This window comes from Nomascus leucogenys, chromosome 3 (genome assembly GCF_006542625.1).
Source record: "Nomascus leucogenys isolate Asia chromosome 3, Asia_NLE_v1, whole genome shotgun sequence".
NCBI lineage: Eukaryota > Metazoa > Chordata > Mammalia > Primates > Hylobatidae > Nomascus > Nomascus leucogenys.
In genome coordinates, this window is record NC_044383.1 from 145,714,456 (window position 1) to 145,776,871 (window position 62,416).

The 62,416-nt window shown below is 42.6% G+C and overlaps 1 protein-coding gene across 3 annotated transcripts; it reads right to left on the bottom strand.

Annotated features, from left to right (window-relative positions):
• Positions 1 to 26,472: 26,472 nt before the first annotated feature.
• Positions 26,473 to 57,460, bottom strand: SOD2 (superoxide dismutase 2). Of its 3 annotated transcripts, none has more exons than XM_030809921.1 (6): positions 57,262 to 57,460; positions 56,778 to 56,980; positions 52,222 to 52,338; positions 48,938 to 49,117; positions 46,559 to 46,720; positions 26,473 to 26,498 (listed from the first exon to the last, which is right to left on the bottom strand). In XM_030809921.1, the coding sequence occupies exons 1-5, from the start codon at positions 57,282 to 57,284 to the stop codon at positions 46,575 to 46,577; spliced, it is 669 nt and encodes a 222-aa protein (XP_030665781.1). In that variant the 5' UTR covers positions 57,285 to 57,460; the 3' UTR covers positions 26,473 to 26,498; positions 46,559 to 46,574. The 3 variants fall into 3 exon arrangements, with proteins under 3 accessions (XP_030665781.1, XP_003271807.1, XP_030665780.1); XM_003271759.4 differs by lacking the exon at positions 26,473 to 26,498 and adding an exon at positions 43,194 to 43,376; XM_030809920.1 differs by lacking the exon at positions 26,473 to 26,498 and having other exon boundaries at positions 43,194 to 46,720.
• Between the last annotated feature and the right edge of the window lie 4,956 nt (positions 57,461 to 62,416).

A 62,416-nucleotide genomic window follows, 5' to 3' on the forward strand; every position in this document is an offset into this window, starting at 1 on the left:
TTCTTTTTATGACTGCATAATATTCCATGGTGTATATGTACCACATTTTCTTTATCCAATCCACTGTTGATGGGCACCTAAGTTGATTCCTTGTCTTTGGTGAATACAGCACTATTTGGTGAATAGTGCTGTAATCCCAGCACTTTGAGAGGCCGAGACAGGCAGATCACCTGAGGTCAGGAGTTCAAGACCAGCCTGGCCAACATGGTGAAACCCCATCTTTACAAAAAATACAAAAATTAGCCAAGCATGGTGGTGCACACCTGTAATCCCAGCTACTTGGGAGGCTGACGTAGGTGAATCACTGAAATCCAGGAGGTGGAGATTGCAGTGAGCCGAGATCACTCCACTGCACTCCAGCCTAAGTGACAGAGCGAGACTCGGTCAAAGGAAGGAAGGAAGGAAGGAAGGAAGGAAGGAAGGAAGGAAGAGAGAAAGACAGGCCAGGTGAGGTGGCTCACGCCTGTAATCCCGGCACTTCAGGAGGCCGAGCCAGGCAGATTGCTTGAGGTCAGGAGTTTAAGACCAGCCTGGCTAACATGGTGAAACCCCATCTCTACTAAAAAATTACAAAAATTAGCCAGGCGTGGTGGTGGGAACCTGTAATCCCAGCTACTCAGGAGGCTGAGACTTGAGAACTGCTTGAACGCAGGAGGCAGAGGTCACAGTGAGCCTCAGCTCACTGTGTTTGCACCAGTGCACACTCCAGCCTGGGCAACAGAGCAAAACTCGTCAAAAAACAAAGAAAAAGAAAAAGAAAAACAGCAGTCCCCTGCCCCACTTTCCCACCCCCAAGTCTTAACTACTTTCAACTCTTAATTGTGTCTTCTCCATATTTCTAAACAATATGTTTGTTAAATGAATTAGGATTATGTTCATTTGCAAGTAACAGAAACCCTTCTACAGTGACTTAAACAAGTAAAGAGTGTATTTGTCACGCACAAAAAGAAACCCAGGCATGAATCCCAACAGGGCCTTCAGAAGCCAAGCTCCTTTCACCTTTCTATGATGCCATTCTTGGCTTGTGACATTCATTTGCATGGTCACAAGGTGGCTGCTGTATCTCCAGGCATTGTGTCCACAACCCAGGAAAAACAGAATGGGGAAGGACAAAGGCATCTTTCCTAGAAAAGCTCTGTTTTTAGTTTGAAAGGGAATACCCACTGCAAAAACTCCTGCCTGTGCCATCTTTAGTCTTTTCAAGATTGCGAGTTGTTGGGGCTTGTGGGTGGGGTGGGGGCGGGAGGAAGAGTTTTCTGCTCTTTTGTATAGCATCTCTATTTCCTCCAAATTCTTTTTTTCTGTTTGTTCATGTCTTTGCCATTTGTTTCTTACTGATCTGTCCCCAGTGTTCAGAACTTTCCCCGAAGTCTTGTGATCTTTGCCTCCTCATTCACGTTTAAGAGTAAATCTCAGACAAAGTGGGTGGAATTACTACGTGCTTGGACAGGACGTGTGGACAGAGGTTTTTGCTGCAGGGACAATGGTGTTCCTTTTTACTGGACATACACTGTTGTCAGTATCTGTAGGCCTTTCACTTGGGCTGCTCAGTTTCCCCAGAGAGAACTCCTCCAGTATTCTGCTGATGACCTAGCAGCCTGGTTGACATCGTCCTAAACAATGAGTGGAGAAGGCTTTAGGGGATCTCACCATCAGCAGATCTCTCACCTTAACTGTGCCTGGCGTCCCTGAGTCCAGAGTTCTTCTGGTCCAGTCTCTTCACAGAGAACCACACAGTCCTCTGCCAGGAGAAGGAAGGGTAACTACCTGACCATGCTGAACGAAGGGACTCACTTACTTCTGCAGACTTTCAACCAGTCCCCCAGCTTCAGCCCCACCTGCATCTTCAGAGGATCCTGAGTCTCTGGGTCCTGAGCCTCTCCAGGCCCTGCTGCATGGGCAGCTTTCGCCTGGGCTTCCTTCCCCGCTGCTGTACCTGTTCTGCTAGGTCCCTTCGCACTCATCCAGAGGTTTTCTGGCTTCCAGAATATATCAGCTTCCTCTCTACTCCTGCTTTATCATTTGCAATTTAAAGCTTTTCAAGATCACTATATGGTTGTTTGAATGGGAATTCCAGAGAAAGGAGAGGTGCAGCCACTACGTTTATCCAGAAGTCACTTTTTCCGTATCATGAATGCAGTCATCCCTCAAGGACCAGTGCAAATGTCTGCTCCTCTGTGAAGCTGTCACCAACTTTCTTTCCATCCTTCTCCACCCTAAAATTAATCCCTTCCTCTCTTACATTTCCACAGCACTCAGCACAATACTCCCATCCTCCCTCTGATCACATCACATCACATCAGGATTGGGGATGCTAGCCCCCAGCTTGAGAACAACCTCGTAAAGGCAAACACATTTTAGCAGTCATCTTTGTATCCCTACCTCCTGCCTGTGTGTTTGACCTAAGTAACTTCTTAACTTTCTGCTTTTTATAAATTAATAAAGGCTGATATAAAAAATAATGGACTAGGGCTGGGCGCGGTGGCTCACACCTGTAATCCCAGCACTTTGGGAGGCCGAGGCAGGCAGATCACGAGGTCAGGAGTTCAAGACCAGCCTTGCCAACATGGTGAAACCCCATCTCTACTAAAAACACAAAAATTAGCTAGGCGTGGTGGCACGTGCCTGTAATCCCAGCTACTTGGGAGGCTGAGGAAAAAGAATCGCTTGAACCCACGAGGTGGAGGTTGCAGTGAGCCAAAACCACACCACTGCACTCCAGCCTGGTGACACAGCAAGACTCTGTCTCAAAAAAAAAAAAAAAAAAAAAAAAAAAAAAGGACTAGGAGGCAAGACCTTCAGGATTTCAATCCCAGCTGCTGTGCTGAGAGTTATCACCTTGTGTGCATTCTCCTGGTTCAAAGCCAGTGCTCAGTAAATGATATTATTCTTATTGCCAGTCTAAGTGGCGCAAATGTCCAAATCTCATAGTAAATATAATAAGACAGACAACACACTTACCAGGAAGAGGAACTCCAAGATTAGGAAGACATACCAGATAGCTTTGAGCCAATGTCTCAAGAATAGAATAGGAAAAATTCTGGCGTCAGGGCTGGCTTGAGCACTAAGATGGCCAGTTATTTTTATTTTTCAATAGCTTTCTGTGTTGTAAATTAAAAGTAATGTTCACTTTTAGTCGTAGGCTTTTCTTTAGCGTAAATTACAGTCTTTTAATTAAAAGTATTAGCATGCTTTCCTTGAAATTATTGCTAGTTATTGTTGTCAGTTATAAGAAATTTTATGTAATTATTTCTATGACACACTAGTCTTGTGGATGGCCTCATTTTACAAAAGAAATACAAAAGGCAAAAGCGGTACCTCAGTGGCCAGGATGTACAGAAACAGACATGCCCAGCCGCTTGATGCAAATTCTTTCCTCTAGGTGGCACTGGGGTACGACTGTATTCTAGGAGCTACATCTCATATTTTTAGTAATGGGGTTCATAAGCACTTGTTATTAAACTGAACAATCACACTTCATTTACAAGTGATAAGGACCAGACCTGATATCATCTGATTAAATATTGTGCTTACTCCTAAAAACCATTCCAGGAAAACGATATGAAGTGACTTCAGGTTCATTGGTTCCAGTTTTATATGCCGTAATACTCTCAATTCACTTCCACTATAATTGAGCTCACATATTCAAACAAAGAAGAAAGAACAGCTGGGCGTGGTGGCTCACACCTGTAATCCCAGCACTTTGGGAGGCCGAGGTGGGCGGATCACCTGAGGTCAGGAGTTCGAGACCAGCCTGGCCAACATGGTGAAACCTCATCTCTGCTAAAAATATGAAAATTAGCTGGGCGTGGTAGTGCGTGCCTGTAATCCCAGCTACTCAGGAGCTGGGGCAGAAGAATCTCTTGGACCCACGAGGCGGAGGTTGCAGTAAGCCGAGATGACACCACTGCACTCCAGCCGACTCTGTCTCAAAAAAAAAAAGTCACAGAAAATTGAGCTCTTTCACTGAAGTTTCACCAGCTATTACAATGCCACAAAATGCCTGATAGCTTAGCCCAAACTCTCTGAGGATAATGTTTGGACTTCCAGTGGAGATCCCTCATCCGCATTCTTTCTTCATTTCAAATGCATAGAAATCTGGGTAAAGTTAGTTATTCACTAGTATCTACCCGAGCTCAAAAGCAAGAAAGAGAAAGTGCTAGGAGAGAGACAGAAGAAGGAACCTTGCAGAGTGGGCAGGTTGGAGGAAATCTCCAGCTGGCCTGTAAGGGAGGGAGCAGAGGCACAAGGAGAAACACCCTGCGGCAGGCCACCCGGAGGCAGAGACTGAGGATGAAAGAGCCAAGGAGTGCAAGCTCCTGCAGTGGGCCTGGCCCAGGGTGGGGAATTACTGTTACTACTTCAGCAAGAAGAAAATTTAGCCCAGAAAGGAGAAGAGTGCATGAAGCAATGAGCTTAAAACAAACAACAGAAAACTTGGAAACTCTAAATAAACACCTATCTCAAAAACAAAAACAACAACTCCTTTTGAGATTACAAACAAATGTGGAACTAAAATAATAGATAACAACATGGAAGATGATAAGTGGATTCGAAGGGAAGTTACAGCATTCTAAGGTCGTTGTTCATGAGTAGGATCAAGATATTTATTAACCTTAGACTTTGTTAGAAAAATAAAAATTATATATATGTGAATAGAAATAGAACTTATATTAATAATTTCCAAATCCACAGAAGAACAAGGGAAACTTTTTATAAAAAGAAAGGAAAGAGAAAGAGAGAAAAAAAAGAAAAAGCTCTTTTAGTTCAATAGAATGCAGTAAAGAAGAAATAAGAACTTGGCCAGCATGGTGGCTCATGAATCTCAGTATTTTGAGAGGCTAAGGCAGGAGGATTGTTTGAGCCCAGGAGTTCAAGACCAGCCTGGGCAACATGGCGAAACTCTGTCTCTACAAAAGATAAAAAAAAAAAAATAGCTGGGCGTGGTGGTGCTTGCCTGTGGTCCCAGCTACTCAGGAGGCTGAGGTGGGAGGATCACTTGAGCCCAGAAGGTTGAGGCTGCAGTGAGCTGTGTTCACACCACTACCTTTCAGCATGAGTGACAGAGCAAAATGCAATCTCAAAAAAAAAAAAAAAAAGAAAGAAAGAAAGAATAAGAACCAAAGAAAAACATAGATGACATAAAATAAAATGATAGAAAGAAGTCCAAATGCATAGTAATTATAGTAAATGTAAATATATTTTGACTCACTAGTTAAAAGACAGAAACTCCCAGAGGTTTTTTATAGAATATCTAGGCTTTTTATTCAAAAACTGGGCATAAAAATTTGAAAATAAGGCCAATTTAATAGTATTAATTTAGTCAAATAGAATTAAGGCCAACAATACTAATAAAAATAAAAAGGGAGCTAATAATAAAAGGAAAACATAACTAATAAGATGTAGAAATCATAAATTTGCTTCACCTAACAAAATACCCTTGAAATACATATGCCAAAAATTACCAGAATGTAAAAGTACAAATTGACAAATACACAATCGTAGTGGTTTTTTTCAACACATCTCCATCAGAAACTGTTCCATTAAGCATGATAAGAGCACAAATGATTCAAGCAATACAATCAATAGCTTGATATACATCCCAATAAATGCAATATACAGTCTTTTATGAAAGCAATTCTCAATGCAGTTCAAAAAAAAATTATATCACATAAACCAGGTTCTGTAATTGCAATAACATTATAAACAATAGTAGTTTTTTAATTGAAAAAATAAAAATACCTTTAGAAATTAGAAGGCAGATTTCTAAAATAATTTATGGTTTAAGGAAAAGCTCACATGAAAGTTACAAATATTTAGCACTAACAACAAAAACGTAAGATATCAACATTTATTTGATGCCACTAAACCAGGAAGCATATTTTAGGAAACAAAAAAGCCAAAACAATGAGATAAAAATCTTCAATCAAAAAGCTAGAGAAATCACAAACTGCAAAAATATTTGAAAAACACATATATGGCCGGGCACATATAATATATATAATTACATGCCTGTAATCCCAGCACTTTGGGAGGCCAAAGCAGGCGGATCACGAGGTCAGGAGTTCAAGACCAGCCTGGCCAAGATGGTGAAACCTCATCTCTACTAAAACTACAAAAATTAGCCAGGTGCGGTGGCAGGTGCCTGTAATCCCAGCTACTCAGGAGGCTGAGGCAGGAGAATCTCTTGAACCTGGGAGGTGGAGGTTGTGCCACTGCACTCCAGCCTAGGCAACAGAGTGAGACTCCATCTCAAAAAAAAAAAAAAAAAAGAAAAAAGACAGAAAATCACATATATGATCAAGTATTTACATCTAGAAAATATAAAGGACTCTCAACACTCAATAATAAGAAAACAAACAACCCAGTGAAAACACTTGGGCAAAGCTGAACAGACACCTTACCAAAGAAGATACACACACAGCAAATTAGCATGTGAAAAGATGCTCAACATCTTTGATGCTAGTTTTAATTAGCATACCTAACTAAAACTATAATGAGAGGCTGGGCAAATGGCAAAACCCCATCTCTACAAAAAAAATACAAAAATTATCTGGGCATGGTGGTACACGCTGTAGTCCCAGCTACTGAGGAGGCTGAGGTAGGAGGATTGTTTGAGCCTAGGAGGTCAATGCTGCAGTGAGCAGAGATTGTGGCACTGCACTCTGGCCTAGGGGACAGAATGAGACCCCTGTCTCCAAAAAAAAAAAAAAAAAAAAGCCTATAATGAGATGTCACTATATACTAAATTAAAAGAATTGATCATTCATAGTGTTGGTGATATGTGAACAAATGTTGGCAGAAATTTTCTTTAGGAGTCATTCCATGACTAGATATTTATTTATCCAAGAGAAATTAAAACATATATCCAAACAAAACTTGTACACAAATGTTCATATCACCTTTCTTTATAATAACTAAAAATCTAGTGAATGAGAAAAAAATATTTTCAGCCCACAAAAGTTTGTAGTTAGGCCAGGTGCAGTGGCTCACGCCTATGATCCCCACACTTTGAGAGGCCAAGGCGGGCAGAACACTTGAGACCAGGAGTTCGAGACCAGCCTGGCCAATGTAGTGAAACCCCATCTCTACTAAAAATACAAAAATTAGCCAGGTGTGCTGTCGGGTACCTGTAATCCCAGCTACTCAGGAAGCTGAGGCCAAAGAATCGCTTGAACCCGGGAGCAAGACCGTGCCACTGCACTCCAGCCTGGGCCTCAGAGCAAGACTCTGTTTCAAAAAAAAATAAGTTTGTAGTTGGGACAGACTTTTGTAACAAAAGACAGATTAACAAGAGAAAAAAAAAATTACTAATGTGCTCAATGCCTCAGTGGAAAGTGACTCAGGCAGTAGTTTAGGTGTGTGGCTTATATAGTATATCTACCAAAAAAAATACATTTTAGAAAAGTGACAAGACAAAATAAAACAGTCCCAGGCTTCCAAAGGCAGGAAACTGTGGGAAGGTAAATATAGGAGAAGACAATAATGGAGTAAAGTCTGTTCACAGGTTTCACTAGTGCCATATCTGAGCTAATAAGGGTTTATCTAATAAAGGAGAATGTACATCCTGTCTGTAGGCAGAAAAGTTGGGGAAGGGGAATAGAAAGACCTTTTGTCTGTAAATTTCTGTCCTGTCTTTTTTTTTGAGATGGAGTCTCACTCTGCCACCCAGGCTGGAGTGCAATGGCGCAATCTCAGCTCACCACAACCTCCGCCTCCCAGGTTCAAGAGATTCTCCTGCCTCAGTCTCCCAAGTAGCTGGGATTACAGGTGCCCACCACCACACCCAGCTAACTTTTTTATTTTTACTACAGACAAGGTTTCACCACGCTGATCAGGCTGGTCTCAAACTCCTGACCTCAGGTGATCCATCCCCCTCGGCCTCCCGAAGTGCTGGGATTACAGATGTGAGCCACCACGCCCAGCCTCTGTCCTGCCTTTAAGCAAACATAGAGAAAGCAGAGAACTCTCCTGCATCTTAATTGTCTTTAGCTCAACCATCTTTTATATTTTGGAGAGTTATATCCTGGTCTCTCACACCATAAACAACCCTAACGTCCATCAGTAAATGGATCAACAAACTGTGGTACATCCATACAGTGGAATACTGCTATGCAGTGAAGAGGAATGAATTCCTGATACACACAACAGCATGGAGGAATTTCAAAATAATTATGCCAAGCAAAATAATCTATACAAAAAGAAATGCCTACTGTATGATTCCACTGATACAAGTTCTAGAAAATACAACCTGCACAGTGATGGAAAATGCTGGAACTCAGAGAATGATATCCAAAGTATGAAACTTTGACATGCTGTGTGCTTTGAACTAAAGAAGCAGCCTCAGAACCAAGGTCTCTCTGACCTTTATCCACCCTGCTGTCTATCCTCTTTCTCTCTCAAAGCATGAGAAGGGGCTGTCTCTGAAGTTTTCTTTCTCTGACTAAGGGAAGTTCCTCCAGAAGGAGTGCCATTGTCATGAACCCCTTCCCTGAAATCTACATTAACCAGAGAAGTTGAACTTGTATTGCAGGAGAGGAGGCAAAAGGTCTCCATCCAGGTCACATGCCCAGACTCTTCACCTACTCTTCTGAAGGCGGCTACCTGAGAGATTGCCTGCATAATAAGACAGCCTCTGTTCGCAATGCAGTTCCTCCCCCTATTCTCCCATAGCTTGTCACCATCGCTCTCCAGGAGCCTCCAAGCCCCATTTCTTTCTGTATCTCAAAACGCTTTTTAAGCTTCAACCATCTGGCCCATTTTTTAGTCTAATATTTTGTGTGGTTCCTGTGTGCATGTGCGTATAATAAACTTGTATGCCTTTTCTCCTGTTTGTCTAATGTCAGTTGATTCCAGAGACTTAAATTATTGAACCTTTAGAGGATGGAAGGAAAGGTCCCTCCGCCCCTGTGAAAGCAAATCATCAGTTGCCGGGATCTGGAGTTGGGAGAGGCAGAAGGAAGGGATTGCCAGGGGCATGAGGAAACTTTCAGGGGTGATGACGCGGTTGTGATTGTGGGGATGGTTTCACTGGTATATAAGTCAAAACTTATGAAACTGTAAACTAAATATGTGCAATGTATTGTATAATTAACAATTATACAATATGTGCAAGGTGTAATTGACAAATTATACCTCAATGAAACTTGTTTGAAAAAACAGTTTGGTGTCTGTGCAAGTGTTGATTAAAAAAAGATCAGTGAATCAGAACAGTGAGCCCATAAATTGATCTGTATATGTATAAATATAAATATATAATGTATATGTTATATATAAATATACATATATGTATATTTAGAAACTTGGTATAGGATAAAGATGGCATTACCAACAGTGGAGAACTGATGAATCATTCAATTAGTGGTACTGAGGCAGCTGGCTTTTCTTATTGAAAAGTTAAAGTAGATGCATACTTCCAAAATAAATACCAGGTTGATCAAAGACTCAAATGTGGAAAGAAGAAAAGAGGTTAAAATTATCAGTAAAGATGAGGAGCAATAACTCATGCCTGTAATCCCAGCATTTTGGGAAGCCAAGGCAGGAGTATCACTTGAGGCCATGAGTCCAAGACCAGCCTGGGAAACATAGCAAGACTCTGTCTCTACAAAAACCAAACAAAGAAAAGTAACTGGGTGTGGTGGTGCATGCCTGTAGTCCCACGTTACTCAGGATGCTGAAGAGGGAGGATCCCTTGATCCTATGAGTTCAAGGTTGCAGTGAACTATGATCACACCACTGCCCTCCAGTCTGGGCAATAGAGCAAGACCCTGTCTTTAAAAATAAAAAATAAACATGTTCATGACTAATCCTCTTCCCCAGGCCAATGCAGAGTGAATGTTTGGGGGAAAAAAACTAAGTTGGCAAGTTTCTCACTTTTCTGCAGTTTTTGTTCTCTCTTTAGTTTTCCTTTGGGACTTTCAGGATTAGTTGATCCAGAAGGCAAACAAAAGAATTTCAACTGAAGGTAATATAACTGATTCCCAGGAAATAGGACAGAGGCATGCATCAGAGTTTCAGCTGGCCTTGACTTTCAGCTGAGAGCCTCTTGAGCACAAGCAGGTGACAAAAGCACAGGGACGAGTTGGTGTCTTCTTACTCCCACACCACCTCCTTCTTTCCTGCAGGAGCACTTTTCTGCACCTGGCGGGGCAGAACCACTAAGTCTCCAGTAATAGAAGGACTCACATGCCCTGAGGTCACATTTCTGATTTATTGTAGTGCCCTCTATGAATCAGATCCCTGCTGGGCTGGCCTGCCCATAATTCAACTCTTATTTTAAAAACTTACAAATCAGTAATACAAAGAAAAACTGCCCAATAAAAATATGCCAGGCAATATATGGGCAAACTTCTTTATTTTCTTTTAGCCAGAACCTCCCAACACAGCCAAGTGCAAGCAGCAGGGCAGCCAGAACAAGGCATCCAGAAGCACCTCAGTTGTCATGTGCAAACTAAAGGAGAGGCCTCTTCTGGGTGGATAAGGTTCAGGGCTGGACTCCACAGCAGCTGAGCTCAGCACCACTCACCCTCTCTGCCAGGTGCCAGATGCCTTTTAGCCATGCAGAAAAGTCATCATTTTCCATTGTATCCGCGGTCAGAATCCCTTTCCTCAGCTTATAGTCCATTCATTAGCCCAGTTTTTCTCAATCGCCACCCTTCTCTCTGGAAGCCTTTTGGACATTTTTTTCCTAATCACTCCCTCCCATAAAGTGGTAATGATACAAGAGATGGAAAGAAATTATTTAGGCAGACAGTGAGGGCAAAATAGTCCTCAGCAAAACTTCCCTTCTTAGGAAAAGCAGCCCAAGAAATCATTTTCTTCTTAGAAAGAGCAGCCAGAAAGATCAAGCTCCAAACATAGATAAGGAAGCTGGTAGCTTGCATGGGGGAATGCCAGCAGCTGCGCCAATAGAAAAAAAAAGCTACCTGGGGCCAGGCATGTCCACTGTGGAAGCTCCACCTTCCCTTTTTTGTTAGCATGCGTACAGAAAGGAAGAAATGGGCAACACAGAGAAACTCAGGTAGAGAACCCAACGGCATAATAAAAGATTGGGGTGGGGGCTGCCAGAGATTCACACCCTGTGTAGTTGGCACATCTGGTTCTAGTCACCTCCCCACTAGCTCATCTATAAAAACCCCTGTATTTCCCTGAGGATCAGCAACCAATTTTTTCCCAGACCCCTCTCTGTAGCAGAGAGCTAGTCACTTTCTTTCACCTATTAAATTTCCACTTTTAACCTCACCCTTTGTGTGTCCACATCCTTGATCTCTATGGCCATGAGAAAATAAACCTTGGGTGTTGCCCAGACAATGAGGCTGCTTCAGTAATACACAGATATACTGCATATTGGTCATGGACTGAAGGACTTTAGAAGGCCATAAACCATTGGCATTTCCAAGATTCTTTTACCCAACTTTTGAATAAACTTTTGCCCCCATGGGGTGACATCACTCTGTTGAGAGTTCATGCATTAGCTATTAGCTGTGCAGCCTGTCCTCCATCACCAGAGGAATCCACCCACCTGCAGTGAGGCTGAATGCAGCCTTCACATTGATGGCACTAAGACAACCAGCTGGTCCACTCCAGGAACAGGCACCCAGTGATGGCCCTCCGGTACCACCTGCAGGCAGCAGGAACCTGGCATAGACCCCACCGCCTGCTGTGCCCACTCCTCATGCCCCCTCCACCTCACTAACCTCCACTCTTACCCAGGTTTCTTCTATTCCCACACGCTGCTTCCTAGTTTGAAGGGAGAGAGAGAGAGAGAGATTCAGCTCACAAGGGAATCTCATGATTTTTGAATGCTTGATGAACAAAACCTCATAGTCTCTAAACTGGCCAGCTGATAAAGTAACAAATTCATTCACGTGCTAATTTGCTTATTCAATCAATGACAGCAGAAGGAGAGGATCCTGTGCTAGGCTCGAGGCTCTGTGTGGAGGAACAGGAAGTTGTCCCGAAACACAGGACAGTGGGGTGTGAGAATAATTGGGGATCTTTGTGCACAGACCAGGAAAGCAGATGGGCTTGGGAAACTGTATCATAATGCAACGGCTGTGGTGTGGAGTAAAGGCACAGAAACCGAGGGACTGAGGATGGTGGACAAGGGGCTGGGAGATGCAGGCTGTGCCCAGTTGGTTTGTGTTACTAAATGGATAAGAAAAGATGTGGTGGCTCTTGACAAGTGATGCCTCAGGCTGTTCCCACAGAGAAGGGCAGGACTCCTCGGCCTGCAAGAGTTAAGCAGGGCTCTGCTGGAGGCTGCAGAGACAGAGAGAGCCTGTCGGGCTCAGATGGGACAGGACAGGCTTACAGGGAGAGAACTAGACCAGAATCCACCCAGACCCATAGGGTAGATGAAGCCTGAGAGTCTAAGCCTAATGCACTGTCTGATTTTAATAATTTCAAGAAGTCAAATAGGCATATGCACTTGAAAGTAGATTTGAGCCCATCAAGATTTAGGAAGAAAAGACACAGAAACCACTGGCCAAAGGCCTAAGCTGATTCTAATATGTCTGGTATTTAAGCAGCGACTGTGCAGGAAATCATCGAAGTTCAAATGGACAATCCATCTTCAGACCAGAATGGAGGAGCAGTGGGAATAACCAGCAGCCAGAATGAGCACATGAGCTTCCAAACAACAGCTTTCTGCATCCTCCTCAATAGGGAAAGAAAAGGAATGAAAAGAAATGAAGTGAAAAATAAAGTCTGGGTCTTCAGTTGGATTTGTGCCTTTTGCTAAAGAGTAGTATTCTATCTTTCCTTCTTTCCCTCCCCATGCTGCAGCAAATACATGGAGAGAGGGTTGACTCCCCCACTGTGTTGCAATAGCATGATTTGAGGGGTTGATACCAGCTCCATGGATGGACTCTCTGGTCTACACTAAACAATTGTAATTTGGTCCTCTAAGTAGAGATTGGTTCAGGAACCTAGGCCTAAGCCCATTAGGGAATGGATTGATTCAGAAACGGGCATGTGGCTCAATTCAAACCAACGTAATGCAAGAAGTTTGGGTTTCTGGGTTTCTGCTCTTCAGAGAACCATAAGACATAAAACTCTCTCCCACTGGATGTGAACAGAGAAGCACAAAGCCCTGGCTGAGCTGCAGCCAAACCATGACTCCTCAGAAAGCTAGTTTGCGGATGAAACTGATACTGCAGATGTCAGAAGATACCTGGATGCTTGAAGACCAACCACACTGAGCTGCCGGATCAAACAGACCTGGAGTGCACCATAGCCTTGGATTTCTGTATGTGAGTCATTTCATTTTCTCTTAAAGCTGGCTTGAGTGGAGTTTCTTTTTCTTTGCAATTAAAACACCCTAATGGTCCCCCCTCAATTTGGATGAACCCTTGGTCTCATGGTTCAGCATGCTTCTCACTCAATGTTCACCTAAGTGTGGGTGCTTGTCTATTAGCACCTTAAAAATGCAAAATGTGAATTGAAATTTCTAACATGATATTTTTAAGTTTTTTCTTTTATACTCTACAATGCTTCAACAAATTAGTGTTGCACACAATAAAAATTGTGCAATTGCAAGTACACATACAAATACATTATTCCCTCCAAAACGTTGATTTTTTTCCCCTTGTTAAGATTACACTAAGTAGACAGTAGGGCTCTAGTAAGAACAGTGAGCAAAAACCATAGTAACAGGCATGACACCAAGGATATCACAATAGCCCACATTCTACATGAGTAAATACGTCTGTTTGCTGCGCTACTCTGTGGCCAGGTCCGCGCAATGCTAAACATCTGGTTGAAAACTAAAAATAATCAAGTAATAATGAGGGTCTCCAAATAGTCATGGCTTTCAAATATGAAATAGAATTTTACATGTTAAAGTTTTCATCCCACAATCTACCTATAATACAGTTTGTTGGAATTAAATTAAAATCTAAATTTTAACATTTGTGTACTTTGCAAATTGAGTTAACATATTGTATTCCTCAACTACTCCATACACCAGAACTAGAAAATAAAACATAAAACTGAAGTCCCTGTATTTTTCCTTAATAAGGTCATCTAAATGTTGAGACTCCTATACATTTTCCAGATGCTGATTCCACATTAATTTCACAATTTAATTTTGAAACATAAATTTATTTCAAATGTTCACAGATGTTAGAATTCAAATACTCATATTTAAGACACATACGTTCTCTGGCAGTAGTAAATATATACTGTATTTTTGAAGAATTCACAGAACACTTCAAAAAATGTTTGTGTAAAGTCGAGGAAAAAAGTAACGACATTTTAACTGAAATCTGCCTCATGACAATCATGAAAGAACAAAAGCAGATAATTAACCTGTTTGTTGTAATATAAACACCAGTAAGTTTTAGATAAACTGTCTAATGAATGGTCTAGAATATAACAATATGGTAAACATCATCTCCAAACAAATTTTTAAATATTTGACTTAAGTGGAAAATAAAAAGCAACAGTATTGGCATTTGCCCAAGACGCTTACTTGCAAGTTCTTGTATTTATTTTCTAGATCTACAGAGTATCTTTCATCTCAAGAATTCCAATGTAATGTCAAAAATCTTGAAAATAACCAGGGGCTGACACACTGCCTGGGTCTCCTCAAAAAACTCCCGAAGAGATTATATATCCATCAACATGTAAGAGTCAGCTTAGACAATTATATTTAAAGAATAACTCTTGGAGGCCAGGCACGGTGGCTCACGCCTGTAATCCCAGCACTTTGGAAGGCTGAGACAGGTGGATTGCTTGAGCCCAGGAGATTAAGACCAGCCTGGGCAACATGGCGAAACTCTGTCTCTACAAAAAATACAAGAAATTAGCCGGGTGTAGTGGTGGGCGCCTGTAGTCCCAGCTACTCAGGAGGCTGACGTGGGAGGATCACCTGAGCCAGGGAGGTCAAGGCTACAATGGGCCGTGATCGTGCCACTGCACTGCAGCCTGGGTAACACAGTGAGACCCTGTCTCAAAAAAAAAAAAAAAAAAACAGACTCCTCTCTCTCCCTCCTTCTCTTTCTTTCTCTTTCTTTCTGTCTCTCTCTCTCACACACACACATAAACCCCACACACATGACCACGTACATAAAGAAAAAAATACCAAATTGATTATTTGGATCTGAATAAATAGGCAGTAACTATTTAGCCTAATGTTTTTAAGCTACTATCATCTGATATATTTTTGGAGACTCTCAAATTTTCTGCCTAGATTATTAAATTTTCACTTCTTCATTTCAGTAATAATCTAACATAGTGAATGCAAGCATGCTCTGGGTTATTTAGGTGTCTGATTTCATTTGTGGTTGTGCTTCTTGATTACATGGTCATCAGGTAATATCACTTTAAGTTTGGTGGGCTATGCATAGATAGACTTAATAGATCAAGGTTTTTTTTGTTTTTTTTTTTTTTTTTTTTTAGACAGAGTCTAGCTGTCACTCAGGCTGGAGTGCAGTGGCGCCATCTCTGCTCACTGCAACCTTCCCCTCCCAGGTCAAGCGATTCTCCCACCTCAGCCTCCCAAGTAGCTGAGACTACAGACATGTACCACCACACCCGGCTAATTTTTTTGTATTTTTAGTAAAGATAGGGTTTCACTATGTTGACCAGGCTGGTCTTGAACCCCTGACCTCAAGTGATCCACCCACCTCGGCCTCCCAAAGTGCTAGGATTATAGACGTGAGCCACTGTGCCCAGCCTAAGGATTATTTTTAACTCAGTGAAGGTAAATTTCCTTGCAGACCACAGAAGAAATACATATTTTGCAATATTCTGAATAAAGAAAAGTGTTAGCAGAATTGCATTGCCTCAAGAGCGGAGCCTGCTAAAGACCACAGAGGAGGGGAGGGACAGACAGGAAGACTGTCAAGGTTAGGTGCAAATTTGTTTCACTGATGCTGTTAATTTGAATTAGATTGGTTCCATAACTTTGTTTGGATTAAATGACACATTAATCTTATTTTACAATTGAATAAGATCTGTGTAAATAGAGATGTATAGGTTTGTAGTTTTACACACTCATATTAAATATAATAAAAAATAATTTAAGGTTAAAAAAATAGCTAATTGAGTCTCCTGAATTCTTTCATTTATACACACACACACACACACACACACACACACACACACACACACACACAATGGGTTTCTTATTAAAATTTACCATTCCTCTGAAATTTCACAACAAATTAGCAGAGTGGGAAATTCCAGACAACTGCTAAATCATGGCCTAACCCAGGCTCCATGGCCTGCATCTTGATAGCATAAAATGTAGTCTTACGACATATTCTTAAATACACAGATTTTCATCCAACAATATGTCTGCTTATAGCTCTCCAAACACAGGTTTCATAACATAGGTTCTGGCATTAAGGGAATAAAAAAATAAAAATAGTCATTCTGATTCAGTTCATTCATTCAACCAATATTTATTAAGTGTACAGTACACTGTAGCAGGTTCTGGGGATACAATGCTGATTTTCTTTTCTTTTTTTTTTTTTTAGACAGGATCTCGCTCTGTCTCCCAGGCTGGAGTACAGTGGCACAATTATGGCACGCTGCAGCCTCGAACTCCTGGACTCAAATGATTTTCTCACCTCAGCCTCCCAAATAGCTAGTATTATAGGTGAGCCACCATACCTAGGTAATTTTTTTTTTTTTTTTTTTAAGAGAGGATGTCTCACTATCTTGCTCAGGCTGGTCTCAAACTCCTGGGCTCAGGCAATTCTCTCACTTTGGCCTTCCAAAGTGCTGAGGTTATACGCACGAGTCCCCGCACTCAGCCACAATGCTGATTTTCGAAACAACAGCAAGGCTTGTGCCTTCATGGAGCTTGTGACCAAGTGGAGGAAATAGCTATTAACCATGCAATCACATAATCAAGAAGGTAATGACTAACTGTGGTAAGTGCTCCAAGATCACCTAGTACTTTGAGAAAGTTATACAGACAGCCAAGTCAGGCTTCGTCAATCTAACGGTCCATTGACAAAAAGGAGCCCTCACTTTGATCTAGGAGTCTAGACTAGCTTTCTGGCTGACAACACAATGAACACAGCTTTAGAAATCACACAAGTCACACTTTAAATAATCTTTCATAATCTTATCTCTCAACTCTAAAGAACACAGCTGACCCTTACATTGCAATTTAAGGAAAAAAATTTCATGTTGATCTACCAGGAGAAGGGGAAAGAGAGGAAGAGGAAAACGAAGGGGAAGAGGAAGAAAAAAAAGAGATAGAGATGAAGCCTGGCCAACATAGCAAAACCCCATCTCTACTAAAAATACAAAAAATTAGCTGGGCTGTGGTGGCGCACACCTATAGTCCCAGCTGCCCTGGAAGGTGAGGCACAAGAATCGCTGGAACCCAGGAGGTGGAGTCTATAGTGAGCTAAGATCACACCATTGCACTCCAGCCTGGGCAACAGAGTGAGACCCTGTCTCAAAAAAAAAAAAAAATAGAGAGAGAGAGATGAAAGAAAAGAAAGAAGGAAAAAGGAAAGAAAGGAATGGAGGGAGGTTAAAAGAAAGCAAGGAAGGAAAGAAGAAAGGGAGAGGGTGGGCAAGAGGAGAGAAAGGGAGAAAGGGAGCAGAGAGAGGGAAGAAGGATGGAGGAAAGCAAGGGCAGAGGGGAAAGAAGAAAGCTATGATATACAAGCTGAGCAACGTACTCTCAACTCATACCCCTCCAATGCCTCCCATCTCATGAGATCAAAAGCCAGTGGCCCTCCAGAGGCCAACAAGACCTCAGGGAATCACTTCCCTAGACAATCTCTCCACCTCGAGGCCTGAGTGGGGATGATCTTCCCTAGATATCTGTGTGTCTCACCCCAACTTTCTTCAAGTGTTCACTCAAACGATGCCTCAGGGAGGCCTACCATGCACACTTCTTATAATGGCCCCTCTTCCCCACTGTCTCACCCTACTCTGCTCCATAGCACCCTCGCCCTCTCCTGTATTTAGTCATTTCCTTATTTATTATGTTTCCTGCCTGCTCACCCAATGTCAACTAGAATACAAGCTTCTTAAGGGCAGGGGTTATTTAATGTTTTGTTCATGGCTCTATCACCAGCAAGTTAAATTATGCCTGGCATGTAATAGTCAATCAACAAATACTTACTGAATAAATGAATGAATGAACATTTTGGCAACAGCCTTACCATAATACCACAAGAGACCTCTGTCTCACAATGTTACTCCCATGCAGGCCAAGGACAAATGTGCAGTTAATAACTATGTTAAAATAATTTTTAAAAATACACTAAAATATATCTCAGCCGGGCAAGGTGGCTCATTTCTGTAATCCCAACACTTTGGGAGGCCAAGGCAGGAGAACTGCTTGAGCCCAGGAGTTTGAGACCAGCCTGGGCAACATGGTGAGATCCCATCTCGCCATATATATATGGAGAGAGAAAGTACTTACTATGGGCCAGGCACTGTGTTAAGTGCTGTCCATGAATTATTTGTTTCATCATTGCCACAACCCTGTCAAGGGTATCTTTAACCCATGTTACAGATGAGGAAACTGAGGCAGAGAGGTCAGGTAACCTGCCAGCGGTACACGGCTGGCAAGAGGAAGAGCCAGGATCAGAGCAGGGTTCAGATCAGGGCCATTGGTCTCCACAGCCCAAGCGCTCAGCTACTTTCTTCTCCCCACCTGTTCAGTGAATGGAGGTCTACAAAAGGCCACAATAACTCAGGGCACATGGGCAGCAGCCCAGTGGTCTGCCCCATTCAAGAATAATTTCTAGAGTATCTAGCAAAGTCCAAAGAACAGATAGACTTTATCATCATTATAACAAAGAAGAGGAAGCCCATGTTGAGGGTGGGGAGAGAGCAAAATCTATTACTTATGGATTACTGTGTAATGTACTAGGCAGTCATGCTTCAGACAAATTTCTATAATTATCATTTCTTAAATTGTATAAATATTGGTAAGCAGAGTTTGGGGTTTTGCTCTGACAATTATCCAAAGTAAAATTACAGTATATGTCACAAATTACGGACAGGTCCACCCTCCTCGTGAACCAACAGGGTTGAGGCAGGGTCTCTAGAATAAACTACAATGTGCCATTCACTCCACAGGAGGCGGCCCGGGATGGCAGCCAGAGGCAGGGCCATCATTTCCCAGGGGATGGTTCCAGGACCCCTCAACACACAAATGGACCCTTGAAGTCCAAGCTGTAGGCCATTAAGGATACCCACAATAATTCTTACCAGGCAAGTGTTTTTAAATGAATTTTACCAAATACTATTTGTAGCTCGGTTTTTTTTTTTATCTTAGTAAAGAGCCAGAAATGTCTTTAAACATTTTTACTTTTCAGAAGCTTAAATAAACTGAACCAATCATGCAGTGTGCTTAGCAATGAGCCTTCAGAATGACAGTCGGGCTTTGGAAGGGGCTACCTTATGTTACACTCCCTGATGATCATGAGATGTCTATTTAGACAACTCCTTATTATTCGTAATAAAGCCATCAGCATATGGGGTAATGCTTTCTAGTCTGTTTTCCTCAACTAAAAATATATGCCATCCTAACTGAGAAAAACGATAGACTAAAATAAAACGTGAGAAGGAAACACTCAAGGAAAGAGCTGCTCGGTTCTAAGTTTTCCCCATTTTAAATTGACACGCACTAGATGTCAAGCCCTGCGATAAGCTTTCAGGACACAAAAGTGAATAAGAGCCCCATTCCCATCCTGAGAAACTGGAAGCTGTGGAGAAAGCAGACCTAGAAGCAGATTAAACCAGCAAGTACCAGAAAAGAGGGAGGAGCAGAGGGAGTGATCGATTTGGCCTGGGACCTCAAAAAAAGGCACCGTTACACCGAATCATGAAGAATAAGGGGATTTTCCCAGACAGAAGGCACAAGAGAAACATCTGAGGAAATAGGAATTGAGAATTATAACTTACACAAATCGGATTACCTTCTTGTGGAAAGAAACTCCCAGGCAGGAAGTGAAGGGAATAAAATAAATATACAGCATCATGATTGGCATTCGCACGGGCGGTTACCCTACTGCCCCTTCACATGTCTGAAAACTGACTATGGCAACCTGGTAACCTAAGTAAGTCAGAACAAAGGATTCAGAAAAAAAGAACTTGAAGCATGAGTTCTTGCCTTAGGAAATGTTTTCTAGATGGGTAAGAAAAAGGCGAACTATACCAGTGCGTTCAAATTGGCATATGATAACAATTGATCCCTGGCAGATTGAGGCTGCCTGTGCAGGACTGTGTATGTAGGCTAAATACTCTACTCAAATGTATTGTACAAGACAAACGGAAAGAGTGTTTTTCCATGGTCCCCACTTGCACAGGGTCATGTCAGCATCTAATGCAGGTTTCAAGCGGGTTTTAGTCCAGGTTGTTGGAGGCCAGAGCCAAGGCCAGCTTCTTAGACAGTGGGACCTGTGCAGATGCACGGGGACCATATCCAGAAGATCCTTGCTTTGTTTAATGCTCTACTGGCACCATCTGGAAATCCTTAATAATTTTATCTTTGAACTTGTGTTTTGGACGTGAAGTCCAACAGGACACAGAACATGTGAATGAGCAGAGGAGACAGGCACAACACCCATGTCTGCAGTTCCCAGATGTCACATGCATAACATTGGTGATGCCCAGGAGCACAGAATTCCTGTAGCCCATGATGAGTGGCATTCTGTGAGACCCAAACCAAGTACACAGCAAGTACATGCCACATTTGTGAAAGAGTAACAGGGCACTGTCAGCTCCAGGAGCCACACTCTGCATTTCAACTAGAACCATTTTCTAAAGTAATGAAAGGAACACAAAAGACCAAGGAACCCTATCATGTTCGTTATGACTCGTGTAATTTTGTTTTAACCAGCCAGCTACACAGAGAATAGTGATGTAGAAGGAAAAGCAAAGAGAGGGCTCCACATCATTCCTGTTCCTTTCCATCCTCCCTTACTCATCAGTAAGCCAAAGGCAGAGAGTGTTATAGAATGTGCATATATCAGGAGGAAATAAAAACAGGTAAGTTAGCGCTGTACGGTGTTTCCACCTTTCTGGTAGGAACAAAATACTCCTGTACGATCTGCAAATTATGCATTGTGTCATTATCAGTGAGTCCCCATATGAGTTAAATGCTCTTATATTTGCATTGAAAACTAGCATTACGGCAAGGCGTGGTGGCTCACACCTGTAATCCCAGCACTTTAGAAGGCTGAGGTGGGCAGATCACCTGAGGTCAGGGGTTCGAGATCAGCCTGGCCCACATGGTGAAACCCCATCTCTACTAAAAATACAAAAGTTAGCTGGGTGTGGTGGCACACGCCCGTAGTCCCAGCTACTCGGGAGGTTGAGGCAGGAGAATCGTTTGAACCCGGGAGGCAGAGGTTGCAGTGAGCCGAGATCGTGCCACTGCACTCCAGCCTGGGCAACAGAGCAAGATTCCATCTCCAAAAAAAAAAAAAAGAAAAGAAAAGAAGAGAAAAGAAAAGAAAAGAAAAGAAAAGAAAACTATCACTGTACAACATAAAGATGAATGTTAAAATTAATGCTAGTAATTTAAATTTTAAATTATTCTTTCCTTAGAATGGCATTAAATAGCAAACAAAAATACTGTGAAAAGCTAAGAGAGGCTGTGAAAATACAGCAAAGATCTGTATTTCAGTACCTTTAATGGCTCTTTTTTTCTGCTTTTTGAACAAGGGACACCACATTTTCATTTTGCACTGTGCCTTGCAAATTATGTACACAGCTCTTGTATGAATTCATGGTTTTCAATATATATAAGTATAGAAATAAATGTAGCTGTATTTGTCTGATATATATATATCTATATATGTATACATACATATATCTATACATATATGTATATATTTTTGTATACGTATATGTACATATAAAAATATCTGTAAGTATGTGTGTATATGTATATATGTATAGCTATAGAGATATATTATATCTATATATCCATATAGGTATTTAGCTCTGCCCATCAAAAAGACCCACAAGCAATGATACTCCAACAGCAATGAGCTCACTTGAAACCACTCTACACAAAAAGACCCAGGGCTCTGAGGAGAAATGGCTGCTTTGGGATCAGAGGAAATACAATTTCAACTTTGAACATGTTGTGCCAGAAATTATTGATGGGCATATCAAGAGGTCATAAAAGACATCTTGAAGTACTTTCCACTAACTAAATCTGAAACAATTTGAGCATCAAAATAACCTATTGAAAGAAATAGAAATTCATCAGTCTATAAATAAATAAATGAATAAATAAATGAATAATTTGAAAGTTTGATAATAAACATGATACATAGTCTCAAAGTAACTCCTCACAAAAGTCCTATTAGCTACAAAGGGAAAGAGAATGTGTTTCCAAAGGAGAAATCTGGCAGACACGAGGAGAATCAAGTGATCAAAATTAACATCACTGATAATGAGACAAATCAACATGGTGTGCCATCTGATAGTATGCAATGAGATGTCTGCCAAATATGCATAACTTGAATCTGATATTACAAAATTTAGACAATCCCAAATTGAGGGACATGCTACAAAATAATGTGTGTAATCTCAAAAGTATCAAGGTAATGGAAGACAGGGAAAGACTATGGAGCCAGTCCAGTTTGAAGGATGGTAGGAGATATGATAAGTAAATACACGGGGTGATTGTGGACTGGGTTTTGCTACAAAGAGCACTATTGGAACAATTGGTGAATGGCATCTGAATGGTATCTGAGGATTACAAGATGGTAATGTATCAACGTAAATTTCCTGATTTTGATGGCCATATGGTGGCTATGTAGGAGAATGGCCTTGTTTGCTGGAAACGCACAGAAAGTATTCAGCGGTGATGGGACATCACATCAGCAACTTACACCCCAGTGACTCTAGAAAAACTAAGGTTCTTGTACTCTACAATTGCAACTTTTATGTAAATTTGAGATTGTCTCAGAATAAAAATAATTTAAAAGTTTGATAATGAGAATAAAGTAAAAGATTATCAGTTCTCAGTGAACAAAAAAAAAAGTTCTCGGTAGAGCTCTGCTTGGTGGCACACACCTGTAATCTCAGGTACTCAGGAAGCTAAAGCAGGGGTATCTCTTTAGCCCAAGAGTTCAAGACCAGCCTGGGCAACATAGTGAGACTCTGTTTTATCTAAAAAAAAAAAAAAAAAAAAAAAAAAACTTCTGGGTAATATGTGTCTTAGGAGAACTCCTTTAAGACTGTTCCAACACCCTGAACCCACTCTGCTTTTAGGTAAATCCTAGTACATGAAAGGAAGAAAAGTGTAGAAATACTGCCACCTACCGGTTATGGAACAAATATATTTAAGTTAATAGAAAAAAAGAATTCTGAGATTTACTTGGTCGATGGAAAATGGAGCTTTTTAGGGACATTGACCTTAGAAGTTGTTGGAGAGCAAAGGAAACAGAGGTCTTTTAACCTTGAGGCATGCCTAGGAATTAAATCTGAAACTCAGAGCAGATGGCAGATGGTTTTTTGATTTTCAGATGAGCCCCAGGGCATACTCTAAAATGGGGACTTTAAGAGAAGAGGTTCATCTAGAGGGTATAATAAAGACAAAATAATTTTTCACTCCCCACCCCAACCTCAACAGCCTTGGCAAAGATGAATTCCCTAGAAAAGAGAAGAAATGGGAGTAGGGTACCAGGCCAGGACTCAAGGAGGGAGAAGTCTGCTAGCAAGGCCTAAGCTAACTTGTGGGGCAACTTTGTAAGACCCAGAAGAGGAAGAATATCCTCTTCCTCCAAGAAGGTGCAGCTCCACGGGAGAAGTTTCTGACCTTACCTGGAGCTGAGTCAGTTTAGAGAGCTGAGTGAATTACAGGGGTAGAAGAAGCAGCAGAAAGGCGCTGGGAGCTCACTGGCCCCCAAGCAGACCATTCCTGCCTGGCACCACCAGGCACCCTTCAGGAGGGTGGCCAGAGGCATGGGGGCGGTGGGGGAAGGATGCCACGGGAAGAAGGAAGTCTCCAGCTGAACTTTGTAACAATTTGAACTGGGTGAGAAGCCTCCTGGCCAGAACTCAGGGGTTGCGAATCTGGTGTGCAGACTCCATAGGCAAGGAAAGAACCAAAGCCCTTTTCTTTCACAGCTGGGAGGTGGGTAGCCTGGGGCAAGTTCTGAAGCTCTGCTGGGGCTGTTGGTTGGGGCACTGTGGGAGTGAAACCAGCCCGTCTCGGCCTTCCAAAGCACTGGGATTATAGGCGTGAGCCACTGTGCCCAGCCCAGCATCCCTTTATGATTAAAACTCTCGGTAAAATCAGCATACAAGGGACATACCTTAATGTAATAAAAGCCATCTATGACAAACCCACAGCCAACATCATACTGAATGGGGAAAAGTTGAAAGCATTCCCTCTGAGAACTGAAACAGGGCAAGGATGCCCACTCTCACCACTCCTCTTCAACACAGTTCTAGAAGCCCTAGTCAGAGCAATTGAACAAGAGAAAGAAATAAAGGGCATCCAAATCAGTAAAGAGGAAATCAAACTGTCCCTGTTTACTGATGATATGATTGTTTACCTCAAAAAACCCTGAAGACTCCTCCAGAAAGCTCCTAGAACTTATAAGAGAATTCAGCAAAGTTTCTGGATACAAGATTAGTGTACACAAATCAGTAGCTCTTGTATCCATCGACAGCAACCGAACAGAGAATCAAATCAAGAACTCAACCCCTTTTACAATAGCTGCAAAAAAATAAAATAAAATACTTAGGAATATACCTAACCAAGGAGGCGAAAGACCTCTACAAGGAAAACTACAAAACACTGCTGAAAGAAATCACAGACAACACAAACAAATGGAAACATATCTCATGCTCATGGATAGGTAGAATCAATATTGCAAAGATGACCATACTGCCAAAATCAATCTACAAATTCAACACAACCCTTATCAAAATGCCACCATCATTCTTCATGTAATTAAAAGAAACAATTCTATAATTCATATGGAACCAAAAAAGAGCTTGCATAGCCAAACAAGACTAAGCAAAAAGAAGAAATCTGGAGGCATCACACTACCTGATTTCAAACTATACTATAAGGCCATAGTCACCAAAACAGCGTGGTACTGGTATGAAAACAGGCACATAGAGCAATGGAACAGAATAGAGAACCCAGAAATAAACCCAAATACTTAAAGCCAACTGATATTTGACAAAGCAAACAAAAACATAAAGTAGGGAAGGGACACCCTTTTCAACAAATGGTGCTGGGATAATTAGCAAGCCACATGAATGAGAATGAAACTGGATCCTCATCTCTCACCTTACACAAAAATCAACACAAGATGGATTAAAGACATAAATCTAAAACCTGAAACTATAAAAATTCTAGAAGATAACATTGGAAAACGCCTTCTAAGCATTGGTTTAGGCAAGGATTTCATGACCAAGAACCCAAAAGCAAATGCAATGAAAACAAAGATAAATAGTTGGGACATAATTAAACTAAAGAGCTTTTGCACAGCAAAAGGAACAGTCAGTAGAGTAAACAGACAACTCACAGAGTGGGAGAAAATCTTCATAATACACCTGACAAAGGACTAATGTCTAGAATCTGCAACAAACTCAAACAAATCAGTAAGATAAAAACAAGCAATCCCATCAAAAAGTGGGCTAAAGACATGAATAGAAAATTCTCAAAAGAAGATATACAAATGGCCAACAAACATATGAAACAATGCTTAACATTACTAATGATCAGGAAAATAAAATCAAAACCACAATGTGATACCACCTTACTCCTGCAAGAATGGTCATAATCAAAAAATCAAAAACAATAGATGTTGGCCTGGACGTGGTGTTCAGGTAATACTTCTAAACTGCTGGTGGGAATGTAAATTAGTACAGCTGAGAGCTGAAGCCAGTTGAGCTTCTAGGTTGGATGGGGACTTGGAGAACTTTTGTGTCTAGCTAAAGGATTGTAAATGCACCAATCAGTGCTCTGTGTCTGGCTAAAGGATTGTAAATGCACCAATCAGCACTCTGTAAAATGGACCAATCAGCACTCTGTAAAATGGACCAATCAGCACTCTGTAAATGGACCAATCAGGAGGATGTGGGCGTGGCCAAATTAGGGAATAAAAGCTGGCCACCCAAGCCAGCAGCGGCAACCCACTGGGGTCCCTTTCCATGCTGTGGAAGCTTTGTTCTTTCGCTCTTCACAATAAATCTTACTGCTGCTCAGTCTTTGGGTCTGCACTACCTTTATGAACTGTAACACTCACCGCAAGGATCTGCAGCTTCATTGCTGAAGTCAACGAGACCATGAACCCACCAGAGGAACAAACAACTCTGGACGCACCACCTTTAAGAGCTGTAACACTCACTGCGAAAGTCTGCGGCTTCACTCCTGAAGTCAGCGAGATCACGAACCCACCGGGAGGAACAAACGACTCCGGACACACCATCTTGGAGAGCTGTAACACTCACCGCGAGGGTCCGCGGCTTCATTCTTGAAGTCAGCAAGACCAAGAACCCACTGGAAGGATCCAATTCTGGACATACAGCCACTGTGGAAAACAGTGTGGAGATTCCTTAAAGAACTAAAAGTAAAACTAACATTTGATCTAGCAATCTCACTACTGGGTATCTACCCAGAGGAAAATAAGTTATTATATGAAAAAGATACTTGCACATGGTTTTTTTTGTTTGTTTTTCTGAGATGGAGTTTCACTCTTGTTTCCCAGGCTAGAGTGCAGTGGCATGATCTCAGCTCACCGCAACCTCTGCCTCCAGGTTCAACCAATTCTCCTGCCTCAGCCTCCCAAATAGCTGGGATTACAGGCATGCACCATCACACCCAGCTAATTTTTGTAGTTTTAGCAGAGACGGGGCTTCACCATGTTGGCCAGGCCGATTTTGTACTCCTGACCTCAGGTGATCCACCCAGCTAGGCCTCTCAAAGCGGTGGGATTACAGGCGTGAGCTACTGTACCCAGCCCAAGCACATGCATGTTTATAGCAGCACAATTTGCATTGCAAAATTGTGGAACCAACCCAAATGCCCATCAATCAATGAATGGATAAAGAAACTGTAATATATATATATATACTGGGATTACAGGCATGAGCCACCGCAACTGGCCCAAGCACACGCATGTTTATAGCAGCACAATTTGATTGTGGAACCAACCCAAATGCCCATCAATCAATGAGTGACTAAAGAAATTGTGATATATATATATATATATATATATATATTCCATCATATATATATATTCCATTATGTATATATTCCATCATACATATATATATTCCATCATACATATATATATTCCATCATACATATATATATTCCATCATTTATATATTCCATCATATCTATATATTCCATCATATATATATTCCATCATATATATTCCATCATATATATATTCTATCATATATATATTCCATCATATATATATTCTATCATATATATATTCCATCATATATATATTCTATCATATATATTCCATCATATATATATATATTCCATCATTCATATATATATATATATATATATATATATATATATATATATGATGGAATTCTACTCAGCCATAAAAAGGAATGAATTAACAGCATTTGCAGCGACCTGGATGAGATTGGAGACTATTATTCTAAGTGAAGTAACTCAGGAGTGGAAAACCAAACATTGTGTGTTCTCACTGATATGTTAGAGCTAAGCTATGAGGATGCAAAGGCATAAGAATGATGCAATGGACTTTGGGGACTTGGGGGGAAAGGTGGGAGGGGAGTGAGGAATAAAAGACTACAAATAGGGTGCCGTGTATACTCTCAGGTGATGGGTGCACCAAAATCTCACAAATCACCAATAAAGAACTTACATAACAAAATACCACCTGTACCCCAATAACCTATGGAAATTTTTTTAAAAAAAGATTCAATGAAGTCATAAGAGTAGAGCTTGAATCTGATAGGACTGTAGCTCTCTCACTCTCTTTCTTGCTCTCTCTCACTCTCTCTCTCACTCTCTCTCTGTCGTGTGAAGAACACAGCAAAAAGTTAGCCAGCTTTTTGTACACCAGGAAGAGAGTCCTTGCCAGTTCTTGGATGTCCAGCATCAAGAACTATGAGAAAATAATTGTCTCTTGTTTAAGCCACTCAGTCTATGATATTTTGTTATTGCAGCCTAAGCTAAGACAAACACTGTTGACTTCCTGTTGGAAAACTTATTCCATGGAGACAGCTACAATTCCAAAAGACATGGCTATATATCTATCACTGCAACATACATGATATTAATTGAGATATCATATTTGATATGCTTTAGTTCAGGAGAATCATAAACCCTGGAATCAATAGGGACCATAGACAATTTCTAGTCTGGGGGTTTCAAACTGCATTGTTAGAACCTCTCAGGGCCTGCCACAGGCAGAGGAGAGTTTATATTTGAGCAACGACTATGTACTAGACACAGTGCCCGGAAAGTCAGCTATGGTACAAGGTTCCTGTCATCTTGAAGCTTACATTCTAATGGGGAGAGACAGATAATAGACAAATAAAAGAGTAAATAGCCAAGATAATGGTAGACTCTCCTATGAAGGAAATAATAGGTTAAATAGGATGGTCAGGGGAGGCCTCTTGGGGAAGTGAGGCCATGAGAAGAAAGAGTAACTTCTTAGGTAGAGGGAACAACAGGTTCAAAGGCCCAAATGTGCAAAAGGGCTGCAGGTGGCCTGGGAAAGATGGAATCCAGAACACCCGGCACATACCAAGCAAAGGGGAGAGGGTGTGAGATGAGACTACAGAAGCAGGCAAGAGCCAGACCATGCAAGACCGTGAACATCTTGGTAGAGGATTTTAGGCTTTAAGAGCAAAAGAATGACACTGGACAGTTTCAAGCAGAAGAATGCACAACTGCAGGATTCTCCTGGTTGCTATATAAGGAATGAGTTAAGGGGAGGCAGGAATGGAAGCTGGACAACCATTTACGGGGCCTTTGGAGAAGTGCAGGTGAGAGAGTATAGGGAGGAGAAGGTTATATTTTGGAGGTAGAGTTGCTGCTAAATTGGATAAAGGAAGGGAAAGAAAGAGAAGACTTAAGAGTAACTTAGGCCAGGCACGGTGGCTCATGCCTGTAATTCCAGCACTTTGGGAGGCTAAGGCAGGTGGATCACCTGAGGTCAGGAGTTCGAGACCAGCCTGACCAACATGGAGAAAACCCGTCCCTACTAAAAATACAAAATTAGCCGGGCGTGGTGGTGCATGCCTGTAACTACTTGGGAGGCTGAAGCAGGAGAATCATTTGAACTCGGGAGGCAGAGGTTGTGGTGAGCCGAGATTGAGCCACTGCACTCCAGCCTGGGCAAAAAGTGAAACTCCGTCTCAAAAAAAAAAAAAAAAAAAAAGAGTAATCTAAATTCTGAGTTCAAGCAATTAACTGTTAACATTCACTGAATAGAAAGACTCGGAGATGAGCAGATTTGGGAACTGGCAGAATCCAGAGTTCACTTTGGAGCAAGTGAGTTTTGAACGCCTCTTAACCACTCCAGTAGAGCAGTGAGATAGGGTTTATGTAAAGTCCAGAGAGTGGAGGCTGGAGCTGGAACTGTAGTGGGGAAGAGTGTAAGTCAGTACTCTTTTGACTGCAAGAGACAAAAAGTCAACTCAAGTAGCTTAAGCAAAATCAGTAACTAAACAAAAATTGAATACAATAATATTAGTGAACTTTCAGCTCACATAACCAGTAAACCCAAGAATGGGCTTCAGGCCCAGCTGGACCCAGAGACTCATATAATGCCATGGATGATGCCTCTCTCCATTGCTTGGTTCTTCCTTCCTTGATATACTGGATGAGGTGGCACCATCTCATAGATCCTCTACACAGGAGTCCAGAGAAAGGGGAAAACTCTTTCCCACTGCCCATATGCTGAGGTTTCAGGACAATTCTCATTGGCACAATTTGAGTCATGAGCCCATCTCTGAACTTACCATGCATCCAAAAAATAAAAGGAGAACATAACTAGTCTGGGTTGTGAGCCAATGCAATGGGTCAAACTGGGGAGAGGAAGCCACAGAGCACAGAGATAAACAACCTTACCAACCCCTGATGAAGGGAAAAGTAGTTGCTCCCCCAAAGAATAAGCAGGGTACTTTATCAGACAGTGGGGATGGCTGCTAGATGATGAGTAATGTTAATTATTGTAACAAGCAAATCCCAACATTTCTATGTCTGAACACATTAAAATGCTATTTCCTGCTCACATAATTTTTCTTTTTTGAGACGAGGTCTTGCTTTGTCACCCAGGCTGGAGGGCAGTGGCATGATCTCAACTCACTGCAGCTTGGATCTTCCTGGTTCAAGCCACCCTCCCACCTCAGCCTCCTGAGTAGTTGGGACCACAGGCATGAGCCACCATGCCCAACCACTCACATAATCTGTGTGTTCTTGATCGGGCAGCTTTCTTTGAAGCAGTGATTTGAGGAAACGGATTTCTTCTCTTCTGTATCTGTGCCAGCTTCAACAAGTGGCTTCTAAATTTCTAACACTAAGCCAGGCATGGTGGCTTGTGCCTGTAACCCCAGCACTTTGGGAGGCTAAGGCGGGCAGATTGCTTGAGCTCGGGAGTTCGAGACCAGCCTGGGAAACTTGGCAAAACCCCATCTGTATGTAAAAAATACAACAAAAATAAAATTAAAATTAAAAGACAAACAAAAAATAAAATAGTAGCACTTATTCCTCTCAAGCCAGCAGAAGCGGGTAAAGAAGATTAAGAAGATACACCCATTTCTTCACCACCTCTGGTCACATACAGAACTAGCCATGGGGCCCCACTATGTGAAAGGAAGTCTTGCAAAAGTCATACCTGGCTGGGCAACCATTCCCAGCAGCCACTCTGCACAACGGGAGGGAAACCTAAGCCTTTGGTGGACAGCAGCCATGTCTCCCACAAGTGCTGGGCAGACAAGGAGCAGATGTCCATCTCTAGCATCCATCCAGCAGTCCTGCACAGGACGGAGAGTGATCAGTGTGGGCTTACTCCATGCTTTTCTGGGCTGGTCTCTCTCACAGTGAAGCTCCATGTTTATGATTCTTGGCCCTAGATGTATATTAGAATCACTTGTTGCCGGGAGTAGTGGCTCATGCCTGTAATCCCAACACTTGGGAAGCTGAGGTGGGAGGATCACTTGAGCTGAGTTCAAGACCAGCCTGGGCAACCTCATCTCAACTAACATTCAAAAAAAAAAAATCAGCTGGGTGTGGTGGCACATGCCTATAGTCCCACCTACTTGGGAGGGGTGGGCTGAGATGGGAGGATAACTTGAGCCCAAGAGGTTAAGGCTGCAGTGAGCCCTGATTGTGCCACTGCACTCCAGCGTGGGTGACAGAGCAAGGCCCATATCCATGTTCAGACTGATTGAATCAGTCTTTCATGGGTAGAGCCTGGCATCATTATTTGGGTAAAACTCCTTTGAAGTGGCTTTAATGTGTACCCAGGAATGAGAACCATTTGGCTTAAATAAAAGAAAGACATTTGGCTGGGCACAGTGGCTCATGCCTGTAATCCCAGCACTTTGGGAGGCCGAGGTGGGCAGATCACCTGAGGTCAGGAGTTCAAGACCAGCCTGACCAACATGGAGAAACCCTGTCTCTACTAAAAATACAAAATTAGCCAGGCCTGATGGCACATGCCTGTAATCCCAGCTACTCCAGAGGCTGAGGCAGGAGAATCCGCTGGAACCTGAGAGGTGGAGGTTGCAGTAAGCCAAGATCGCGCCATTACATTCCAACCCAGGCAACAAGAGCGAATCTCCATCTCAAAAAAAAAAAAAAGAAAAGAAAAAAAGAAAGACATTTAATAGTTCTCAGTAATAAAGAGAGGAACCAACTGTCTTTTAAAATTGTAGTCCTAAAAATTTGAGGGAAGAAACCCAGTGAATCCCATCTTGGGACAGGTGGCCATCACTAGACTGGGGACCATTGCTGGAGGGATGACTCATAAAAAATGTGTCAGACAAAACTACAAATGTTCAGCGTGGTGTTCAAACACACACTGGGCATGGCAGCAAGATCAGAGGATGGGAGGTGAGAAAGAAGCGGGACTGAAGCCTACATGTTCAAGGATTGTTTGTCTCAGAAGGAAACTGAGAAATAAAGACCATCCCTGACATGTTGACAATGATGCTGAAAGGGACAGAAAGCCCTGAAGGCCAGGCGTGCTGGCTCACGCCTGTAATCCCAGCACTTTGGGAGGCCAAGGTGGGCGGATCACCTGAGGTCGGGAGTTCGAGGCCAGCCTGACCAACATGGAGAAACCCCATCTCTACTAAAAATACAAAATTAGGGCGTGGTGGCACATGCCTGTAATCCCAGCTACTTTGGAGGCTGAGGCCAGAGAATTGCTGGAACCTGAGAAGCGGAGGTTGCAGTAAGCCAAGATCGTGCCTTTGCACTCCAGCCTGGGCAACAAGAGTAAAACTCCATCTCGAAAAAAAAAAAAAAAAAAGGAAAGCCCTGGAGGAGTGACTCTTGAGACAGAAGTTTGACACAGTCAAAGTGAGAAAATCGATCACTCAGTATACACCATGCACAGGCCTGAACCTGGCCCCAAATATCTCATTTTGTCTGAAAAAAATGAAAATGTCACTTTCAACAACCCCCTAACCAAAATCTCAATTTGCTTACAAGAACCACGTAAGGAATCTTATTCCTTAACCATTTGATGGTTGAGTTCCCCAAAAATAGAAATTAAAGCTACACACCGTCTTTCATCTGCCCTCTTTGCAGGGGTACATTCACTTTGGGCTCATCCCAGGCACTCTTACAGAAAAGCTTAACCAAATAAAAATAAGCTTTTTAGGGGGTAAAAAACTGTTTTGTAAACAATGATATGCTTCGGGACTAAGGAGGAAATGAAAGGATGCATTTAAAACATGTATATCAAGAAGTAAATAAAAACAGTAGTGGAATTACTTTATTAAATCAGAAAATTACAGCATTTTTGTACATGAAAAAGCTTTCCCCCTACAACTAATAAGGTACAAATAAAAGGCATTCGGTCGGAATTATCATGCACTGTGGTGGAAAGAACACTAAGGCAGGAAGTGGGTTCCAGAACTAGTCTGGTGAATGTTCCATGTGCTGATGCTATTATAATATTCTGCAGCTATTATAATGTTCTGTAAATGTCAGGTCCATTTGGTGTAAAGTGCAATTTAAATCCAGTATTTATTGGTTCTATGTCTAGAAAATCTGTCCAATGCTGAGATTGAAGTCCTCAATTACTATTGTATTAGAGTCTATTTCTCCCTTTAAATCTAATAACATTTCCTTTATATCTGGGTCATCCAGTGTGGGGTACATATATATTTATAATTATAATATCCTCAGGCCTGGCACAGTGGCTCATGCCTATAATCCCAGCACCTTGGGAGGCCAAAGCAGGAGGACTGCTTTGAGACCCAGAGTTTGAGACTAGCCAGGCAACATAGCATAACCCCATCTCTACAAAAAAATGTTCTTAATAAAACAATATGATTATATCTTGCATGAATTGATCCTTGTATCATTACATAATGACTTTCTTTCTCTCTTTTTACAGTTTTTGACTTAAAGTCTATTTTATCTCATGTAAGTATAGTTATTTCTGCTCTTTTTTGGTTTCCATTTGTATGCAGTATCTTTCTCCACCCCTTCACTTTTGGTCTGTCTTTACAGGTGAGGTTTCTTATAGGCAGCATATAGTCGAGTCATGGTGGTGGTTTTTAATCCATTCAGTCAATCTCTATCTTTTAAGTGGGAGAATTTAATCCATTTACATTCAAGGTTATCATCAATAGAGGAGCAGACTTTTTAAAAAAATCTCTTCCCAAGAGAATCACTTGTTTTTTGAGAGACAGGGTCTCTTTCACCTAGATTGGAGTGCAGTGTATACTCACACTGTAATCACAGCTCACTGTAGACTCCAACTCGTGACCTCAAGGGATCCTCCCACCTCAGCCTCTCAAGTAGCTGGGACTATAGGGGTGTGCCAGCATGCCCAGCTAAATTTTAACTTTCTGTAGAGATGGGGTCTTGCTTTGTTGCCCAGGCTGGTCTCAAATTCCTGGACTCAAGAGATCCTCCTGCCTTGGCCTCCCAAAGTACAGGGATTACAAGTATAGGCCACCACACTCAGCCTTGATAGGTGAAGACCTACTTGTGTCATTTTTTAAATTGTTTTCTGGTAAAAATGCTAACAGTAACTAGGAGCTAAAAGATTCATTTGTTTTTTTTCCTCTGGGCATCCACTCTGAGCCCCAGTGAAGAATGGTGGCAGCTGTAAGCACTACAAGCAAGTATACCCTACTGGTTGGAGAACTTTGTTTAAAGGATATAAGTTGTATGCCTTCTGTAAATGATGATTTAATAATATCAATATCCATTTATCCTCTATAATCATAGTCAATACACAGAGAAAACCAAAAAATGCCAGAGTTGGGTTGGGTTCCAAGATGGCCGAATAGGAACAGCTCCAGTCCACAGCTCCCAGAGTGAGCAACACAGAAGACGGGTGATTTCTGCATTTCCATCTGAGGTATTGGGTTCATCTCACTGGGGCTTGTTGGACAGTGGGTGCAGGACAGTCGGTGCAGCCCACCGAGTGTGAGCCGAAGCAGGGCTAGGCATTGCCTCACCCAGGAAGGCAAGGGGTCAGGGAATTCCCTTTCCTAGCCAAGGGAAGCTGTGACAGACGGCACCTGGAAAATTAGGACACTCCCACCCTAATACTGCGCTTTTCCAATGGTCTTAGCAAATGGCACACCAGGAGATTATATCCTGTGCCTGGCTCAGAGGGTCCCACGCCCATGGAGCCTTGCTCACTGCTAGCACAGCAGCCTGAGATCAAACTGCAAGGCGACACCAAGGCTGGGGGAGGGGAGCCCGCCATTGCTGAGGCTTGAGTAGGTAAATAAAGCGGCCAGGAAGCTCGAACTGGGTGGAGCCCACTGCAGCTCAAGGAGGCCTGCCTGCCTCTGTAGACTCCACCTCTGGGGGCAGGGCATAGCCAAACAAAAGGCACCAGAAATCTCTGCAAACTTAAATGTCCCTGTCTGACAGCTTTGAAGAGAGTAGTGGTTCTCCCAGCACAGAGTTTGAGATCTGAGAACAGACAGACTGCCTCCCCAAGTGGGTTCCTGACCCTCGAGTAGCCTAACAGGGAGGCACCCCCCAGTAGGGGCAGACTGACACCCCGCATGGCCGGGTACCCCTCTGACACAAAGCTTCCAGAGGAATGATAAGGCAGCAACATTTGCTGTTCAGCAATATTTGCTGTTCTGCAGCCTCCACTGTGATACCCAGGCAAACAGGGTCTGGTGTGGACCTCCAGCAAACTCGAACAGACCTGCAGCTGGGGGTCCTGACTGTTAGAAGGAAAACTAACAAACAGAAAGGACATCCACACCAAAAACCCGTCTGTACATCACCAACATCAAAGACCAAAGGTAGATAAAACCACAAAGATGGGGAAAAAAACAGAGAAAAGATGAAAATTTTAAAAATCAGAGTGCCTTTCCCCCTCCAAAGGAACATAGATCCTCACCAGCAATAGAACAAAGCTGGATGGAGAATGACTTTGACGAGTTGAGAGAAGAAGGCTTCAGATGATCAAACTTCTCTGAGCTAAAAGAGGAAGTTCGAACCCATCACAAAGAAGCTAAAAACCTTGAAAAAAGTTTAGATGAATGGCTAAATAGAATAACCAGTGTAGAGAAGTCCTTAAATGACCCAATGGAGCTGAAAACCATGGCAGGAGAACTACGTGACGAATGCACAAGCTTCAGTAGCCGATTCGATCAACTGGAAGAAAGGGTATCAGTGATTGAAGATCAAACGAATGAAATGAAGTGAGAAGTTTAGAGAAAAAAGAGTAAAAAGAAACAAACAAAGCCTCCAAGAAATATGGGACTATGTGAAAAGACCAAATCTACATCTGATTGGTGTACCTGAAAGTGACAGGGAGAATGGAACCAAGCTGGAAAACACTCTGCAGGATATTATCCAGGAAAACTTCCCCAACCTAGCAAGGCAGGACAACATTCAAATTCAGGAAATACAGAGAACGCCACAAAGATACTCCTCAAGAAAGAGCAACTCCAAGACACATAATTGTCAGATTCACCAAAGTTGAAATGAAGGAAAAAATGTTAAGGGCAGCCAGAGAGAGGTCGGGTTACCCACAAAGGGAAGCCCATCAGACTAAAAGCTGATCTCTCGGCAGAAACTCTACAAGCCAGAAGAGAGTGGGGGCCAATATTCAACGTTCTTAAAGAAAAGAATTTTCAACCTAGAATTTCATATCCAGCCAAACTAAGCTTCATAAGTGAAGGAGAAATAAAATCCTTTACAGACATGCAAATGCTGAGAGATTTTGTCACCACTAGGCCTGCCCTACAAGAGCTCCTGAAGGAAGCACTAAACATGGAATGGAACAACCAGTACCAGCCACTGCAAAAACATGCCAAATTGTAAAGACCGTCGAGGCTAGGAAGAAACAGCATCAACTAATGAGCAACATAACCAGCAAACATCATAATGACAGGATCAAATTCACACATAACAATATTAACCTTAAATGTAAATGGACTAAATGCTCCAATTAAAAGAAACAGACTGGCAAACTGGATAAAGAGTCAAGACCCATCAGTCTGCTGTATTCAGGAGACCCATCTCATGTACAGAGACACACATAGGCTCAAAATAAAGGGATGGAGGAAGGTCTACCAAGCAAATGGAAAACAAAACAAAAAAAAGGCAGGGGTTGCAATCCTAGTCTCTGATAAAACAGACTTTAAACCAACAAAGATCAAAAGAGACAAAGAAGGCCGTTACATAATGGTAAAGGGATCAATTCAACAAGACGAGCTAACTGTCTTAAATATATATGCACCCAATACAGGAGCACCCAGATTCATAAAGCAAGTCCTTAGAGACCTACAAAGAGACTTAGACTCCCACACAATAATAATGGGAGACTTTAACACCCCACTGTCAACATTAGACAGATCAACGAGACAGAAAGTTAACAAGGATATCCAGGAATTGAACTCAGCTCTGCACCAAGCAGACCTAATAGACGTCTACAAAACTCTCCACCCCAAATCAACAGAATATACATTCTTCTCAGCACATCGCACCTGTTCCAAAATTGACCACATAGTTGGAAGTAAAGTACTCCTCAGCAAATGTAAAAGAACAGAAATTATAACAAACTGTCTCTCAGACCACAGTGCAATCAAACTGGAACTCAGGATTAAGAAACTCACTCAAAACCGCTCAACTACATGGAAACTGAACCACCTGCTCCTGAATGACTGCTGGGTACATAGTAAAATGAAGGCAGAAATAAAGATGTTCTTTGAAACCAATGAGAACAAAGACACAACATACTAGAATCTCTGGGACACATTTAAAGCAGTGTGTAGAGAGAAACTTATAGCACTAAATGCCCACAAGAGAAAGCAGGAAAGATCTAAAATTGACACCCTAACATCACAATTAAAAGAACTAGAGAAGCAAGAACAAATACATTCAAAAGCTAGCAGAAGGCAAGAAATAACTAAGATCAGAGCAGAACTGAAGGAGATAGACACACAAAAAAACCTTCAAAAAATCAGTGAATCCAGGAGCAAAAAGAAATTTTTGAAAAGATAAACACAATTGATAGACCGCTAGCAAGACTAATAAAGAAGAGAGAAGAATCAAATAGATGCAATAAAAAATGATAAAGGGGATATCACCACCAATCCCACAGAAATACAAAGTATCATCAGAGAATACTATGAACACCTCTATGCAAATAAACTAGAAAATCTAGAAGAAACGGATAAATTCCTGAACACATACACTCTCCCAAAACTAAACCAGGAAGAAGTTGAATCCCTGAATAGACCAATAACAGGCTCTGAAATTGAGGCAATAATTAATAGCCTACCAACCAAAAAAGGTCCAGGACCAGACGGATTCACAGCCAAATTCTACCAGAGGTACAAGGAGGAGCTGGTACCATTCCTTCTTAAACTATTCCAATCAATAGAAAAAGAGGGAATCCTCCCTAACTCATTTTATGAGGTCAGCATCATCCTGATACCAAAGCCTGGCAGAGACACAACCAAAAAAGAGAATTTTAGACCAATATCCTTGATGAACACCAATGCAAAAATCCTCAAAAAAATACTGGCAAACTGAATCCAGCAGCACATCAAAAAGCTTATACACCATGATCAAGTGGGCTTCATCCCTGGGATGCAAGGCTGGTTCAACATACGCAAACCAATAAACATAAACCAGCATATAAACAGAACCAAAGACAAAAACACATGATTATCTCAATAGATGCAGAAAAGGCCTTGGACAAAATTCAACAGCCCTTCATGCTAAAAACTCTCAATAAACTAGGTATTGATGGGACGTATCTCAAAATAATAAGAGCTACTTATGACAAACCCACAGCCAATATCATATTGAATGAGCAAAAACTGGAAGCATTCCCTCTGAAAACTGGCACAAGACAGGAATGCCCTCTCTCACCACACCTATTCAACATAGTGTTGGAAGTTCTGACCAGGGCAATCAGGCAGGAGAAAGAAATAAAGGGTATTCAATTAGGAAAAGAGGAAGTCAAATTGTCCCTGTTTGCAGATGACATGATTGTATATCTAGAAAACGCCATCATCTCAGCCCAAAATCTCCTTAAGCTGATAAGCAACTTCAGCAAAATCTCAGGATACAAAATCAATGTACAAAAATCACAAGCATTCTTATACAACAATAACAGACAAACAGAGAGCCAAATCATGAGTGAACTCCCATTCACAATTGCTTCAAAGAGAATAAAATACCTAGGAATCCAACTTACAAGGGATGTGAAGGACATCTTCAAGGAGAACTACAAACCACGGCTCAACGAAATAAAAGAGGACACAAACAAATGGAAGAACATTTCATGCTCATGGATAGGAAGAATCAATATGGTGAAAATACTCATACTGCCCAAGGTAATTTATAGATTCAATGCCATCCCCATCAAACTACCAATGACTTTCTTCACAGAATTGGAAAAAACTACTTTACAGTTCATATGGAACCAAAAAGGAGCCTGCATTGCCAAGACAATCCTAAGCCAAAAGAACAAAGCTGGAGGCATACTACCTGATTTCAAACTATACTACAAGGCACAGTAACCAAAACAGCATGGTACTAGTACCAAAACAGAGATATAGAACAGAACAGACCCCTCAGAAATAATACCACACATCTACAACCATCTGATCTTTGACAAACGTGACAAAAACAAGAAATGGGGAAAGGATTCCCTATTTAATAAATGGTGCTGGGAAAACTGGCTAGCTATCTGTAGAAAGCTGAAACTGGATCCCTTCCTTACACCTTATACAAAAATTAATTCAAGATGGATTAAAGACTTAAATGTTAGACCTAGAACCATAAAAAACCTAAAAGAGAACCTAGGCAATACCATTCAGGACACAGGCATGGGCAAGGACTTCATGTATAAAACACCAAAAGCAATGGCAACAAAAGCCAAAATTGACAAATGGGATCTAATTAAACTAAAGAGCTTCTGCACAGCAGAAGAAACTACCATCAGAGTGAACAGGCAACCTACAGAATGGGAGAAAATTTTTGCAATCTACTCATCTGACAAAGGGCTAATATCCAGAATCTACAAGGAACTCAAACAAACTTACAAGAAAAAAACCACCTCATCAAAAAGTAGGCGAAGGATATGAACAGACACTTCCCAAAAGAAGACATCTATGCAGCCAACAGACACATGAAAAAATGCTCATCATCACTGGCCATCAGATAAATGCAAATCAAAACCACAATGAGATACCATCTCACACCAGTTAGAATGGCAATCATTAAAAAGTCAGGAAACAACAGATGCTGAAGAGGATGTGGAGAAATAGGAACACTTTTACACTGTTGGTGGGACTGTAAACTAGTTCAACCATTGCGGAAGACAGTGTGGCGATTCCTCAAGGATCTAGAACTAGAAATACCGTTTGACCCAGCCATCCCATTACTGGGTATATACCCAAAGGATTATAAATCATGCTGCTATAAAGACACATGCACACGTATTTACTGCGACACTGTTCACAATAGCAAAGACTTGGAACCAACCCAAATGTCCATCAGTGATAGACTGGACTAAGAAAATGTGGCACATATACACCATGGAATACCATGCAGCCATAAAAAAGGAAGAGTTCATGTCCTTTGTAGGGACATGGATGAAGCTGGAAACCATCATTCTGAGCAAACTATCGCAAGGACAAAAAACCAAATACCGCATGTTCTCACTCATAGGTGGGAATTGAACAATGAGAACTCTTGGACACAGGAAGGGGAACATCACACACCGGGGCCTGTCGTGGGATGGAGAGAGGGGGAGGGATAGCATTAGGAGATATACCTAACATAAATGACGAATTAATGGGTGCAGCATCCCAACATGGCACATATATACATATGTAACAAACCTGTACGTTTTGCACATGTACCCTAGAACTTAAAGTATAATTAAAAATAAATAAATAAATAAAATGTCAGAGTTGGCACCTTAAGATCCTCTTTCACAGCAAAGGAGCAGGACTAAAACCAGGCATCTTGACCAATATCCCACAGATGCTTCGGTAAAATCTCCAAGACCAGGACCCAGGCCTTCCAGTACCTAATTCAATGTTCTTTCCATGCCCAGAGAAAGGCAAGCAGCAGCAGGAGGAGCAAGCATAAGGCCTTCCCAGTCACCACAGCCATGCTGTCAAACCTCTCTGTGGATATGCTGTTAACTTCTGAGCCTTGGGGATACCCATATTTACAATATGATAAATACAGTAAGTCACATTGTTTAATATTTGGATATGGGCCCAAACGCACAAATGAACAAGAACCTCATGTCCTGGGACTTCATGGAGCACATGTTATAGTGGGCAGAGAGACAAACTTGGAATCACCGTGACGCTGGGCATCGAGACTACTGGGTGCAACAATGGGACACACTGAAAGATGACTAGCATGTCATAGGAACTTGAAAGCATTCGTGCTCCTTCCTTTTCACACACTGAGACTTCTTCATTTTTTTAATGTGTCCCAGAAGCATCTTGACAACAGAGGCACTCTCGTTACTGTAAAGCCCACAATGAATAGCAGACGGCATGACTTCACCCTAGACAGGTCATGCCAACTTCATATCCCTTTCCAAATAGTATGCCAGTACTATACCAAATAGTATACCACTCTAGGAAGAGTGGTACCAGGTGGTAAGCTCCTATATTCCAATGACCAGAGTAAAATATCACCAGAACTTTATGTAAAATACATCTTGTAAAAGTATGATTATTTTTCAGAGTTAAGGCAATATTCTGTGGTTGGTTAATGTTCCAAGATGTTACAAGAACTTTAAGAGACAGGGTCTCACACTGTCACCCAGGTTGGAGTGCAGTAGCACAATCATAGCTCACTACAGCTGCAAACTCCTGGGCCTGGGATCCTCCTGCCTTAGCCTCTTAGTAGCTGGGATGATAGGTGTGAGTAACCACACCCAGCTATTATGAGAAATATATAAAATGCTATTTGTGATCATGTTATTTATAAGAAATATATATTGTCTGGCCAGGTGCGGTGGCCCACGCTTGTAATCCCAGCACTTTGGGAGGCCGAGGCGGGCGGATCACGAAGTCAGATCGAGACCACGGTGAAACCCCGACTCTACTAAAAAAAAAAATACAAAAAGCCGGGCGTGGTGGCGGGCGCCTGTAGTCCCAGCTACTTGGAGAGGCTGAGGCAGGAGAATGGCGTGAACCTGGGAGGCAGAGCTTGCAGTGAGCCGAGATTGCGCCACTGCACTCCAGCCTGGGCGACAGAGCAAGACTCCGTCTCAAAAAAAAAAAAAAAGAAATATATATATATTGTCTCAATCCTTGCTTGGTCTCTTGGCTCCTAAACCCCTTGAAGTATCTTTTGTTTGCCAATGAAATGATTGGTGGCTGGGAGCCCCTAGGTAGCTTCAGGATGGGGGGCTGCTTACCAGAATGACCAAGGCAAGATTAGAGGGTTTGGACTCCCAGCCTCAGCCCCCAACCTCCAGAAAGGAGAGAGGGGCTGAAGGTTGAGTTAATCGCCAATTGCCAATGGTAATCATGCTGACATAATGAAGCCTCCGTAAAACTCCAGAGGGTCAGGGTCCAGATGAGCTTCTGAGTAGCTGATGGCGTGGAGAGGGCATGAAAGCTCCATACCCCTTCCCACATGCCTTGCCCTGTGCATCTCTTCCATCTAGCTGTTCATCTGTATCCTTTGAAATATCCTTTACAGGCCAGAGGTGGTGGCTCACACCTGTAATCTCAGCACTTTGGGAGGCTGAGGTGGGCAGATGACTTGAGGTCAGGAGTTTGAGACCAGCCTGGCCAAGAGTGAAACCCCGTCTCTACTAAAAATACAAAAATAAGCTGGGCGTGGTGGTGCACACTTGTAATCCCAGCTACTTGGGAGGCTGAGGCATGAGAATTGCTTGAACTCAGGAGGTGGAGGTTGCAGTGTGAGCTGAGACTGCGCCACTGCACTCCAGCCTGGGTGACACAGTGAGACTCCATCTCTAAATAAATAAATAAATAAATGAAATATCCTTTACAATAAATTAGTATTGTAACCAATATGTAGTTTTAATAAAGTAATAAAATTAAAAATGAGTAAACATAAGTAGAGTGTTTCCCTGTGTGCTGGGAGCTGCTCTAGCAAATACATCAAAACCAAGGAAGCGCTCATGGGAACCCCACTTGATAGCCAGTCAGTCAGAAGTACAGGGACTTGCGATTGGTATCTGGAGTGGGGGCAGTCTTGTGGTCTGAGCCCTCCACCTGTGGGATCTGACTCCAATTCCAGGTAGACAGTGTCACAATTGAATTATAGGACATCCAGCTGGTGTACACTGGACAATCTGGTGTAAAAGTATTGAGTAGTATGTGACAACAGCAAAAACACTTTGGTTTTGTCGTATATCCCTAATACTATGCTTTTAGGTTATCAGATGATGTTATTACAGATATGACTGGAGATAGAGTTCTTGGTCTTAAGAGTAATATTTCAACTACCTATTATTTACTATTCCTTTCCCATGGAAACTCAGTGAAAATGACAGAACATTATAGGATTTTTAATGTTTTTGACATGCAAGCATAATGCAGACCTCTTTGATGGTTGACAGATTCTTTTATTAACAGTCAAAAACTTCACACAATTGGAAAATAAATGTTTCTTCAATGAATAATCAAACAAAAATTATCCAGGACCTTATAGGATTTTCAGTATGTACCAGGCTTGATGCACATCTTAGAAGACAGGACATTATCTTGCTGGGATCATTAGGGTATGACTGAAAATGAGAAACAGTAATTTTTAAAACATTTACCTAATAATAGCTTTCCCAAACAGTAGTTCCCCTGAAATTAAAACAGGAAATGCAATTTATGTTTATACCTGATTTTAGATGTGACTCAATATACATCAATTTTAACTTTATGGTTTGGTATTACTTTTTTAAAGGCGCTCAATAGAAATTCACATCTCACTTTAAGACCATGAATTTCAAGTTGCAATGAAGTGTACAATAAAGTTGTAATTTCTCAACATCAAAGTTTAATTATTACAAAATAGTTCAAGCAACAGATAGAATTTCAAAAACAGTATTTGCTTTGCTTCTTTGTTTTGCTCCAACACTAATCATGCTAAGGTTTTTGAAGCACAGCTATGACTAGGGCAGGCACTGCTGATTCAGTCACAAAAACCCTTCTTGGATGAACAATACTTGTTCTTTTCAGAAGAAAAGGCAATTTTACTTTTTCTATTTCTATTATGAAAAACAGAGCTAAACAATCTTTTTAAAATTTTTTTGTATTTTTAGTAGAGACAGGGTTTCACCATGTTGGCCAGGCTGGTCTTGAACTCCTTCAAGTGGTCTGCCTGCCTTGGCCTCCCAAAGTGCTGGCATTACAGATGTGAGTCACCCCGCCCAGCCCTAAACAATCTTAAAGTCTCCTTTTCCACCAGATGACTAAAATCTTTAGTTTGTAAATTCCCTTAGTCTCTTAAAATCAATCTATCCGGAAGAGAAGAAAGACAAACTTAGTGAAGAATGCTTCCTCACTCTCTCACCAGAAAGCCAAAGCAAAAATAGAGCCCCATAGAAATTACAACATTGAATATTTTTTAAATCTTAAAGCTTAGTAGGAATCAAAAAGCTTTATATAAGTCAGTAGATCTGCAAACCTTGTTAGTTCAATACAAACCATGATCTAGCAGACAACTTATATTCAAAAGCTCATCTTTCAAAAGGTTCCACCTTGCCCGTCTATTTAAACAGAGTCACGACCTTCTTTAGAGAGGCAAGCAGTAATCTCACATGACACATAAAAGCTGTTTCACTGTGATACATATATAATGAAAAGTAATCAGTCTCCAAAGTTTTTCCAATCCACAAGCATGCATACACACACACACACACACACAGCTTCGGTACTCTTGTCTCTAATAATTTTTAAAGCCTACTTTTCTAATTGAATTTTAAAAGTACCTTGAATTTAAATTTTTTTTAAACTTCAGTCTTCAATATTGAAACTGCTAAGTTATCCCATTTTTCCATGAAAAAAAAATAGAAAAACTTGGGGAAAAAAAAGAAAAATAAAAAATAAACTTGGGAAAACATTACTAAATAGGTTTAAGAAAAAAGCCTATATAGGCCAGGTGCAGTGGCTCACACCTGTAATCCCAGCACTTTGGGAGGCTGAGCCAGATGCATCACCTGAGGTCAGGAATTAGAGACCACCCTGGCCAACATGGTGAAACCCTGTCTCTGCTAAAAATACAAAAATTAGCCAGGCGTGGTAGCATGCACCTGTAATCCCAGCTACTCAGGAGACTGAGGTGGGAGAATCACTTGAACCCGGGAAGTGGAGGTTGCAGTGAGCTGAGATTGCGCCACTGCACTCCAGCCTGGGCAACAGAGCAAGACTCTGTCTCCAAAAAAAAAAAAAGAGAAAAGAAAAATGCCTATATAAAGAAAATATTCCAATAGGAGATAAACCTATGTACACAGAGTTGCTCACCCCAGCATTATCTGTAGTAACAATTAGAAACAAATGAAATATTCAAAAACAGTAAATTAGGCAGATGATGAAACAACATGAGAAATGCATGATGATAAGCTAAATATAAAAAAAGATCCCTGCGAGACGGAGCAGGGACCCCTCTTTGGGGTGTGCCAGGGGGATTACCACAAGCACAGAAATAAAGGAAAATCTTGAGTTCCTTCACTGAAAATTCCAGGCACCCAGCTCGCCCTGAGAAGGAAACCAGCATCCTGATAAGCAAGAAGGTCATAACAGTTTCAAATAATAGCCAGGGAAGTTAGTCACCTAGAGACATCCTTAACACGTGTCCCTGAGCTACTTTTCAGAAACCCAGACCCCCACCAAATGGATTCACACAGACGTCAGATAAGGGGGAACACCAGGGACTAAACTCTGACCTCCATTCTTTGTTCTAAGTTTCTTCCTGAGGGGCCTGGTCAGACCTTAATGTTCCTTTCTGCGGATCCCAAGTTTTTAGACAAAGCTTTGCTTCCTTAACCAATCACAAATCAGGGAGTCTTTGAATCCACCATAACCTGTAAGCCTGCCCCCTGCCTACCCCACTTCACCTTTCAGGCCAAACCAATATATAAGCTTCACGTAGTGATTTACAATTTTGGTATACAGCCATACCACCCTGAAGGCACCCGATCTCGATTGATTTACAATTTTGCCTTTAACTTCTGCTTTCCTGAAATTTACCACTGCCTTTAAAAACTCTAGCTTGTAGGTCATCATGGAGATTGGGTCTTAAGCATGAGCTGTCCAATTCTCCTTGCTTGGTGCCCTGCAAATAAGCATCCTCCTTTCTCCTGCTGCAAAAACCACCTTTTTGCAGTTTTGCTGTTGAAGTTTGCCTTTACTGTGCAGGTGAGCAAACCCCAGTTCAGTTCACCTGCTACATTTAAACAGTATACAGCTCTATTTGCAAAAACTATATACGAACATTTGACCATAACAAAAACCACTGGGTGACATCTACCAGAAGTATCACTGCAGAGGATTACTCGACAAAAAGTGCAATTTTCTATAGAAAGCCGAGTGTTTCCCTTGGGAAAGTGTTAATATTTTATTGTTAAGTAACTGGGGCAAAAGACTAGATTTTCTAAAACTGCAATAGAATAGGATTAGAAAGGCATCCCTACAAGTCCCCAAAGTATAGGGATGGAATATTTTTGATGGTTTTATAATGACAATTATAATTTAGTTCTCTGAAGAAAATGTCCAATCAGATTCAATCACACAAAGCATTTACTATTTTCAATCACTTGCCCAATAACAAAATGTTTAGTAAGAAATTATTCAGAACATTAAGTTGTTTATGAAATATGTGACTAAGCAACATCAAGAAATGCTACAATAGAGCAGCTTACTGTATTCTGCAGTACTCTATACCACTACAAAAATAGTCATAAAGAGCTTAACATACTCAGTATGATCGTGGTTTACTTTTTGCAAGCCATGTATCTTTCGGTTACATTCTCCCAGTTGATTACATTCCAAATAGCTTTTAGGTAATCAGGCCTGACATTTTTATACTGAAGGTAGTAAGCGTGCTCCCACACATCAATCCCCAGCAGTGGAATAAGGCCTGTTAGAAAGAAGGGGAAAAAGAACAAACCATCAGTTTCAGTCTAAAACATTGCATCTTCTCAATTTCAACTTTTATTATTCCACCCACACAAAATTACCCTTTGTAACAATCTCATTCACTTGTTTTTTTATATAAGTAGGAAATCTAGGTAAGAATGAATATTCCTATAAAATATTTTTAATTTACTGTTTACAAAGAAAATGTGACAAATACAATAAAATAGACTTGGGAAAATTAATAACAGTACTTTAATAGCTATTCTTAAAAATACCAACAAATTCATTCAAGAGCCAATTCCCAGCCTTCCTCATGGTGGTCTTAGGAGCAGCAGGAAGGCTGTGTTGCATCTGTGGGAGCGGGCAGAGGCCCATGAGAACCTCCTCCAAAGGGTCTGGGCACTCATAGGGGTTTACGAGAAACCAGCTCTGCTCCCCAAGGCTAATTTTAATCTATGGGAATACAGAGCAGTTGGAAGACACAGTGTTTTCAGAAATTAAGTGAGGTAAATGAAGAATTTAGTTCTATCTGTAAAACATCCATTTAAAAAAACTCTCGGGCTGGGCGCAGTGGCTCAGGCCTGTAATCCCAGCACTTTGGGAGGCCGAGGCAGGCAGATCTCTTGAGGTCAGGAGTTCAAGACCAGCCTGGCCAACATGGTGAAACCCCATCTCTACTAAAAATACAAAAAATTAGCCTGGCGAGGTGACAGGCGCCTGTAATCCCAGCTACTCAGGAAGCTGATGCAGGAGAATTGCTTGAACGCGGGAGGCGGAGGTTGCAGTGAGGCAAGATTGCGCCACTGCACTCCAGCCTGGGCAACAGAGACTCCATCACGCACACACAAAAATACTCAAAATAAATTATAGCTGTCTCTATGAAAACAATTCTTAACCGGTATGTCTTCATCAGTTGTGAGGGAGGTCATTAATAATTTATTATTAATAATTTCAAGTAGCAAAATTTATTAATGATTTTTATAAACAAAAGGCCATGATATTCCCTTATTTTCCTTCTAATGTGCTTTCCACAGGGAGAGGAAGGAGCGTAGCTGGGACTCACTTACAAATATCAGCCTTTCCGGTCATGTAGCTCTATAAATAACCTTACTCTACAGATCGGTGCTCACAATTTTTCTGTGGCTTTTACAAATTGTTATGCCATTTCACTGTCCCAAAAGAGCTGTTCAGATTCTGCCAAAATCTGAGTCTATCCTGGGAAGTGAGACACAGAGCAAGAGTATTCTGATGTCAGGGGTAGAAGAAGGGGCAGAGAATGACTGTTGTTGATGTGAAGGTATCACTTTAAGTTCAAAGTCCCAACCCTCTGCCAGACAACTCATGGCTCTATTTCCCATACTCTTCAGTGACATTTTTTAAATCCAATTAGGCTCAACAGCAGAAAAGTATTTGGTGAGCTCAGCCTGGCACTTCCAAGCCAAATATTTTCATATACTCTACCAAAGAGCCCCAGAAAGGCAGAAGGTCTGGAAACCTGAGATCTAGTCCCAGTTTAACCTCAAATGCTCAGCAGAGGAGGTAACAGTACGAGCTCTGAAATCAGTCTCCACTTATATTTCTTTTCCTCACTCTTGTTCTATAGCTAATTTTTTTTATTTTAGTACATATAATTATCTAAGCTGATACTAATTCTCTGTAGAATGCAGCAGGGTTAATAAGTAAAACATTTGGCTGGGCGTGGTGGCTCATGCCTGTAATCCCAGCACTTCGGGAGGCCGAGGCAGGCGGATGGATACCTGAGGTCAGGAGTTCAAGACCAGCCTGGCCAACATGGTAAAACCCTGTCTCTATTAAAAACACAAAAATTAGCCAGGCATGGTGGTATGTGCCTGTAATCCCAGCTATTTGGGAGGCTAAGGCAGGAGAATCACTTGAACCCAGGAGGCGGAGGTTGCAGTGAGCCGAGATCGCACCACTGCACTCCAGCCTGGGCAACAGTGAGATCTGTCTCAAAAAAAATAAACAAAAATAAAACATTTTTGTTAATGTACCTATAAAATTACCTGTACTTAATTTTATGAAATATCAGGACTTCTAAAACATTTTTACTTACACAAGACTCTGGGTGTTATCTGTTAAGATTTGCAAATTATTACATGTTCATAAGTTAAAACACTGTTAAGTTTTCCTTATTTCTAGTTGAATGCTTTACAATAGAGCATCTCTCCCAAATGAAATCACAATTTTTAAATCTAACCTGTTGTTCCTTGCAGTGGATCCTGATTCGGACAAGCAGCAATTTGTAAGTGTCCCCGTTCCTTATTGAAACCAAGCCAACCCCAACCTGAGCCTTGCACACCAACAGATGCAGCCGTCAGCTTCTCCTTAAACTTGTCAAAGGAACCAAAGTCACGTTTGATGGCTTCCAGCAACTCCCCTATTAAAAAATCCAAAAACACCCACAAATGAACAGATTTCAACAATTACAATAAAATGTTGTATTACATGTATTAAAATGTTTTTGTCATAGAGCCCAAGAAATTAGACAACATCAGAATGTGACACCTGGATCTAAGTTTCACAATTTTAATTCACATGTTTTTGTTTTTTATAAATTCCACTTGTTTTTTTGTTTTTGTTTTTTTTTTTTTTTTCATTTTTTACCTTTTGAGACGGAGTTTCACTCTTGTTGCCCAGGCTAGAGTGCAATGCCATGATCTCAGCTCACTGCAATCTCTGCCTCCCAGGTTCAAGCAATTCTCCTGCCTCAGCCTCCCGAGTAGCTGGGATTACAGGCATGCGCCACCACACCCGGCTAATTTTGTGTTTTTGGTAGAGACAGGGTTTCTCCATGTTGGTCAGGCTGGTCTCAAACTCCCAACCTCAGGTGATCCACCCACCTCGGCCTCCCAAAGTGCTGGAAATACAGGCGTGAGCCACCGCGCCCAGTTCAAATTTTATTTTAAATTCAGAGGGTACATGCACAGGTTTGTTACATGGGTATCATATGATGCTGAGGTCTGGGGTGCAATTGATCCCATCACCCAGGTAGTGAGCTTAGTATACAACAGTTTTTCACCCCCTCCCCTTCTTTCTCCCTCCAGGTCTGTCCCCAGTGTCTGTTGTAGCCATCTTTATATCCATAAGTACTCCATGTTTAGCTTCCACTTGGAAGTGAGACATGTAGTATTTGGTTTTCTGTTCCTGGGTTAATTTGCTTAGGATAATGGCCTCCAGCTGCGTAGTTCACATTTTTTTAATGAATCGTGTTAGAGGGATTTCCCCACTCACTGTACTATTTTCGTTAGGAAAGAAATACTACTTTCTGTTAGCTTTTTCTTTTCCCTGAATAGAAAATTTTCCTTTGACTTCTACCCTCCTTCTTCTATGTCTCCATTTGGGAATAAAGTTATTGTTCTTCTCCAAGGCAGCCCAGCTCTTCCAGTCTTGATGGGCAGTTTTCTCTACGACTGAACTAAGGGTATACTTTAAGAGCTATAATCCTTTTATTCTGTAGCAATACAGAACATAATTCTAGATTAGTCACATCAACTAAATCAACTGACTCAAAATCTCACTTCTCTTATTCTATGGGTTTAAAAGTAATCATCTTTGTAAGCACAAATGTTGGAATGTGGTACAGATTTAAAAAAATGGCAGCATACCAAAACCATTGGTTGCATATGAATATATCTGATATTCTGGTAACTGACAAAACTTCAAAAGTATTAACTGATAGTCTAGAAGACTGAACTCAAAAAAAAAATAAGTTGGCCGGGTGCAGTGGCTCACACCTGTAATCTTAGTACTTTGGGAGGCCGAGGCAGGTGGATCACCTGAGGTCAGGAGTTCGAAACCAGCCTGACCAACATGGAGAAACTCGTCTCTACTAAAAATACAAAAAAATTCGCCAGGCATGGTGGCAGGCACCTATAATCCCAGCTACTCGGGAGGCTGAGGCAGAGAATCGCTTGAACCCGGGATGGGCGGAGGCTGCAGTGAGCCAAGATCAAGCCACTTCACTGTAGCCTGGGTGAAAGAGCTAAACTCCATCTCCAAAATAATAATAAATAAAAACAAAAATAAAGAAAAAGTTGCCCAGTTTCCCATGCTTACTCCCCTCATTCATCATTACCTTAAAATGAAATTGCTTACTTCAAGTGCATAAGATAGGCTGTCTTCCATAACACTGATTAAAAATGAACAATAAAACCACAGAAATTTAGGGTGCATATCTGGAGCCCAGAAACAAGAGAGAAGAACTACATTTATGCCTCATGCCTCCCTGGGTGAGGAAGATAATTAAAGTCATCTGGGCCTCCACAAGCTACACAGGAAGTCAAGGAAACAGTGATAGTGAACAAGACCATCTAGCCCTGTACTCTCCTCATTCCCTGAACACTTTTAAAAAATACCCAGGAAACCTAATTTCCTGGAACAACTGACTTTTTATCAGTTAGGAAGAGTGAAAAATAGCAAATGACACTATAATTTAATTCTCAAAACACCACCATTGTTATCCCTGTATCACATAGAAGAAAAAAGGTACAGACAGTTAACTATCTAATCCAGGCCCTAGAAACTAGTAAACAGAAAGTTCATCTTTTCTAGGCTGGGCGCGGTGGCTCATGTCCATACCACAGCACTTTGGGAGGCGGAGGTGGGCGGATCACTTGAGGCCAGGAGTTCGAGACCAGCCTGGCCAACATAGTGAAACCCTGTCTCTACTAAAAATATAAAAATTAGCCGGGAGTGATGCCACATGCCTGTAATCCCAGCTACTTGGGTGGCTGAGGCACGAGAATTGCATGAACCTGAAAGGCAGAGGTTGCAGTGAGCCAAGATCGCACCACTGCACTCCAGCCTGGGCGACTGTAAGACTCTGTCTCAAAAAAAAAAAAAAGAAAGTTCATAAAACAAAGTTTCTCAGTCTTTCCCTAATATGAAGTACCATCCAGAAACCGGAAGGTGGAGTTGATGTGATACTCTATGTGTGCATGAACATAAAATCTTATGACATAACTCCATGAATGCATTCTTTATTCCTACTTATGTCCTTTTGAAAGTTACAACTTTTATCGTACTCATTGTTATGAAAAATATGCCACTATGATACCTCTGGTAAGAATAAGGTAACTTAGGCCGGGCACTGTGGCTCATGCCTATAATCCCAGCACTTTGGGAGGCCAAGGCGGGCAGATCACGAGGTCAGGAGTTCAAGACCAGCCTGGCCAACATGGTGAAACCTCATCTCTACTAAAAATGCAAAAATTAGCCAGGCGTGGTGGCAGGCACCTGTAATCTCAGCTACTCGGGAGGCTGAGGCAGGAGAATCGCTTGAACCCAGGAAGCGGAGGTTGCAGTGAGCCAAGACTGCACCACTGTACTCCAGCCCGGGCAACAAGAGCAAAACTCTGTCTCGAAAACAAACAAACAAACAAAAAACAAAACAAAAAACAAGTATAAGGTAACTTAAGTAAATCAACAATCGATTCCTACTGTGCACAAAATGTAGATAAGGGTGCACCAATATATACCAACCTTTGGGTTCTCCACCACCATTAGGGCTGAGGTTTGTCCAGAAAATGGTATGATTGATATGACCACCACCATTAAACTTCAGTGCAGGCTGAAGAGCTATCTGGGCTGTAACATCTCCTGAAAAGTTAAAATGCAAACACATTTTTTTTTATAACTCCTACTTTTTCAACCACTGTATACATTATATTTTTTTCTTTGTAAGCTATTAGATAATGGGACCAGCTTATCTATAAGATCCCTGTTTGTCCTAAAATTCAGCAACCCCCTGCCCCAAAATTATTTGTTCCAGACCTGCTGAACAACTGATGAAGGACCTAGCAGAGGTGGAAAAGCTAGAAAATTCACTCCTGGCTGCTAGGCTCAGGGTTCTCTTAGATAGAAGAGATTTCAGGAAATGAAATACCGAAGAGGACAATCAAATAAAATAATAGAATGCTAAAATGTATGGCTCAACATACAGACTGTACATAAAACCTTCAACTCTCATTTTCAAGACAGACAACCATTCGTTGGGAAATATCTCCAAGCCACATTAACAAGAAACTCAACATACTCAAAATTGAACTCCTGATGTTTAATCCCAAACTTAGTCCTCCTATTGTCCTCCCCATCTCAGTAAATGCCAGCTCTGTCCCTCAGGACATCCTTGGGAACCTGATGTCATTTTTGACTCCTCTCCCTTCACCCCACATCCAATCCACCAGCACATCCATTAGCAAAGCCAGCTCTACCTTTAAAATACATCCAATCTATACAAAAGCACACAGAGAAAAATAAAAGAAAAAAAACACAAGTAGAACCTAATCCCTTCTCCCTAACTCTACTGCCACCTCACTGGGACAGAGGACCAGTATCTCCCACTGCACTGGTGCCACTATCCCCTCAGTTTTGGGGGGTGGGGGTGGGCCTTGCCCCCTCCAAAGGCTCCCCTTCTCACTGAAGCGAACCCTAGGTGTTTACACTCAGCTACTCTTACTACCAAGAGGCGCTGCACTTGACCCCCGTCATTGAGCATGTGCTCACCTGGCTGCAGCCACACTGACCTTTTTGCACTCACATGACCAACTCAGACGTTCCCCTCAAGGCCAGCTGAGCACTGCTGCCTCTGCTGAACACTCTTACCCAAGACAGTCTCAAGCTGCATTCCTGTTCCTCCTTCAAGTCTCCATTGAAACATCAAGCCCATCAGTGAAGCCTTCTCTAGCCACCATACATGAATTAGCCATTCCCTGCCACCCCTCCCAGACCCTTTACTCCTTCTCAATAGGCCCTGTAACTCCTGGCATACTGCATGGGTACCTTGCCAAACAAGTAGGCAAAATAAAATATTCTTTTCTATGCCTTCAAGAAGCTACAGATTAAATGAATTATTAATATTAGAAAAAAATGGAAATCCTCTTGTTTAATAAATATTTTGTGCATATTATCCACAAGATACCAAGAGAAGCAAAGTAAAGGACACAGAGACCCACTGAGAGCTTTGCTCTCAAGGAGCTTACATTTTGGAAAAAGTTCTCGACTGCTGTTCTGAAAGTGTATATTAAGAACGTATGTCTGGGCCGGGTGCAGTGGCTCACGCCTGTAATCCCAGCACTTTGGGAGGCCAAGGCGGGCAGATCTCTTCAGGTCAGGGTTTCAAGACCAGCCTGGCCAACATGATGAAACCCTGTCTCCACTAAAAATACAGAAATTAGCCAGGTATGGTGGCGCGTGCCTATAATCCCAGCTACTCAGGAGCATGAGGCAGGAGAATGGCTTGAACCCAGGAGGCAGAGGTTGCAATGAACCAAGATCACGCCACTGCACTCCAGCCTGGGCGACAGGGCAATACTCCGTCACAAAAAAAAAAAAAGAAAGAAAGAAAAAGAAAAAGAAAAAAGGTACATACAAGGCCAGGTGAAGTGGCTCACGCCTGTAATCCCAGCACTTTGGGAGGCCGAGGTGGGCAGATCACTTGAGGTCAGGAGTTCCAGACCAGCCTGGCTGACATGGAAAAACCCTGTCTCTACTAAAAAACCCACAAAAAGTAGCCAGACATAGTGGCATATGCCTGTAATCCCAGCTACTCAGGAGGCTGAGGCAGGAGAATTGCTTGAACCCAGGAGGCGGAGGTTGCAGTGAGCCGAGATCACATCACTATACTCCAACCTGGGGGACAGACCGAGATTCTGTCAAAAAAAAAAAAAAAAAAAAAAGTATGTCTGACTAGGCACGGTGGCTCACGCCTGTAATCCCAGCACTCTGGAAGGCCGAGGTGCGTGGATGGGGGAGCCCAGGAATTCAAAAGCAGCCTGGGCAACATAGTGTGACCCCGTCTATTTAGATAAAATTTAAAAAAATTTTTTTTAAAAAGAACATACGTAGGCAATGCTGCTTTCTGAAAAAGCTCCAGTTGTTTAGCGATTCAGAAAGGAGGACAGAACCAACTGATATCTGAATACACAGCTAATCTCAAAGGGTTTTTTAAAGACACCAACTTTTTTTTTCCTTTGCCAGGTTTATAAATAGTTTTTTTATAGATCTGTGTTTCCCTTTTTAAATTTTCTTGAGAGTCACCCTAAAAATAGATGTAAGTTTTCTATTGTTTTTTAATAAATCAATAGTAACTAAATTTTTAAAATGGGAAAGATACATGCTTAATGAGAGATAATTTAATAATCTTAACATCTTACAGTTTGCTTACTCATTTTAAAATTAATAAAAATTGAGGGCTTAATATCTGCTTTTAAGAACACTTTTCTGAAATTCAACATTTTATTTGGTTTCAGTTTAGTTTCTGCCTCAAATAATAATAAAAGTCAAATGCTTTTGGTTGAAAAATATTCATATTAGTCAGTTAAATGTGATGAGATTATGACATTGTTTTACCTTTTTTCTCCAAGTTTTCAAACATGAAAATCTAACTTTCTAATAATTTTTAAAATATGTTTAAGTAAAAGAAACCTCTGCAGGTACTCAATCACTTATAAACAATATAGTACAACATAATAAAAAGCTTTTTTCCAGTGGGTTGTATTACATAAGTAAGGCTCTGATTCCACAAGTAAAGGACTGAAATTAAGTTGTTTTTAAAATACTGAAGAGAAAGGTTCCCGGGTGTCAGATGTTGCCTTACAGGAAGTACTTGCGCAACTGGGGTATTCCCCAGTCTCCCCCCATTACATGTTTCCCAAATTTGTTATTTCCTAAATCACGGGGCCTTTTCCCGTAATTCAAGGTTCATCTGTCTCAAGTAAATCTTCCAGAATGTAGTAACTTCCTCCTCCTTTAGTCATTTACTTCAAACACAATCAGGCTGAAATACTGCATTTTTCCACTAGATGCCTCCAGTCAACAAGATGTGACTGTCTAAAAATTACTCAACAAATTTCATAACCCCGAAATTCAAAACATTTAAGGAAAAGTAAACATTTTTTACTACGTAGCTTACCAAGCAATACAGAGTCTAAAAAACATGACTATCGATTATCTTCCTTGTGCAAACCACTAACGAATAGATTAAAAGGACAATACTATTTTGTAAAAAACATTAAAACATAACATTCCCATACACACCCCCAAAAGGCACAGACTCAAAAAGTCCACATACCCCTGGTTTTATCAACCGAGCTCTTGAGAAAAAAAAGTTAACACCATATATTTTAATTGCATTACAAATATGAGTAAATAGTAAATAAAAACAAGCCTGTTTCAGTTTCCCACTAAAGGGCTATTTTCCTTGTGAACTTTGACCCCTAAGTGACATCAAGAAAAGTATCAAGTCTAAAGATCCTGAACTGTTCCACAGTTAGGTTACCGCTTTTTTGGTAACGCACACCATAATGGTGTGCCTCCTCCTCTCCCACCTGAAGTCAACATGTGGGCTCAGTGAAGCTTCACCTGCAGGGTAGCTGGGGATGCAGGGAGTCTCCGAGTCCTAGGCTGGACTCCCGACCCCGTTTGCTCTCAGGAAGATGACAAGGACCATGGTTCCTAGCACGGAGTAGTGTCCTCCTGTCTCCCACCTTCAGTGTGACCTGGCAGCAAGGCGCCACTCCCGCTTCTATCAGGAGGTGACCCTGACACTCAGAGACACCTGCAGACCCGATGATATCTGGGCCACCAGTGGACAGGCGCTGTCAGCCCTCCTGCAAACGGCTGGCACACCCACCTGAGAGACCAAACATTTCCCCAAAGCACATTATATAAGAACAATTTCAATTTGCAAAAAAAAAAAAAAAAAAGAGTGACACAGTAGAGCTTTCTTTTCAGGCCCTACAATTCACCAGTGCTGGCAATATGGGTAACGGAATGTGGCTCACAACAGTAAGGCAAGCTCCTTCGCAGGACCCCAAGTTCCCTGACATGACAGAAGTGTGTTCAAACCCATCGAGGCACTCCTTCTACAATGAGGTAGACCATGTGTTTAAAAGAGAGACTATCGTGCCTGGAAAACTCGGAACCGGTACAAATACGAAGCGGGTTCTCCCCCACGGAGAGGCCCGTCAGTATGGGGCTTGGCTCCCCGGGGTCGCCTCTGCCGGGGACTGCCTCCCGCCGCTCAGCCTGGAACCTACCCTTGGCCAACGCCTCCTGGTACTTCTCCTCGGTGACGTTCAGGTTGTTCACGTAGGCCGCGTGGTGCTTGCTGTGGTGCAGCTGCATGATCTGCGCGTTGATGTGAGGCTCCAGGGCGCCGTAGTCGTAGGGCAGGTCGGGAAGGCTGTGCTTCTGCCTGGAGCCCAGATACCCCAAAGCCGGCGCCAGCTGCCTGCTGGTGCTGAAGACGCGAAAGCACAGCCCGGTCAGTCAGCGCCGCGGGACCGTCTACGTAGGCTGGGCTGCCGAGGAACGGCAGCGCGCGGCGTCCCCCGAGTCCCCGCGTCCCCTCCCTGCGGATCCCCACTCCAGCCGCCGCGCCGGGCACTCCCGGGAGAACCGCCCGCAGGTGCCCCGGCCCCGCCAGGCCCGGTGCGGCCACTGTCGCCATTGCCGCGGAGGCCCTGCCCGCCGCGAGCCCCTTCGCCCTTGGGGCCGTGACAGGGTCCCCTTTCGTCTCACCCGCACACTGCCCGGCTCAACATGCTGCTAGCGCTGGTGCTGGTGCTACCGCTGATGCCGCCGAGCAGCTGAAGCCGCTGCCGAGGACGCCACAGCCACAAGTGCCGCTCCTGCGCCGCCCGCGGGCCTTAAGAAAGCGCGGGGAGCAGCGCCGCGACCCCGGCAGCGCCGCAAGGGCACCGCCGCCCCGCCCCCTCGCGGGCCCCGCCCCGCGCCCGCCGCGCCCAACCCCGGGGGCGCCCTGCGTGCCTGTCCCGCCCGCCCGCGCTTGCCGTACACCCCGCGCCCAGGGCACGGGAGAAAGGAGGTTGCAGGCTAGCCTCGGCCTCGGCAACCTCGCTGCCTGTCTGCCGTATTTGGGTGGCGCGCGGCCGAAGGGAGGCGGCCCCTGCCCCCGTGGAGTTGGTACGGCCCGAAGGCCGTGCCTCCGGCTCCGCCCCCTGCGGCTGCCGGCGGGGATCGCGCTGCACGAGGCGGCTGCGGCGCCTGCCTCTGAGCTTTGGTTGCGCTGCGGGGGGCCGCGGGGTTCCAGAGGCCTCACTGCGAAAAGACCTTCGTACCCTCCCAGGGCCCCCGTGGCCGTTCCTAGGGAAGACGGGGCCTAGCTGCTGGTCAGCGCCGCCCAGCCGGCCTATGAGCTGAGGGTAGAGCCAGCACCCTTCCAACACGAATTCAGTACTCTTTCGCCGTACCCTTGCTTTGCAAGTAAGCCGACCTTGGGCCCTACTCCAGGACAGGAGGCACACAGGCTTTGTCCTCATTGGCTGCATAAGAGCAGTTCTTGGACACCCACGACGTGCCCGAGACTGCAGGCAGGATTTGCACACATTTATCTTTATTTTTACCCCTAGGGTTGGTATTATTGATCTAGTAACAATGAAATCCTCTGAGGTTAAGCAGCTTCTCTTGGGCACAGTTACTAAGTGAGTCAGGACTAGTTCCTACTTTCCTCACTACTAAGCCCTGGCAGTCATGTTTTGTGTGTTTACAGTGACTCTGTGAACCAACTGTTCAGGATAACATAAAAGGACAACAGAGGATTCTCTCCTGCGCTGTCTTGTAGCCTAGTAAGCTGTTAAGTATCAAGTGCTCTCTCAACAGTTAACAATCCTGAATGGTGTGAATCTTCCATGTGTAGAGGTTGGGAAATCTACACTGCCATTGGCGGGAGTTGCCCCTTTATTGAAGAGAATATGATGGACGGTAGCAGGTGCTGAACCGTTTCCGTTGCTTCTTGCAACCCCTGTACAGCCCTCCCAAGGATGACTAGGCTTCGGGTAAGTGGAATGGAAAAACATTCAGGCAAAGAGGAACCACCTGAACTTGGCTTCACAACAGGAAGGGCTGGGCTTGTTTACAGATGTCAGAAGAATGTAACTAGGGCTACGTGTTGGGGTGAAAAAGGAAATTCAGGCTGGGACCAGGTTATAGATACTCTTATTTTTTAAATTTATTATTTATTTATTTTTGAGACACAGTCTCGCTCTGTCGCTCAGGCTGGAGTGCAGTGTCGCGATTTCGGCTCACTGCAACCCCTGCCTCGCGGGTTCAAGCGATTCTCCTGCCTCAGCCTCCGGAGTAGCTGGAATTACAGGCGTGCGCCTCCACGCCCCACTCTTTTTTTTTTTTTTTTTTTTGGTAGAGACAGGGTTTCATTGTGTTGGTCAGGATGGTCTCGAACACCTGACCTCAAGTGATCCGCCCGCCTCGGCCTTCCAAAGTGCTGGGATTACAGGTAGGAGCCACCGCGCCCGGCCTATAGATACCCTTAAAACACAGAGAAGAGCAGGGGTTTGATGTGGTTGTTAATTGGAAGCTCAGAAACATTTCTGCTGAGGTGAGACATACTGAAAGTGGTTTTTCAGGCAAGGTGGTCTGTCACTGACTTGGGATGAAGGGAGTGCAGGCTAGTTAGGAAGCTGGTACATTCGTCTCAGCAGGAGGTACTGCAGGTCACTTTTAGGGCACTAGCCATGAGAACTGGAAGAAAAGGGCATTTTGAAGGATGAACCCACAGGATTCAGAGACAGATCAGTCATTGTAATGGAAAGACTTGATCTAGTGATAATAAAATATTCCTATTGGGAGGCTGAGCTCAGGCTACTTACTTGCACTTCTTGTTTGTATAGAGTGATACTTTGAGAGTTTAAAGTGACTCCTAGGACATGCCCTTTAGAACAAGCACCAGACGTTGGGGGCCGATAGGACTGACAGCAGCAGTCAGGTAGAAGAATCTCCAATATCACACCTGTCATCAGCTACCTCATTACAAAACACTACCATGACTGTGAGTACATCCAAGGTTGTGGGATATGGGAGGTAAAGAAAAGTTTATCACCTTGTCTACCACACCCAGTGAACAAGCTCCGTTTTCTTTTCCTTTTTGTCGCCCGGGCTGGAGTGCAGTGGCGTGATCACGGCTCATTGCAGCGACTTGCTGGGCTCATGTGATTCTTCCACCTCAGCCTCCCAAGAAGCTGGAACTACGGGTGCATACCACCACGCCTGGCTAATTTTTTGTATTTTTTTGTAGTTTTTGTAGAAACAGAGTTTCTCCATGTTGCCCAGGCTGGTCTCAAACTCCTCGGCTCAAGTGATCCTCCCACCTCGGCCTTCCAAAGTTCTGGGATCTATATAGGCTTGAGCCACCACACCTGGCTGCCTTTTTTTTAGGTGGCCACTGTAGGGGGTACTGAATGGCCTCAGAAGTTAGATTACAGTTGATTGACCTGTGTCCCAAGTTTCTCCAGCCAGCCCAGGGTGTCCTCTGCAACATCGGGACACCATGAATATGGATTTCCCATAGATAAACTTCCTAAGGCTACATCACAGCCATCCTGAGACCCACCACTAGTGCAGACCTATATATTGTTTGGAAGAGGCAACTAATGTGGGTTGAGATTAAGTCATTTTGAGCCAGGTATTAACTGCATTCATATTCCAGTAACAGATCCAGCCATAGTTTCTTAAACACAGAAGGGTGTTATTCCCTCATGTAACAAAGACCTGGGGCAGTCAGTCCTGGGTTGGGCTGAAATTCCATGGAGTCATCAAGGATGCAGGCTTTCTGTCTTCAAAGCTGCCTCATGGTCCATAATAGCTTCCACAGCACCAGCAACCTCATCTCCCTTCTAGGAAAGGGGAAGGACAAAAGACTGCGCTCCCACTGTCTCCCCCAACATTTTTTTATTTTTTCTTTCTGAATCAAGAGTCTTGCTTTGTTGCTGGGCTGGAGTGCAGTGGTGTGATCTCAGCTCACTGCAACCTCCACCTCCCAAGTTCAAGTGATTCTCCTGCCTTAGCCTCCTGAGTAGCTGGGATTACAGGTGCGTGCCACCATGCCTGGCTAATTTTTGTATTTTTAGTGGAGATGGGGTTTCACCATGTTGGCCAGGCTGGTCTCAAACTCCTAACCTGAAGTGATCTGCCTGCCTCACCCTCCCAAAGTGCTGGGATTGCAGGCATGAGCTACCGTGCCTGGCCCCACTATCTCCATTGTAAAGATCCTTTGTGGTAGATTCATCCAACAAATTCCACTCGCTGCTCACTGGTCAAAATTTAGGTACAAGGCTACCTAGCACAGCCTAGCCACAAAGGAAGCTGAGAAATGTAGTCAGGTATGGGGCCAGGTGCAGTGGTTCATGCTTGTAATCCCAGCTCTTTGAGAGGCTGAGGTGGGAAGATTGCTTGAGGCCAGGAGTTTGAGACCAGCTTGGGCAACATAGCAAGACTCTGTCTCTACCAAAAAAAAGTAGCCGGGTGGTAGCATGTGCCTGCAGTCGTAGCTACGCCAGGAGGCTGAAGGCAGGAAGATCACTTGAGCCCAAGAGTTCATGGCTGCAATGAGCTATGATTATGCCACCTTACTCCAGTCTGGGCAAGAGAGGGAGACACACACACACACACACACACACACACACACACACACACACACACATGCAGTCAGCTGTACACATTTGAAGTCAGAAAAAACTTGCAATTCTGTACCTACAGGAGAAAATGAGTTTAAAAAAGTCATTGTTGCTACATATCCTCCTATAAAGCATTATTTCCACATGCTTTGACATAAACTGATCATTAATGGAATTACCTTAGCTATATTCTCTTGTTTTTCTTTCTTCCTGCCTGTGGTTTGTGGGGTTTTTTTCTGCTTTTTTAAAATTTGGGGTCACAAATCTTATCCAGGCAGGAATCTGAGAATTGGTTGTACCAACCTGTCCTTTGCAAGAGTGGTATTGTTAATAGGACTCAAAGTAGTACTTAAATTGCTAAAATGAAATGATCTAGGCTAAAAGAGAAAATGATTACAGAGCTATATTAAGGTTTCAATGTGAGCTTAATTTTTTTCCCCACTTCGGGCAAAATTACGATTAGATTGCATCCTCAAAGAATACATTAACTATTGGAAAGGAAAGGAGGAGCTTGGTTCAGAACAAAAGTGTTCTGTTAAACAAAGGGATAAAATGGGCATGTGTGGCAGGTAATCATGAGTTGATTACATCCATAAAGGGCAAAGGGAATTGGCATCATTGAGCAGATCCTCCATGTTGCTAGCTACTAAGTCAAATGCTTTATTCCTACTGTAAGCAAAGATAGTGACTTGACCAAGGTCACACATAGAGCTAGTAGGTAGTAAGGGGGATATGAATGTACGGTTGACCCCTGAACAGTGCAGTGTCAGGGGTGCTAGTCCCTTCACAGTCAGAAATCTGCGTATAGGCCTGGCACCGTGGCTCACGCCTGTAATCCCAGCACTTTGGGAGGCCAAGGTGGGCAGATCACCTGAGGTCAGGAAATTGAGATCAGCCTGGCCAACATGGTGAAACCCCATCTCTACTAAAAATACAAAAATTGGCAGGGCCCAGTGGCTCACGCCTATAATCCCAGGACTTTGGGAGGCCGAGGCAGGTGGATCATGAGGTCAGGAATTGGAGACCAGCCTGGCCAATATGGTGAAACTCTGTCTTTACTAAAAATACAAAAATTAGCCAGGAGTGGTGGCATGCACCTGTAGTCCCAGCTACTTGGAGGCTGAGGCAGAAGAATCGCTTGAACCCGGGAGGCGGAGGTTGCAGTGAGCTGAGATCTCGCCACTGCACTCCAGCCTGGGCGACAGAGTGAGACTCAGTGTCAAAAACAAACAAACAAAAAACAA

Bases quoted from the DNA above. Each gene is read 5' to 3' on its own strand.
- SOD2 (XM_030809921.1), bottom strand. From the start codon at position 57,284: ATGTTGAGCCGGGCAGTGTGCGG. The intron at 56,981-57,261 runs GTGAGACGAAAG...TCGCGTCTTCAG, and splicing joins TTGAGCCGGGCAGTGTGCGG to CACCAGCAGGCAGCTGGCGC. The intron at 46,721-48,937 runs GTTAGATTTAAA...TCTTTCTAACAG, and splicing joins TCCACTGCAAGGAACAACAG to GCCTTATTCCACTGCTGGGG.